The following is a 72,089-nucleotide window of genomic DNA, read 5'->3' as shown; positions in this document are numbered from 1 at the left end:
CTACTCCTGCCCCTCATCCAACCGAACCAGCCCCCGCTGTGGATAGGCCAGAGGGGTGGTGGTCGTCGAATCTGACTATGAAGAGACATGCACCGGCCTTGTCTTTAAAAGGCAAAGAGTTGGTGAGACCGTGGCACCCTCGACTTCTGCATCGGGTGGGACCTCGACCTTTATGGACCATCCTCCTAGCGCCTCCTCTCCACTCCCGCTTGTTGTTTATGAGGGTGGAGGAGAGAGTGCCTCCGAGGCCCAAGAGATGCCTTCCACCTCACCGCTCCCCATGTTGCTCCAACGAATATTCAGTCGTTTCCAAGACAAGGAGGTGGTAGAGGGCTTAAGCGGCAATTTCCTTCAGGACCGCATGGTTGATGGCCTTGGGGACTTCTTGATTGCCTCCAACCTCGCGCTTAACAGACCTAAGAGGCCGAGGACTTCCAGGTTAGGGTGGCAAAGCTCGAGGAAGAACTGTCCACCAAGACCAAGATCTTCGCCAACCGCGAGACTGCCATGTACTTGGAGTTGGCAAGCCTTCGCCAATCTGAGGAGGACGCCAAGAAGGCCCTTCATGACAAGGGCCAAGAGATGATTCAACTAGAAGCGAAAATCTTGCCTCTTCGTACCCATGCGGTCGAGCTCGAAGAGCTGGTGGCGGAACTGAAGGGCAAAATGGCTAAGCTCGAGTCAGTGCGAGGTCCTTCGGGGGCAGATTGAGGGTGAGCTGGCTGAGAAGATTGAGACCTTCAAAAAAGACAGAGGAGGAGCTCACCAACGATGCCGCTGATGCTTATGGTGAGGGGTTCCAAGATGCCATTGCTCAGTTTGCATGCGTGCATCCTGAGGTGGATCTTACCCCTTTCGATGAGTCCAAGTGCGTTGTTGACGGGCAACTTGTGCCACGGGAATGACTTCATTTTGTAACTCTGTCTTTTTTGACGAACAATCTCTCTTTGTATGTATATCTTTATAAGTATTTATCTTCTATTTAACTGTTGCCTTACTCGGTTTGCTCTCCATTCTTCTGCCCTTACTTGTGTTGATTGCGACCAACAGCGTCTTCGACCTAGGTTCACCATTTAGGTAGTACGTTTAACTCAGTATGTTGTGCGTGCGAATCCTTTGACTGGTTCGACCTTGCTCGAGGATAAACCCTCTTTGTTGTTCTCGATCTTCCTCTTGCGTAGTAGGGAAATTTGTTCATCTCACCCCTGCCCTCCTTGGATCGTCGGGAATAACCTGCTAGTAATACCAGTGGACCTTTGACTTACTAACATGGGATGGTTGTGTCCTCCCTATCTCGATTCTGCATCACAAGGCCAAGAGTGAGCTTAACTGATGAGCCATATTGTTCGAACCTAGAGTAATTACGCAAGAGGAGGGGGGGGGGGGGGGGGGGGGGGGGGGGGGGCTCTAAGGAGCCACACTTCTCTCATCTTGGTGTTTCTAACTCGGGTGAACGACCCTTTATCGACCTTGTCCTTGCTGTACAAAGTCAAGGAACAGGTCTGAACAACTGACCGCGACTTTGCTTATAAAAGTCAAGGGGCAAGCCTTCAACATTTGAACCATACTTCTCTCTGCCTCGGTGAACTTACACGAGAGGGGCTTATTGGGAAGGCCAAACTACCTCTGCTCTCCGTGTATCACTTCAAGGGAGAGGTTTGTTTAATTAGCGAACCACACTACTCTTCTCCTTGGTGAACTTACACGAGAGGGGCTTATTGGGGATACCAAACTACCTCTACTCTTCGTGTATCACTTCAAGGAAGAGGCTCGTTTAATTAACAAACCATACTATTCTTCGCCTTGGTGAACTTACACGAGAGGGGCTTATTGGGAAGACTAAACTACCTCTACTCTCCGTGTATCACTTCAAGGGAGAGGTTCGCTTAATTAGCGAACCATAATATTCTTCGCATTGGTGAACTTACACGAGAGGGGCTTATTGGGAAGACCAAACTACCTCTACTCTTCGTGTATCACTTCAAGGGAGACGTTCGTTTAATTGTTGAACCATACTATTCTTGGGCTTGGTGAACTTACGCAAGAGGGAGGTCCACTTGGGGAACCATACTACTTCCGCTCTTGGCTTATCACTACAAGAGAGAGGTTCATTTAATTAGCGAACCATACTATTCTCGGGCTTGGTGAACTTACGCAAGAGGGAGGTCCACTTGGGGGACCATCCTACTTCCGCTCTTGGCTTATCACTACAAGAGAGAGGTTCATTTAGTTGCAATGTACATTTCTTAACTGAATAAATTTTATTCGGGTGACCTCGTTAAAAAACCCTCATAAGGGAAGAAGAGTGCCCCCTTAAACATGTACAATGCAAAATTAACTAAAATAAAACTTCAGGTTGGTCGCGTTCCAAGTACGAGGGATCGCACCACCCTCTAATGTTTCGAGCCTATATGCTCCATTCCCAAGGGCATCCGTTACTCTGAAAGGGCCAGTCCACTTGGGAGAGAACTTGTTTTCCAGCTGGTACGGGTGGACCTTCCGCATTACCAGGTCAGCAACCTGGAACTGCTGAGGTCTCAGCTTTGAGCTGTACTTGTACTCCACCCTCCTTTTCAAGGCTTCAACATTAATCCTTGCTTCCTCTCTCACCTCATCCAGTAGGTCCAAGTTCACCTTTCTCTCTTCGTTCGAATCCTCGACCACGAAGTTCTGGAAGCGTGGTGAGTTCTCCTAGATCTCTACCGGGACCATAGCGTCCGAACCATATACCAAGCTGAATGGTGTTTTCCTGGTTGTGGACTGAGGGGTAGTGTGGTAGGCCCACATGATTCTAGGAACTTCTTCCGCCCAGGCCCCCTTGGCTTTGTCTAGCCTTCTCTTCAGACCTCTGAGCAGAATTCGGTTGACCGACTCCACCTGTCCGTTCGTCTGGGGGTGTTCTACTGATGCGAACACCTGTTTCACTCCCAGCTCTGTACATAGTTTGCCCAATTGTTCGCTTGCAAAATGGGTACCATTATCAGATACCAACCGCGCCTTGTGCCAATCAGCATGTTGTTGGCACTACTTGCACCGTTGGGCGTATCTCGTGCAATCTTCCCTCATAGTTGGCTAGTAATACCCTGCACGAATGACCTTTGATGAGAGAGATCGACCGTCGATGTGGCTACCGCATATCCCTTCGTGTAGCTCTGGCATGATGCGTGTGCATTGTTCACCGTCTACGCATACCAGTATAAGATGGGTGAATCCGTGCCTGAATAGTTTCCCATCGATCAGGGTGTACTTGCTCGAATTTTTCTTGATTTTTTGAGCTTCTGCGGGTTCTAACAGGAGTACTTCTTCGGCTAAGTAGCGCTAGTAGGCCGTCATCCAGGTTTATCCTGATTCAACCTGGTAAACTTGCGGCGCTATTTCCCCAACAACTGGGTACCTGCTTATTCTAGGTGTTTTCACTGTGTCTTGCGTTAGCGATCGATGACTCCTCCTCGTTCCTTCCGATGTGCTAACATGTTGAATTTCTGCCACATTGTCCGTGGTGGTTCGAGGTGTCTTCAGGGTCTCTTGAATCACTGTCCTCTGTCCTCCCCCCTTGCCCGAACTGGACGCTAGTACTCTTGGACATTCCGCCCCTACATGGGCGCTAGTACTCTGTCCATCAGTCGTTGGTAGATGGCCCCTGTGTTTTTTAGCCCAAAGGGCATGGCCTTATAGCAATAGCAAGACAGTTCTGTCATAAACACAGTCTTGCATTCGTCCCTGGGGTGCATCATGATCTGGTTGTACCCAGAAAAGGCATCCAGGAAGCTGAGTAACCTGCATCCGGAGGCGTTGTCCACCAAAGCGTCAATGCTAGGCAGCGGGTAAGAATCCTTTGGACAGGCCTTGTTGAGGTCTGTGAAATTAACACACATCCTACATTTTCCGTTGGCCTTCTTTACCAATACCACGTTGGCTAGCCATTCGAGGTACTGGATTTCCCTAATGTGGCCAGCCTTCAGTAGCTTCTCCGTCTTTTCTCGTATGACCTGACGCTTTTCTTCGTTGAATTTTCGCCTTTTCTAGCGGACAGGTCGGACCTTGGGGTCCATGGTGAGACGATGGCACAGGAAATCAGGGTCTATACCAGGCATGTCAGTAGCGGCCCACGCGAACGCATCAAGGTTTCGTGCTATGACCTCAACAACCCGATCCTGTGACTCCTTGCTCAAGGATCGCCCTAGTTTGAACGTCTTCCCACCAATCTCCCTTTCCACCACACCTCCTGCGGGCTCGAGTCGGTTTTCTCGGGCGATATCCACGCGGGTCACTCTGTCTTCCCTTGATGGTCTGGTAGTAACAGAGAACACCCCTCTCTTCATCTTAAGGTTGTTTTCATAGCACCTCTTCGCCTCCTTCTGGTCAGATTTGATGGTGATCACTGCACCCCCAAGGGAAGACAATTTCATCTTCATGTGCCTCGTGGAGGGAACTACTCCCAACTTGTTTAAAGCTGATGTTGGTAGTGCGTGAAGACGCGCCATCCGTGAACGTTGTCCTCAACTCAATGTGCCCACGAACCTCCACCTGGTCCCCTGCAACACCATACAAACATCCGGTGTAGGGCCTTAATTGGTCCGTGGACAGCTGTAACTGGTTGAAGGTCGTCAAGAACATCACGTCGGCTGAACTTGGACCCCGAACATCACGTCAAGAACATCACCTTCCTTCTTGCTGTGACTAGTGAAATTACCAACAGGTCGTTGTCATGGGGTATGACATCCTGGAGGTCGGCCTTCGTGAAGACGAGGTCGACGTCTGGAATTTGGTCTACCTGTTGTACCTTCATTGCCATTACGCCCCGTGCGTACTTCTTTCGCTGGGAGGTAGTGCACCCTTCCCCTGAGAACCCTCCAGAGATAGTGTTCACCTCCCCGTGAATACGCACCTTGTGCCCCTGATCTGCCCCTGTAGTTACCAATGTCTGGTCGTCCTGCGGTTCTTGGAGATAATCCTTCAAGAAACTGCTTTTCACTAGCTCGTCTAGTTGGTGTGCCAGGGCCAAGCAATTGCGTATGTAGTGCCCACTTTCCTGGTGAAACTCACACCAAGCGTTCTTGTTGGGCCCCATCCTCATGTCGGTCTTTGCAGGTACCTTCAATTTCGTCGCTATGTTCGGAATAGCGATCAATTCCTTGAGCTCCACTTGAAAGTTATGCTTTGGGTCTCTTAGGGCGCACATTCCCGTCTGGGACCGCTCGTAGGGCTTTCCTGCCCCTTTTTTCTCCATGGCCACTTCGTGCACCCTCATAGGTGGAGGTCGTGCCACCGCTCAAGGTCAGGCAGGACCGATAAGACCTTGTTTCTGCGTCACTCGATCATCTACGGCGATGTGTGCTAGCGAGCAACGTCTAATCTCTGTGAATGTCTTCGGATAAAACCTTAACAGTGACTCACTGAAGGGTCCTGACAGCATTCCCTTGACAAAGGCATGCACTATCATGGCCTCATCAGTGGGCTTTAGTCTCACCACTAGGACCCCGAACTTGTTCAGGTAGTCCTTCATGGACTACCCTTGGTACTGACATTGAAAACATCATAAGAAATCCGGGTGGGGGCCTTGTTCACAAGGTACTGTTCCCTAAACAGTGTTGCAAATTGGTCAAAGTTGGTGATGTGTCCGTCGGGAAGGCTAACGAACCATTCAAACGTTGCAGCACAACATCAAATCCTTCTGTGAGCATCATCTGGGTGTGGAACGTCGTGAGATGGGCCTCTGGGTTCTCTACTCCGGTGAAGGAGACTTTCGGGCCCAAAGACGTTGTTGGCAATGCGACATTCATGATTGCTCGTGAGAACGACATGGGACGTGCCCTAAGTGGTACAGGTGAGGCCCGTTCGTTCGCTGCGCGCTCCCCTACTTGTTGTAAATCCCTACACAATTCTTCGTTGGCTCTGCGTAGTTCTGCGTTGTCCGCTCGTGACGCCACCACTTTTGCTTGGAGTGCACGCACCGTGTCCAAGATTTGTTGTGTGGTAACGTTATCCCCTCTTGGGGGCACCCTTCCTGCGGATCCAGCAGTTGCTTGCCTCGTACTCCTCATATTGCTGGTAAAAACTCTTAATATGATTATGAGTGGGACCTTGATATAACGGGCCCCACGGTGGGCACCAAATGTTCCCGCGGGTTGACTCCCTTCGCCGGTTAGCTCTAACAACAACTTTGGCCTTTCAATCTTGCTGGAGAATCGTGCCTTCTTGATCAAGAAACCTTTCACCTGCAAAGACAAAGGGGCGCCCTAGCAGCCGTTTGCACTCCGACGCTTAAGTCAGTATTAGGGCAAAGAAACACCAAGAGTGTATATTAGCTTCAGTCTTAAAAGCTGCATACCTTACTAGGGTTCTTGGCCCCCTTTATATACGCTGAAACTAGGGTTTACCTTTGCGTTGTTGCCCTTCACTAGGGTTCCTTGGAGAATTTCCTTGCGCCGCTATTCATAGAATCTTAGCATATCTGGCACATGGACTTCCCTTAACTGGAGTGCAACGAATGAGAGAGTGGCCGCTTGGGTACCAACTTGTGCACCTATTCTCTAGCGCCATCTACTTCGTGGGTGCCTTAAGTATTCACGTGTCATGCATGCGGCTTCCTTGGAAACCCTAACCCTAATGGGTCTTAACGCCCCCTAGGATTATTTACACGTGTTGTGCCTTCATGCGTCATACACACCACGTGCATGGATCCCTCGTGACTTAGGCTTCCCACATATCTCTTATCTTTAACTGTTATCTTAACAAAGCTCTAGGCCCACCTTACGTGGCCCTCTACAACGTCCTGACGACCGCTGTCAATCTTCTCCCTCCACTGGTGAGGTTCAATATCGATCTCCAACATCGGGCTTAGGATAACAATCTCAAAGTCTAACCATACCCCTGGTAGGTGCGTTTGGGGCCCACCTCATGTGGCCCCCTTCCATTACCAAGCATCAGTGCGTGATGTTTGAGGTCAGCCTCTGAGTCGATGACCAAGGACTGATCGGGACAAATTCTGTAACGGTAATCTCCTAAGCACCAGCCATTTAAGGTAATTAATTGGATCGACCCCTCACCACACAAAAGGGCTTCAGGGTCGACCCATGACCACACAGCCCCTCAGCCTCTAGCGTAATTCAAAGAGGCTTTAGGGTTGTCCCATGACCTCACAAAAATGCTTCAGGGCCGGCCCATGACCACACAACTCCTCAACCTCTGGAGTAAGCCAAAGAGGGTTCAAGGTCGGTCTATGACCACACAACCCCTCAGCCTCCGGCGTAATCCAAAAAGGCTTTATGGTCGTCCCATGACCACACAGGAGGCTTCAGGGTGTTTGATGTTATTGATGCCTCTGGACGAAAATCTCGAAAAACCTTCCTTGATTAACACAACTCATTATTGCCCGTCCCATCTGCATTAAATAAAAACACGTCCTCTTTCCTCCACGTGGCCAACTCTGGTTTGCGTATTTTCAAACAACATGCCCCACACTCTTCCTCACTTCCACCTATTCAACTTCCCGCTTTTCACCTTCAACTGCTCCTCTTCTTGTTCTTCTTTCATTCTTAATATGAGTTATCATTCTCTCTACCCTTGACCGAGTTGAAGATTTTCGTCATGCTTAAGCCTTGAGTCGTTCTAGTATTGAAACACAAATCACTGTCGTTCCCTGTGTTTTCCTCTTGGACAGATTTCCCGAATTACCTGAATAAGCTGGCACAAAGTCATCATAGCCAAACTAGCCTTCTGAACTCTCAAAGGCGTCAACTTGAGGATGACGCGACATTGGTGAAGGCCACAAATACTCATCTTGAGAACCAGCTGACAAACATTTATTTGGAGAAAGATGACCTTCATTTTAAACTACAACAAGTTTTGTTTGAACTTGCTAAAAACCGCGAAGAATTTTCTGCTTCTGAAAGCCTACTCCAAACCAAAGTCCAAACGCTCGACACCGCCCTTGAAGCTGTGAAGGATGAAATTGCTCGCGGGTTTGTGGATGGTTTCAGTGCTGCTTTAGAATAGTTTCAGTGCTCCTTTTGACCTGTTCAAAATAGTTGTTGATGGGAAGATAGTGGAAGAGTAATCTCAGTGTCGTGTCTTATTCTTCTTTTTTCTTTTTGTTTTTGACCTTTCAAATTGTTGGTTTGTAATCGTTCGCACATTCTTTATGTAATGACTGCTTTTGTTGCCTTTAACTTATACCTTCATATTCCGACTTCTTTGCTCTCGTTCACCTATCATGCAACGTCTTTCTTACTTTTTCCCAATAAGGTTACATTCTTTCTATTTTGATGGGATTTCACTTGTCGTGCCTTGTCTTCTCAATTGATGAATTATTCAAACATGATCGGAATTCCTCTCAGTTTTACTAAAAGGAATTTCATCATGGAATGCATGACCTTCTTAATTGATCTTCAACTGACTCATGGTCAGAATCCCTTCCAATTATATTGCATGGATTTCATCATGCAGTGCATGGCCTTCTTAAATATTGATCTTCACTCGACTCGTGGTCGGAATCCCTTCCAGTTATACTGCAGGGATTTCATCATGCAGTGCATGGCCTTCTTAATTATTGATCTTCACCCGACTCGTAGTCGGAACCCCTTCCAGTTATACTGCAGGGATTTCATCGTGCAGTGCATGACCTTCTTAATTATTGATTTTCACCCGACTTGTGGTCGAAATCCCTTCCAGTTATATTGCAAGGATTTCATCATGCAGTGCATGGCCTTCTTAATTATTGATCTGCACCCGACTCGTGGTCGGAACCCCTTCCAGTTGTACTGTAGGGATTTCATCATGTAGTGCATGACCTTCTTAATTATTGATCTTCACTCGACTCGTGGTCGGAACCCCTTCCAGTTATACTGCAGGGATTTCATCATGCAGTGCATGGCCTTCTTAATTATTGATCTTCACTTGAATCGTGGTCGGAATCCCTTCCAATTATACTGCATGGATTTCATCATGCAATGCATGACCTTCTTAACATATCTCCACTGACCATATACAGCTGTATTAAATCATCTATCATATCAAATCACATCATTTATATCTCTTTAAAATAACATGATCATGTTATCATAGATCTTATGTAAGTTTTATATCATAACATCAATTTCAAAACATAACATCATCACAAATCTTTATGTAAAAAACATAACTTCAGAACATAACACCATCATAAGTTCAGAACATAAATTTTTCCGCTGCCAAACTGTCCGACCTCCTTTCGATCAAAGATTCTCCGAATGATCCTGACCGTAGACCCCTTATAAAGGCTTCCACGAACAATCGTTTATTCGGCTGAGGAAACTGTACCATCACCTTGTTGAATCGACACAATAATTGCTTTATAGACTCCTTTGCTTGCTTTCTTCAAATAAATTTGCTATCTCCAAAGGTTTCACTGCGAACATCTCACACCTCAGGGCATCTGTCCCTCCACATATCAGATCTGGGTTCTAAAGACTTTCAAATGGGTTCTTGGGTCTTGCTTTCCCGCAAACACACTTATTTTGGCAAAACATAACCCGTTGGGATCTGCTCTCTCAGGAATTCTTCTGAAAAGGGCTGAAAATTCGGATTAACATCATTCCCTTCTTCTGATTGGATTATCAACTGTTGATCCAAATGGTGTTCGAGTTCTTCATTTCTTCTTTGTAAACGATCTTGAACTCTCAGTGATTCTTTTAACGTTTCCCTTGCTAGGATGCTTTCCCTTCTCATCTCCTCCTGGACTCTTCTAAATTCCCCCGCCTATTCCTCGTTTCGTTTCCTCATAGTTTCCATCATGTCCATCAATACTTGAGTCGCATCAGACACTGTTCCATTATCTTATACCATCAAATCACTCATTCTTATTGATGTTTTATAGTGGCACGGGAAAATTTTACCTGCCCCACGGTGGGCGCCAAATGTTCTAGCCAAGACAAATAACCCTTGACCTAGAACATCAAGATTGTTCAACACTCTAGTTCTTATGTTGTTCTTCTTCTTTCCTTTTTTCCCTTTGTTGATCGGTCTCCCCTCCTCTATATAGTTGTTTGCCTTGCGCCTTCTCCCCTTTCCCTCCTTATTGTAACTCCCTTGATTACTTAACTGCACATTACACAGATATTGTAACGGTAATCTTCTCAGCACCAACCATTTAAGGTAATTAATTGGATCGGCCCCTCACCGCACAAAAGGGCTTTAGGGTCGGCCCATGACCACACAACCCCTCAGCCTCTAGCATAAGCCAAAGAGGCTTTAGAGTCGTCCCATGACCACACAAAAAGGCTTCAGGGTCGGCCTATGACCACACAATTAGCAATCAAGAAAATAATTAAAAAAAGTATATATAGAGAGATACACCACAATTTATATTGATTCACCCACCAACAAGGACTACGTTTAGTTCCTTGAGCAACTCATTCAAAAGACTTTCACTAATATTCTTAAACCTCTTCAGGTCACACAAGTATTATCAAGTTCTTTAGGTTCACACAATATTCTAAATCTATACAGGTTCACATAGTATTCTAAACCTTTCTAGGTTCTCCAAGTATTCTAACCTCTCTAGGTATAATGTCCTAATCCCTCTTGAGATCAAGGACCTCTCAATAAACTGATAAAACTCTCATTCAGAGAGAACAATTAAGGCTTACATGGTATACTTCACAATAGTGAAGGATTTACAATGGCTATGTGCTAAAAAACCTTATTATCATAGATTCACTCTTCACTAGCGGATATGAAAGTGTATACACAAACTAAACACAACTGAATATATAATTGAGTATTTCGTATAACGCTTGTATGTACTCCGTTCTATGAATTTTTGGCTTTCGTTGTGTGGCTTCTTTGGTGATTTGTGAATGTGTGTAGCTTGAAAAAATTCTAAATTGTTATTCTTTAGTATTCATCTTGGCCCTTAATAAGAGGCCAAAACCTAAAGCTTTTAGGCTTCTTAGAATTAGAACACTTTGAGCATCAAAAAATTCCTTGTGCACAAATGATCACTTCCAAGAGGTCAAGAAATTTAAAGAAAGAAAGCAAATTTGAAAAGTTAAACCACAAGATGGATTAATGATGAAAAAATATAAAGAATGGCAATAAATATAGAAAAGCAACAATTAATGGTCATAAAAATAAAGCAAGCACACATGGTGATCATACACGATTAACATGAATTTGTGACAATTTTGGAATCACATGACATGAAACATGACTTAGAATATTATAAATGGAAAATGAAGCAAAACTAATTAAGTTTGACTGATTAAAATTGAAGAAAACACATTCAAACATAAAAAATGATATGCACATGCATGAAGAACCTAAAACTCCACGATTTTGGCTTGTTCAAATGAGAATAATCACATTGAACCGATTAAAATGCTTATGCACCGTCCCGTCCCCGGGCATTGACCAAAGTCAAAGTCAAAGTCAATATATGGTCGGACCCCTCAAGGGGGCCCAAGGGATGAAAGTCAACAGGTTGACCGCTTAAGGCGTCGCCAGGTGTAGGCGTCGCCAAGGTGGGACGTCGCCAGGAGTAGGCATCGCTAAGATGAGGCGTCGCCAGGTTAAGGCATGGACGGTGCCAGCCCCCGATACCCATGGGTAGGAAAGACCATGGAGGGGGCGACACCGCGAGAGGCCTCAGTACCTCAGAATAGTAATAAAGAGAAGAGAAGGGTGGCTTCAAGGCCATAGTTCTAGTACCAGTAGGGGGTAACCTGACTCGTGAAGTACCCACGCCACCGCTGGGAGACCCCTGGGACAGATACGACCCGTGAGAGGGCCATGCCCAGGGGAGAACCACGTGCATGGTACGAGAAAAAGGTAGATACGCTCCCAGGGCGAGTGACTAGAGGTTGGGGCGCATAAGTTGGCACCCAGAAAGTCACCCGCTTGCGCCAGATGCACTTCGAGAAAGGAGGACTTACACGATGGATTATCCCTAAGTTGGGTTACGACGCTGTAAGACCCTCCACAGAGAATAGCAATTAAGTCTAAAGAACACGTGGCAGTAATCACTGGAACATCAATGTTTTCCTGAGAGTTCGCTAAGGTACGCATTGATTTAGTTTACGTTTCGAACGCTTTAAAGCACTTTAAATGCTTTGATGTTTCTCGCTAGCTGACTTGATCGTAGAAGTACAAACGGCCGCGAGGGCGCCCCTTTGTCCATTTCTTTTCAAGTACTCACAGACGGAGCAGAACGAAGGTGCCCTAGCTCGCGAGGACAAGCCACGCACAAAGACGACCCTGGTCAACCGGCGGGAACATTTGGCGCCCCCCGTGGAGCCCGATTTAAAACATTAGTCCCACCACATAGTTCTTTAGTCCCAGTTTTCAAGCTACTCTCTTCAAGATTTCTCCAAGATCCACCGTTCGTCGCGAACTATGAGCAGTTGTACCAAGTGCTCTGGGTTCAGTTTCTTTGTGTTTATTGAAGTCAAGTTCCCAACGTCCCTTGGAGTTGCACGACAGCTAGAAGAAGTTCCAGAGACCACAGATGATGAGATCCACGAGGCAAGGTACGACGCGCGCTAAGAGTGAATAGATGACCATGCAGCAGCTCATGGGTATGATGCAGGGGTTGCAAGAAGAAATGGCAGCGTCAAAGGCTGAACAAGATCGCATGCAGGAGGATCTCGCGGCGTCCCAAGCGAGAAATGAGGAGCTCTATCGCATGAATGAGGAGTTGCGTCGCGGGTGGCACAACCACACAGGACAACGTGACGTAGATGAGCCCGAGCCTTTCACCCCACCAAGGGAGTTTTCTACGCCGTTCTCGCAGCAGATCCTGGAGACGGTGATCCCCAACACATTCACTGGGCCCAAGGTGACGTTCACAGGGATGGAGGACCCTGAGGCGCATCTCACTGCGTTCCACACGCAGATGATGCTGGTTGGCGGCTCCGACGCCGTAAGGTGCAAGCTCTTCATGAGCACCTTGACTGGGATGGCCATGGACTGGTTCATCAGCCTCCCCGAGGGTCTTATCACGTCTTTCGCACAGCTTTCACAGCTATTCAGAGAGCAGTATCTAGCCAACAGGGCTTCAGCCCCAGTTTCATACGACCTGTTCGACGTGAAGCAATATCAAGGCGAGACCTTGAAAGAATACATAAACCGCTTTGGGGCGCAAGTGGTGAAGGTTGGCACCACAGAAGAGCCCATGATCGTGTACACATTCAGAAAGGGGGTGTGTCCCGGGCCTTTCTGCGACTCAATCATCCGCAACCGCCCCAAGACTTTTGCTGAGATAAGGCGTCGCGCGGTGGAACACATCGCCTCTAAGGGTGAAGTGTATGAGAAAAACACAAGTGTTGCGCCCACGCGCCCAAGAGCACAAACGCGCGCACAACCCGCCAGGGTCCACGAGGCCGTGACAGGGAGGAAGAACCAAGACAGGAAGCGCCCCTACGAGCCAAGGAGGCCCCAGTCCAGGGGTCGAGCAGAGGGAAACAGGCCAGTGAGGGAAGGAAATAGACCCCCGAGGCACAATTTTGTGGTGGAGCGAAAAGACCTCATCGTTGTGCCCAACATAGCTGACAGGTTGAGGCCACCGGTGAAGTCTAACAAGGTGTTGGGACCCCACAAAGAGTCGTGGTGCAAGTTTCACGAGGCGTTCGGGCACCGTTTCAACAACTGCTTAGCGCTGGGCTATCAGTTGGATGAGCTTGTGAAGAATGGTTTCCTAAAGGATTATCTTGTTGGGTCTGCTACGACCACAGCCCTGGCAGTACTAGAGGAGGGTCAGGCGCATGAAAAATGCCTATCCATGGAGAGGTGCATACCATTTCTGGTGGCTTCTCCGGAGGACGGCCCACTGCTTCTCAGCGTAAGAGGTATGTGAGGTCAGTGAATTCAGTTGCTGAGGAATTTTCGGATGACTTGTGGGAGTCGGACCTCGTGTTCACTAGAGCTGACCTACGTGACGTTGTCCCACGTGACAATGACCCAGTGGTCATTTCGGTCGTCATAGGGTTCTCGTCGACCAGGGCAGTTCCGCAGATGTCATGTTTTGGTCGACCTTCAACATGCTACAGTTGTCCCCTGACTTGTTGAGGCCCTACACTGGATGCCTGTATGGGTTCGCAGACAACCCAGTCGAGGTACGTAGCTATCTAGAGCTAAGGACAACGTTTACCGATGGAGCAGCATCACGTACCGAGAGCATTCAGTACTTAGTAGTAAACGCCAATTCAGCCTACAACATCTTGTTGGGCAGACCAGCGCTGAATAGGCTAAGGGCAGTGTCCTCCACGCACCACATGAAGATGAAGTTACCAGATCTTAGTGGCAAAGTGATTGTAATCAAGTCAGATCAGGAAGAGGCCCGAAAATGCTATGAAAATAGCCTGAAGACAAAGAGAGGCGTGGTCATGGTGATTGAACGACCACCCGTCTCAGATTCGCGAATGGAGTTAGAACCCTTGGAAGAGGCGACGCCCACGGAGTCCACGCCTATCGAGGCCACACCTGCAGGGGCGACGCCTATAGAAGATGCGCCCAGAGAAGAAAGATACGGCGAGACCTCGCCCATGGAAGAAGCGTCATGGGAAGCGACGCCCGATGCATCCAATAGGGCGACGCCAATAGAAGAGGATCACAGAAGTGAGTCTCGTGCAGAGAGCGTGCGGGATAGGCAACCCCAACCAGTAGACAATGTGGTGGAAAGGCAGATAGGGGGTAAGATGTTCAACTTGGGACGTTTGTTGAGCCTAGAAGAACAAGAGGAAGTGGCAGCTGTGATCTCACGCCACTTAGATGTGTTCGCATGGACCGCCTCAGACATGCCAGGCATCGACCCGGGTTTTTTGTGCCACCACCTTACCATGGACGCCAAGGTTCGCCCTGTACGGCAGAGAAGGAGGAAGTTCAACGAAGAAGGATGCCTCGTCGTGAAGGAAGAGACGCAGAAGTTGCTAAGCGCCGGGCACATCAGGGAGATACAATACCCTGAGTGGCTGGCCAACGTAGTTCTGGTGAAGAAGGCGAATGGGAAGTGGAGGATGTGCGTCGACTTCATAGATTTGAACAAGGCATGCCCCAAAGATTCGTACCCGCTGCCCAACATCGCGCACTGGTGGATAGCGCCTCGGGCTGCAAAATGCTGAGTTTCTTGTACGCCTTCTCAGGTTACAATCAGATCAAGATGCACTCAAGAGATGAGTGTAAGCCGGCGTTCATGACGGAGACATGCAGTTAATGCTATAAGGTAATGTCGTTTGGGCTGAAGAATGCAGGCGCCACCTAACAGAGGCTAATGGACAAGGTCCTTACACTTATGCTGGGAAGGAACGTGCAGGCCTACGTATATGACATGGTGGTGACTTCGCACGAGAGAGGGCAGCACGCAACAGATCTGGAAGAGCTTTTTGTTACCATATCAAAGTACCGCCTCAAACTAAACCCAGAAAAGTGCGTTTTTGGCGTGGAGGCAGGGAAGTTCTTAGGATTCATGCTCACTGAGAGGGGGATAGAAGCGAACCCTGACAAGTGTGCAGCTATCATCTCTATGAGGAGCCTAACCTCAGTTAAAGAAGTTCAGCAATTGACTGGGAGGATGGCGGCCCTGTCGAGGTTCGTGTCTGCTGGAGGGGAGAAGGGCCACCCCTACTTCCAGTGCCTAAAGAGGAATAACCGTTTTGCATGGACATATGAGTGTGAAGCAGCATTCCTCAAGTTGAAGGAGTACTTGACGACGCCACATGTGCTTTGCAAGCCACGGGCAGGTGTCCCCCTTCGATTGTACTTTGCAGTAACAGAGTGGGCCATCAGCTCAGTGCTGGTCCAGGAGCAAGACCAAGTGCAGAGACCCATCTACTTCGTAAGCAAAGCCTTGCAAGGCCCAGAATCAAGGTACCATTCGCTGTAGAAGGTGGCATTAGCAGTAGTGTTCTCAGCCAGGAGGCTCCGCCATTATTTTCACAGTTTCACAATGGTGGTGATGACAAATCTCCCCATCCAGAAAGTACTTCAGAAGCCAGATGTAGCTGGGAGGATGGTTCGCTGGGCAGTGGAGCTGTCAGAGTTTGACATCCAGTATGAACCCAAGGGGTCCATCAAAGGGCAAGTCTATGCAGATTTCGTGGTAGAGCTCTCACCAGGAGGAGACCCACAAGAGGTGGAGTTAGGGTCACAATGGATGCTCTTAGTGGATGGGTCCTCCAACCAGCAGGGGAGTGGCGCTGGAATAATCTTGGAGGGGCCTAACGGAGTGTTGATTGAGCAAGCCTTACGCTTCGCCTTCAAAGCAAGCAATAACCAAGCGGAGTACGAGGCGCTGATTGCTGGGATGCTTTTGGCCAAAGAAATGGGTGCTCAAAGCCTCTTGGCGAAGAGTGATTCCCAGTTTGTCACAGGACAAGTAACAGGGGAGTACCAGGCAAAGGATCCACAGATGGATGCATACTTAAGGTACATCGAAGTATTGAAGGGAGCCTTCGCTGTGTTCGAGCTGGTGCATGTCCCTAGAGAGCAAAATGCCAGAGCTGACCTGCTTGCCAAGCTGGCCAGCTCAGACAAGGGGGGAAGGCAGAGGACAGTCATCCAAGAGACGTTCAAAACGCCGTGAAAATTCGTGGCGGACAACAGGCTCTTGAACACAACATTATATGAGAAGGAAAACAACAATTCAAGGATCAAAGAGTGCTTAAACAAAGAAAACGAAATTACATCAACAAAATAACAAGCTGAAAACAGAAATGGAATCAAGGAAGCTTAAGGAGTCATCAATGGAGACATAGCCTTCCAAAATGATGATCCAAACTCAATAAGAGTGCTATTTCCTTGTAAACTTCCATGGAACAAGATATTAAACACAATTGAATTGAAAACAGAAGGTACCGAACAGAAAAATGAAGAACAGCATAAGAACACCAAACCAATCGGTGGAAAGAATGAAGAACACTAAGAAAAGCTAAACTACCGAATGAAATTGAGATTGGAGAAGAAAGGAAGGAACACTTATGGAATGAAGCTCGGCTGGATTGAGAAATTGGAACTGCATCACGCCACTTGGAGTCTTGTTCCAAGATAAGTGAAAGGAAGCCGCCACTTGAAGCTCTCTCAATTTGAGTAGAGTTTCTCTATATCCAATTTCCAATTCTGAATTTTACAAGAGCCCACACCTCTATTTATAGTGTGAGGGTGCTGAAAAATAGGTGGGAAAATTCAAATGAAACTCATTTGAAATTCCCACCAAAAACAAGTCACATGGGAGGTGTGACATTTTTCTACTATGACACCTCCTAAAAACTACACCTACACCTACTCTCCTAAGTCACATGGACAATGTGACTTTATTTTACATATTCACACTCCTTTATTTAATATCCACACCTCCTACAACTATACAAGAGTAATTCAAATGATGCTCTTTTAATGCTTGGCCTTGGGCTTCTTGGGCTTGGGCTTTGGGCTTGGGCCTCATCTTTTACAAAGACTAATAAGAAGAACTTTAAATGCTTTGGTCCTTGTCCATTTCATCTATTGATAACATCTTTTTGATTCTTATCAACATTAGCGCAGCAAGAGGAAAGCCAAGGAGCCATCGCTCTTTGATTCAAGATACGGCGAGGGCACCCCGCATCAGCACCTACGCGGCCTCGCCCGAAGGAGAGGAGGGCGTGCATATATGCGCCTTGGAGGAATGCGACACGTGGATGACGCCTTATAGGCGATACATTGCTGATGGAATTCTCCCAGCAGAGCCTGGAGAAGGAAAGAAGATAAAGAAGAACTCTGCAAGGTACACCCTCGTTGATGGAGTGCTATTTAGACATGGGTTCACACATCCAATTCTGACATGTGTGAGTGGCGACGAGTGTACGAGGATCATGTCAGAGCTTCACGAGGGGATTTGCGGAAGCCACGTGGGGGGAAGATCATTAGCTTCCAAGGTGATTCGCGCAGGTTTTTATTGGCCATCAGTGAGGGAAGATTGTGTAAGATACGCCCAGCGATGCAAGCAATGCCAGATGCATGTAGATTGGCATAAGGCACCTCCGGAGGAGCTGAGATCGATCTACAGCCCATGGCCCTTCCACACATGGGGAATCAATATTCTGGGGCCTTTCTCTCTAGCGATAAGGCAGATGAAGTATTTGATAGTCGCCATCGAGTACTTCACGAAGTGGATAGAGGCAGAACCAGTGGCACAAATCACAGCGCATAAGGAACAACACTTTGTTTGGAAGAACATTGTGTGTCGTTTCGGGGTGCCAAGGCGTCTCATCTCAGACAATGCACTCAGTTTGCGAGCCAACAGTTGGGGAAGTTGTGTGCAGAAGTGGGAATCAAGCAGGTGTTCGCATCAGTCAAACACCCCCAGACGAATGGACAGGTAGAGTCAGCAAATACAGTTTTGTTGAGGGGATTGAAGCGAAGGCTTGAGAAGGCTAAAGGGGCGTGGGCAGAAGAAGTACCAAGAATAGTGTGGGCTTACCACACCACGCCTCAATCTTCCACGATGGAGACGCCTTTCAGCCTAGTATACAGGTCAGATGCCATGATCCCAGTAGAGATCCATGAGAGCTCCCCACGTTTCCTAAGCTTTGTGGCAGAAGAATCCAACGAAGAGAGAAAGGTGAATCTATACCTATTGGACGAGGCCAGGGAGGAAGCAAGGATAAAGGCTGAAGCTGTGAAGAGAAGAGTAGAGCATCAGTACAGCTCTAAGGTGAAGCTGCGACAATTCCAAGTTGGTGATCTAGTCATGAGGAAGGCTCATCCTTACGAGTTGGAGAATAAGTTTTCTCCCAAGTGGACCGGACCCTTCAAAGTAACCAAAGTCAAGGGAAACGGTTCGTACAATCTAAAGACTCTAGAAGGAGGGCCCATTCCACGCAGTTGGAATGCGCCCAATTTAAAATTTTATTTCAGTTGAAAGTTATGATTGAAAGTTATGAAACACATAATTGTAAAGGGAACACTCTTTTTCCCTCTCGGGGGTTTTTTAACGAGGTCACCCAAGTAAAAAAGAAAGTTCAAGTAAAGCTTTGTTTCAGTTTTTCCCTCCCACACGATGTAAGAGCAAAGATTAAGAAACAAAATAGAGACTCAAGGTGTCGCCAGGCGTAGGCGTCACCAAAGGGAGGCGTCGCCAGGTTAAGGCGTCGCCAAGATAAGGGAGCAGACGTCAAATTCAAAGCAAGTAGCAGGAGCGCATGCTCATGCCCAAAGATAAAGACAAAAGGTACGATTAGTATAAGTTAAAATCTGGGTGTCTAGTCCCTGAGCAGGGGTTAAGGGATTCCTTCGAGACGTCCCCTCCTCAGGTATGAATAGCTAGCCCCGGTGTCTGGTGTTTAGACACCTTGCAAGGAAGTGGCGGGGGGCGTTTCCTTCGAGTGTGGGCATCAGGCAGTAAGAAGTTTCGGAGCAGTGGAGAACCAGGTCACTTGGTGCAGATACACGCAGCTGAGGAGAAGTGCCATCCTTCGAGAAACCTTCTCCTTGGGCGTAATCGCCAAAACCCCCGATCATCTTGGTGTTTAGACACACCAGGGACGATACGGTGATGCTTACAGCACGCCTCTCCCTGGGCGTGGGCACCAAGAACACTGATCGCCTTGGTGTTTTCAGACACCCTGGGGACGAAACGGCACTACCTCCGGGTGGGCCTCTCCTCAGGCGTGGGCACCAAGCGCGCAGAGAAAAGGGCTAAGTTGCTTTGGTGTTTAGACACCCCGTGGACGATACGGTGCTACTGTAATAGGCCTTTCCACGGGCGTGCGCATCAAAGCGTAACTTTGTCCCAAGTGTTTAGACACGCTGAGGACGATATGACCTTGCGTTCAGCAGGTCTCTCCTCGAGCGTGGACACACAGTACAGATCAGATAAAGCCCTCCCACGCCCTCGAGCAACGTCGAGGCCCCAGAAGAACAGATAAACCCTTCTCGCCCTCGAGCGACGTCGAGGCCATAGAAAAGATCAAGTTCTCCGTCGCCCTTGAGCGATGTAGAGGCCAAAAAAGAAGATGAGACCCCTTTTTCATATTAAGCGATGATAGAGCTAGCGATGCCTTTGGCAATAAGCGCCTGGGAACTCAAGACAAGTGAGTAAAGAGCAAGAAGAAGAAGAAGCATGAAAACACGAGTTATCAAAGACAAGAAAAATACGCAAAGTTGAATTCTCCTTTGCCCTTGGGCAATGACGAGGCAGGCGACGCCTTCATGAGGAAGATTCCTCGTAGAAACGAAGGCCAAGTGAAGTTCTAAATGAAAGTTCAGGAGAAGGGTATGTGTTGCGACTAAGAAAGGAAGAGTAAGGAAGAAGGTCACGTGCTACCTAAGGAATTAAAGCCCAAAAGCGATGAATAGATGTATCGAGAGTAACACATTCAATGTAGTAAAGAAAACAAAAGCGGATGAGAGGTACAAGAAAAGTTGAGATCGCACAAGAATTTAAAGGTAACATCCCAAATGGCATCTAAATAAATAAAGATTAAGTGTCAGAATTGCAGATGAAGTTCAAAATATTGTAAAATACAAATTTTCAAAAGGAAGATCAATCAAGGGCAGTTCATTCTCCGAAGTCGAGGGGCACCACCTTCCCCTCGACGATCTGGTTGCCAGGATCGCAGTTTGAAGTATTGATCTCCGGGTTTTCGCACGTGGCTTGGGCAAGAGCCTCTTTGAAACCCTCCTCAAAGGTGTTGGCCATATCCTCGAGCAGTTCTTTGTTAGACCTCTCCAACTCTTCAATCCTGAAGTCCTTGGTAGCTAGCTGCTTGTCCAGAAACTCTTTCTCCACCTGAACTTTGTCAACCTCAGCTTGGAGAAGGTTGAAAGCCTCGACTTTCGCAGCCAGCTCCCCCTCAGTCTTCCCAAGTTTCTGCTCTCGGTCAACACAGTGGGCTTCCAGTTTTTTCTGTTGTGCCTCAGAAGCCTTGGCTACCTCTTCAAGATCGACGATTTTCACGCGGAGAGGCACCACTTGGTTGAGGAGTTCAGCATTAGCTTGCGCCACCTCGTGCAGTCGTTTGTTGGCCTCCTCCTTCGCCTTTTGCGCCACCCTCAAAGAAGTTTTGTAAGCCTCTTCTTGGCGCTCCCAGCCGCGGGCCAAGACTTCTTTCTCTTCCTTTTTTCAAGGCCTGGAGGGTGGAAGCCTCGATTGCCCTAGCCTTCGCTTGCTCACGTCAAGTGCTGGCACAGGCCATGAAGGCACCCATGTAATAGAACACGCTTTCCTTCAAGGGCCCTTCAGCTTGGCCGCGCGGAGCCATACTACCCAGGAAGTTCTGGAACAGGTGTTGGGACAGAAGTGGGCTCAGTCTCAGTCCCACCCTCCAAGGCCGAAGGTGGAGGGGGTGAGTTGGCGCTCGGAGGGTGTTCCCTAAGGGATTCAGTTCCGAAGGAGGAAGAAATGGTGGGGTTTGCAGCTTGAGGGGCAACTTGAGTGGTCCTTCTCCTTTTGAAGACCTGCCCCCCAGCAGAGTCCTCCTCGTCATCAGAAGGTACCACTACCACCCTTTTACCCTTGTCAAGAGGGGCTGGCGCGGCAGCGGCTTCAGCCAGCGCAAGAGGCATGGCCGCGATAGGAGGTGCTGAGCTTGAAGGTTGGTTAAGAGAAGGAGGGGCTGGCGAAGATGATGGAGGTGAGTTCTGGGGGCGAAGGTTGGGGGAGGTAGGAGCAGTCTCGAAGGTTGGGGGTAGAGAATCCCCAACCCCTTTCACTGAAGCCTCGCCTTTGGACTTCGGGATTTGAGCAAGCCTCAGCCTACGGTGTTTGTCCATCCTCGAATCTGCACCAAGAAGATATATGCAGTAGGGGTTAGACGCAAGTTAAGTTATTATACAAAGAAGGGCAGATAATTCATGCACTAAGTAAGAACAAGCAACGGCAGTGAATAGAAGGTTATAAGGGTGGCTCTTATACTTATGTATTTCGCGAGGGCCTCGGCGTTGTACTCGAGGCTTATCAGGGTAGAGGTGTTGAAAGCCCCCACGCTGGCTAGAATTTGGCAAGCCTCTCGATCGGTCGAGGACAGCTCGTCAAGGGACTTGAGCTTCGTAAGCTTCACTTTCTCCACCCAGTACAAGGGGAAGCCGTCAAGGGCGGTGTGGTCGTAGTCAGAGCAGCATACTCTGAAGAATTTGCCCTTCCACCCCTTGAAGGACTGTTGAAATAATGTCAGGAGGACCCTTCCAGATATTCTGCTAAAGCTCACCCAGAGGCTTTTCCCCTGCTTTTTCACTTCGAAGAAATGAAGGAAGATGTCGACAGAGGGGGGCATGTCCGAAGAACCCGCACAGAATGTCGAACGCTTTGACAAAGGCCCAACTGTTGGGATGTAGCTCGGCTGGGGCGATATTAATTTCGGTTAGTAGTTCCCTTTCGAACCTCGATAAGGGCAGGTGCATCCCGATACGTTTGAAGAACACCTGGTAAAAGTAAAAGAAGGGGACTCCATTGTTGGCCCGCTCGTCCCCACATACAGGCTCCCCTGGGGTACAGGGGAGCACTGCTATGTCCTCGTCATGCCTTTTCGCGAAGGCGCGATAGTCTTAGACGCTCAACTCTCCTATGTGATCCCTCCAGGCCTTCATGGAGGTCAGGCTCGAGTACTCATCGAGCAGCTCGTCGGGAGCCCAAAGGTAAAGGGCCCTGTAGTTGACTTTGGGGGGTGGAGGGTTGGACGTCCTTTTTGTACACGCCATAGTTTGATGAAAAAACTGAAGAAGGAAGAAAGGAAAAAGGTTTAGCATATGGGGTTAAGACAGAAAGGGGAAGAGAAACCCTAGAAAAACCCTACCCACGCGAGAAATCCTGAAAAGAGGGAAGAACGAAGAGATGTGGAGGAAAGGAGAAGAACACAAGAAATGCAGAAATGTAAACAGACCCAGGCAGTTATGAGATCAATACAGTAAAGTGTAAGGGCGATCGGAGTAGAAAAACCGTACCTTTGTATTTGGAGTGTAGAAAGGCAAGAACTTTCGGAGGGAAGAAGAACGCAAGAGTCGCAGAAGTTGCAGGGAAGATGAACAGTGCAGAGAATACGAAAAGTGATGGAACAGTGCCTTGAGCGCGCGTTTTCGAAAGTTATAACGTTAGCTTGAGAAGCGCTAGCGACACTCGTCCCTGACCGTAGGATCGTGCCACGTGTCGTGAGATTAGCACACAACTTAAAACGTCACATCTTCAGCGCAGAGAATGTCGCGTCAGATGCTCAGAGAACGTCACGTCAATTGCTCAAAGGAATGTCACGTTAGCAGGAATGTCACGTGGATGATAGGGCGAGGCCTTAGTCTTTTTGCTTAAACAAGTGTCAGCTCAAGTCTAGGGGGCTTTTGTAGCGTCCCGTCCCCGGGCGTTGACCAAAGTCAAAGTCAACATATGATCGGACCCCTCAAGGGGGCCCAAGGGAAGAAAGTCAACAGGTTGACCGCTTAAGGCGTCGCCAAGATGAGGCGTCGCCAAGATGAGGCGTCACCAAGGTGAGACGTCGCCAGGAGTAGGCGTCGCCAAGATGAGGTGTCGTCAGGTTAAGGCATGGACGGTGCCACCCCCGATACCCATGGGTAGGAAAGACCATGGAGGGGGCGACACCGCGAGAGGCCTTAGTACCTCAGAACAGTAATAAAGAGAAGAGAAGGGTGGCTTAAAGGCCATAGTTCTAGTACCAGTAGGGGGTAACCTGACTCGTGAAGTACCCACACCACCAGTGGGAGACCCTTGGGACAGATACGACCCGTGAGAGTGCCACGCCCAGGGGAGAACCACGTGCATGGTACGAGAAAACGGTAGATACGCTCCCAGGGTGAGTGACTAGAGGTTGGGGCGCATGAGTTGGCACCCAGAAAGTCACCCCCTTGCGCCATATGCACTTCGAGAAAGGAGGACTTACACGATGGATTATCCCTAAGTTGGGTTACGACGCTGTAAGACCCTCCACAGAGAATAGCGATCAAGTCTGAAGAACACGTGGCAGTAATTACTGGAACATCAATGTTTTCCTGAGAGTTCGCTAAGGTACGCATTGATTTAGTTTACGTTTCGAACGCTTTAAAGCACTTTAAATGCTTTAAATGCTTTAAACGTTTTAAACGCGTTGAACGTTTTTATACGCTTTAAATGCGCTTTAAGACGCTTTAAATGCTTTGGACGTCAGATGTTCGCGCACCCACTGTACGCACAGGAAATTAGGGAAGAAAGCACTAGTTACTTAGTTATTTGACCACCTTCAGAGCATCCATTCACGGTGTTCTGATACGGAGGTGTGTCCCTTTGATGTTTCTCGCTAGCTGACTTGATCGTCGGAGTGCAAACGGCCGCGAGGGCGCCCCTATGTCCACTTCTTTTCAGGTACTCACAGACGGAGCAGAACGAAGGTGCCCTAGCTCGCGAGGACAAGCCACGCACAAAGACGACCCTGGTCAACCGGCGGGAACAGCTTACAATTGAAAGATTATCAATGTAATGAAAGAACACATGCAAGGAAGCATTAAACAAGTGAGAAAAAATATTAAACAATTAGATGTGAATGTACTTAGCTAAAACGTGAGCTAGATTGTGAGTTGAGCTCGTAATACCACTTGACATAGCTTGCTCCATGTGTGATTGATTTGCATCGGTTGAAATGGAAAAGGAGTGGCAACAAAATGACTTATATATGGAATGGAAGAGATGCATGATGCAAAGCAAGGTTTGTTTCACGTTGATGCTAGTGAGAAGAAGAGTTTCTTCTTCTAAGTTCCCTAGACTAAGCTTGAACCCTAGCAAGAGTGAGAGTGGGACTTTTAGAGAGTTTATACTCAAATTGGCAGAGTTCCTTTACTACAATGAAGTATGAATTTACAAAAGGCAATGCACTTATTTATAGGCTAAGAGAGGGAGTGGAGGGTGTAGGAGAAACTACCCTAACCCTAGCTTACATGGCAAGTTAGGGTTAGCGTTTGAGCCTTGCCACCCAAGCTTCTACAAACCCTATCTTGCCATGCAAGTTAGGATTTCTAGAAGTATCCCTTGTGCCTCTAGCTTTCTAGGTTTAAGGTTTTCATTCTATTCTAATTTTCACCCAAAATAGAAGGTCAAAGAGAATGAAAAACCCTAGTCTACTTTTTACATATTTTTGTACAAAGGGTTTTGGTGCAGAATATTTGTTGCCTTGCAAAGTATCTCTTGTGCTTCTACTTTGAACCTTCTTTTTGGGGTGGTTGTCTTTATGTGGATGGTCCTCCATCACTAACCCTAACTAGACTCTCCTATCATATTTACATCCTATTATACTAGGCCTAATACTGTTGAAGATGGATGTCGCCCCTTCAAGACAAAGTGTTTGATGAAGCCAAATGTGTATTTTACCTTGGTGTTTGTATTTGCTTTGAGGATATCTTAGGTATAGATTAGAGGTTTTTAAAGTGGCCTTTTTGCTGGATAACCCACCTCTTAACCCTTGACCATGTGATAAGATCAAGCACAAGTTTTCTGAAAATGTTTTTCACATGTTTTGTCAAAATATCCTTTACTGCATAGAAAATGAATCTGTTCTTTTCTAAATGAATAGATTCATTTTTAAATTGATGTCTTGTTAAATGTTTTTTGAAAATCATGTTTTATGCATCAAGTATCTTGACTCAGTCTTCATACTATAAAAAACGACTGAGTTTCATCTGTTCAAAAGTCCCTGTTATCTTTTTTAAAAATGAATATGTTTTATCTCAAATAAATAGATTCTTTTTTGAATATGGTGCATGTTTCTTAAAAGGTTCTCACAACTTTATCTTTGCACCAAGTTGTTTGACTAAGTCTCATACAACTAATAAATCTCTTTGCTCTCAAAAATAAATATGTTCATTTTATTTTCAATATGTTCTTTTTATAACTGCTGTAACTGTTTTTCAAAAGTCTGTTATAAAATGTTTCTTATAAAAGAAGAGTTGATTCTTCCTTTAAAAAAGTAATAGAGAATGTGTTTTACAACTGAGATTGTATAGTTTCAGTGGATAAGTACATGTGATTGTTAGGTTTTTCAAAACCAGAAAATTGTGTTTGTTCTTGTTTGGTTCTAAGGCTTGGTTGAAGGTGTTGTCATTGTGTGTGCAATCTGTTTTATTGGTCTAAGTCAGATTTTTGCACTCTCATATAAGGTGTATTCTTTTCATCTTTTAATTCTTTGTAAAGTGTAATTGTAAGACTCTTCTTGATAGGGTTTCTTGAAGAGTTGTGTGTGCTGAAATAGTGTTTTTCAGCAAGGTGTGTCAAGTTCTTGTAGGATTCAAAAGCAGTGGTAGTGTAAGTGTTTTGATTCGTGTTGTTGGTGGATTTCACCTTGAATTAGGTGAGACTGGATGTAGCTCATTTGAGTGAACCAGTATAATCACGCTGTGTTCAATCTCTCTTCATCCCTGCACTCTTTTACTGGTTTATCTGTTAAACTGTTAGAAATTAAATTTGTTCAATTAAAAATAAATTTGTTCTTTCTGGGCTGGTTCATTCTGTTCTTGATTTCTGGAAAATTTGTTTGATTCCTTTAAAAGTGTATGAGCTGTTGAACATAATTGGAACTCACTGATCTATGGAAGCTCACTCGATTAATTGTCAAGTTTTAATCAAACGTTTGTCACTTGATTTAAAAGTTGAGGTTTACTGATTCTGCTCGCACATTTACTCTATAAAAATTAATGTGAACGTAGCTTGCCAATCAATTTGCTTAATATCAAAAATCACTTAACTGGTATAACTGTCTTAATACATAAGCAGTATAAAAATAAATCTGTTCATTGTCAAATAAATCGATTTAATAAAATTGAAACTGTTTAAATTTTTTAAAAGTTCAATTCACCTCCCTCTTGAACTTTGACACTATTGAACCCAACAAATACATGGCCCAAAAATATGCCTAAATAAGGCCCATATACAAGCCCTAATAAATCATATACAAATTTACAAACTTATACTACTCTATACAAATTTACAAGACTAAAAAGATGACAAAGACTCTTAGACATGGAGTTGATTCTCTCAAGAGTGGTCATTCTTAGCTTGACTTTTTCTTCCCGAATATGCTACCTAGGAATGTCAGTAAGTTTTTTTTTTTCAAATATTACACTAAAAAATAATTTTTATCTCAAGAGGTCAATAATACTAAAAATCAAGAAAAACTCAAAATTAAGAAAGCTAAACTCAAGATATTAGAGATGAAACAAACTTAAAAATTATCCAAATATTAAAGACAAATAAGAAATTAAAAGCTATCAAGAAAAGGGACTCAAATGAATTTATAGGAATGGTTGGATTAAAAAAACAAAAATAAAGAATTTCAATTGTTTTTAATGGTGCATAAGGCCCAAAAGTATGCTGGCCCAATATTTCAAAAAATGTTGCAGCCAAATTGGAATGGCATCATGGAGCCCACCAAGTGTAGATTTTCACGTGCAAAAAATTGGTTTCAGCACTTGCTAGCTTCACAAACACTTTCAAAGGATATGTTGTTGCGTCAATCAAATTTCAGCACCAATTCAACCAATTATGTGCCAGACTTTTATAAAATTAAGCATTGCACCTCACAAATATTAGCTTCCAAAGAAAAATTGTTCAGCATCGCTTGGAAAAACTGCACCAAGACTTTCACCAAGAAAAGCACCAGGATTTACCAAAAAGTGAATGAAGTAAATTTCAATTCAATTAACCAAATAAACTCCCATAACATGCACACTCTAGCAGCAGCTACTGTAGTTATTTGACGTGCTGCCAAGAACCATAAATTTTTTGTTGTTATCCCAACTGTTTAGTGATTCCAACAATAAACACCTTGACTGCTTAATTCAACCAAATCACAAGTTGCTCCTACAATCCAGCACCAATTTACAAAATCATTCCAGAAATGTTTCAAGTTTTCACCAAACAAACAACAACACCAAAAACGTAATCAAACCACTGTAAATAAGTTTCTCAAATGCTCAAGATTACTGCTCCAATTCTTGATTGCTCCAATTCAACAATTAACCAAATCTGAATTCAATCACTTCATATTTTATTTTTCATTGAATCAATTTAACAAACACGTTATCTGCTTGCTTCTTTTGGAAAATTAAGCAATAATTCTACACCGAAAAACAGAAAACCAGAGACAGAGGAATTTTTTCTTCTGCACCTCTATTTACTGTTCAAAAATTCAAGTAGCAGTTTCCATTAAATTTCTCTTTCTGTTCAAGTTTACTGTTACCAATTTCAGCAGCAAAATTGTCAGAAATTCCATGTGCAAAGGTTCACGTACCTATTTGGTTTCAGAACTAAAATTCTGCTCGCGCATCACTCACACCAATAAGAAAATTCCATAATCTATTATTGTTGCTTTACCAAATGTAATGCACAAGCAAACATTCACAATCTCCGCAGTGAAATTCATAGAATTTGTACCAATGCTTCACTATTCTTAACAACACCAGCTGTTTGACGAAATGCTTCTATCACCGTCTCAGTTTCTCAAAATCACCGTCTATCAGTAACCTCCAGTTTCTTCAGTAGATTTACTTTGCAAATTCAAATCGCAACCAGTTTCTGCATTGATGAAGGCTATAATCAGCTTTACAATATACACTATTTACACAGAGTAATTACTTGAGCGTCAGAGTACCTTTTTCAGGTCCACCCTGATTGGATACCAATAAGAAAAGAAGGAGACTTGAAGAAAAGAGCGAGGAGGCAACCAACACATCAACAATTGTACAATCAGTTCCATGTACTATCTAAGCCTCTCTTTGTCCATACACCATACAGGTACAAATTTCAAAAGGATTAACTAATGGATTTTATGACAATTTTTTGACTAAACATGAATCTAGACAAATTATTTATGATTATAAAATCAAAATGACTAATTTAGATGAAAATTTCACCAAATAAATTTGAAGAAAACTCAAGAAAATTCAAAATAACACATGAACATGAACACAAGAACACCTAAAATCACATACATGAAGGTTCAATTAAAAACAATGAATTTAAACCATCAAAAAGAAAAAAGAAACACATAATCAATTTGGAAACATTCAAGACAATTAAGAAAAATTATGAACAACACAAAATTTAGAAAAAATTCGAAAAAGAACTACTTATCTCTTAAACCAAGACTTTTATTACCAAACGATGCCGTCTTAGCTAGCATCTTCTTCATTTGTAGATCTTCTTCTTCATTGTTTTGATTTGAATATATTCTATGGATGATGAACACTATTACGAAAGCATGAAAAATTGTAGAAATTTGGAAGAGATGAAAATTATGACGGTGAATCTAAGTGAGGTTAGGCCAACACTTAGTTTCTAAAGTGAGATATTGAAATCAAAACAATGAAGAAGAAGATATACAAATGAAGATTCTAGCTAGGATTGCATCACTAGAGCTACAATAGTTATAGCAAGAGCCACTATCCACAATTATAGAACAAATGTTATCCAAAACTTTACATCTTGTGTGGAATATGTTCTCTCTTTGTTACTGATCTAACTCAACAAAATGAATTTGTAAAATTCACTGAACTACTAATAACTTTCTTATACATGATTGAATCTCCTCCTCAGAAGTAATAACTTTTTCTTCATTTTCTGAAGAAGATGAAGTCTCCATAATTTTAGTATCTTGGTCCTTTAAAACCGTAAGAAGAAACATAATTATTTTTATCTTTTTTCTTTTATAGGTGCCTTATCCCTCTCTTTTTCATATGGTCTTTGTTTTTCTAGAGACAAATGATTTTCCTTTTTATAATCTTTGGAATAGTTATAAGAAGAGGATTTTGGAAAAGAATATTTTCGCTTTAATTGTTCCTCTACTCTAACACAAAGTTGAACAAGATCATTAAATCATTATAAGGCAAAAGTTAAACTTTATCCCTAATATCATAATTAAGACCACTTTGGAAATGAGATATGGTAAGTCTAGATTCTTCTCAAATTCTCGCCCTCAACATTAGAAACTCTTTTTTCTGCCTATATTGTCCTATAGTCATATAGCCTATGAAGTTGTTCATCAATTCTCTCTCATAATAGGAAGGTACCTCCTCCTAAGAGCCGACCTAAGCTCATTCCAATACCTTATTTGAGGAAAATTAGGCTATTTTAAATGTTTTTATTAATAAACAATATTTGAGAGGAATTTAATGAAGAAGGACAATAGGAACTTCAAGAAGAAATACAAGAAGCAAGGCAAAGAAAAGAAGAAATGTCAATAAGGAAGAAGATTTCAAGGAAAATTCACAAGAACCATGCTGAAAGAATTAGAATAAAAAATAAAAAAAACTCTCAATTTTGTAATACTCTTAGATCATAAATATCCTTGATTCTCTTGGAATATTCTACAATCAAAGAGTCACAAAGATACACATGTGGGGCGAAATTCATAAGAGTAGAACACACATGAAGAGTTTATAACCAACACATGTCACTTTCATCAGTGTAATCATAAACTTTTCTTTAATTTTAGTAACTAATATGTGTCTTGCTCTAATTTTAAGGAACCACCCATATTACAAAAATTAATTTTAAATGTTGAACATATGATAAGTTGAGTTAAATTTAACTTAAGTAGTCTTGTGTTTACATTTGAGTTTCTAATTTTTTAAACACTTGTTGGGTTATTTTCCTCTATTAAAATTGTGACATATTTCTTATAAAAGGAGTCTCCTCTTTTAAAGTCTTTTTTGAAGATTTAATGAAATTACCTTTTTGTGTGAGTAAGTAATCTTTGAGAGTATTAAGGGTTCTCTTCTTCTACTTTGATTTACTTTGATTTATAAAACTTTTTCAAATGGTGAATTCTCTTTACACTTCTCCTTTTTTAAGAGTCTCTTTTAAATATAGTGTGTTCTTCATATTTTTTTTTTAATCTATTTTTTAATTTATTTCATCGGGTTATGATAACACTATAAGAAAAATCAGAATTTTCATAGTAAAAAAATCGTGAAAAACAGTCTAAGTCCATGTAAAATAATACTTTTCCACGTATTTCTCACAATAAAATAATTGTGGATAATACGCTCGTAGGAAATGTTTTGCACAAATTTTATTTTCCGTAATAAATTTCAACTTATATTTTTCACACAAAAAAAAGTTCACAACGTCTCAATAAGTAATTTCTCATGAATTTATTTCTGGGAGAAGTTCACAACGTCACAATCTTGCTACATGAAGTGAAAATGTCTTCAAATACCTAACATAATAAAACGTTACTAACTTACCAAAATATTAATTTTTTCTATATGCTATCATGAAATTTATGCATTAAAAAAATATTTAAATAACCAACTTACTGTAAAATATTTTTTTTTCTATAATTCAAATTATCCTATTGAATCTTTTAGAATTAAAAACAAAACATATATAAATCACATTTAACAATTTTAAGAATATAATTTAAAAATATAAATCCTCCAAATATTTACAATATTATAGAAAAAACATAACGGATCATAATGAATAATTTTAACAAGTTCAATCAAGGTATCAAACTATTACAACGAAAAATAGTTATAAGAATTTAAATTTGGATCTAACTAATGATAAAATTAAGTTATCTAATGAACTTTTTTTTTTCACCCTCAAGGGTATGGCATAAGAGGACATTGAAACACTATAAGAAAATAATTAAATAAAAATTAATTTTATAAATAAAAAATATTAGTCATTATATTGATTAAATTAGATATTACTTTAAAAACTAAGAGAGATATTGGTACAAAGAGTAGTTTCTATTATTAATAATATTTATAAATTAACTTCTAAATTGGTATATAATTAAGTATCAAGGTTTTAGCTACCAACTAGTTTAAATTCTAAAATTGGTAGGTAAAATCTTGGTGCTAATTAGATACTAGTTAACTAATTAGATACCAATTTATAAACTAGTTTATAAATTTAGAAACTACTCTAGATACCAATAATTTTTTAATTTATAAATTAATATCTAATTTAGTTAAAATATTAATTAATTTTTAAAAAAAGAAAATTGGTTTCTATTTAATGATTTGTTAGTAGTGAAATTTATAAATGGAGCACATTGATATTTATTAAAAGTTGAGTATTTGTGCTCCAAATTCAGAAGGTGATTAGTTATTCATCATAGTGCATAATATGTGGTGAATTTTGAATACGTTTATGGAACATTCTAAACTATAATTCTCTCGATGTTAATGTTTATCAAAATAAGAAAGAAAGGAAATGTACCCTCAGTTCTTGTTGCATTCTTCATGTCATCTGGGGAGATTATAGGCTCTATTTCCTTTTTCACCAACTTTTGCTTTCATTTTATCTTAATCTATGAGGTGAAACCATAAAATCCATGCACAAACAGCTAAACGCATATTAAAGAAGCATGAAACGGAGGAATTTAATTCCTACCCTATTGTGGATGTGGCAAACATATGGGCAAGCATAACAAAAAGTTCTTCAAAGTGAACTAGGTTGCCTCCCAGTAAGCACTAGTTTAACGTCATCTAGCTTGACACCTATTTATTTTAAGGTGGACAACTCTCTTTGTTGCATCCTTTTGTATGCATTCTTCCCTTGCATTAAAAATTTTTAGACCATAAAAAAGATTAAAAGTTACCACATCATCTTGGGATCAAACTTGAAATTCTCCTTTGTCAACATCAACTATGATAATCACAGTCTTCATAAAGGGTCTACCAAGTATTAAGGGAACCTCCTCATCTTCTTTCATGTTCATTATAAAAAAATCCACAGGGAATGTGAACTTATCCACCTTCACCAGAACATCTTCAACCACACCATAAGAATATTTGATGGATTTGTCTGCCAACCGTAACTACATCTTGGTGGGTTGAACCTCCAAATCTCCTATTTTCTTCAGCATTGCCAAAAGAATTAGATTTATACTTTTCCCCAAATCCAACAATGCATTGTCCATAGATAAAGCACCTATAAACACTTGAAGATTAAAACTTTCTGGGTCATTGGATTTTTTAGGCAAGTCTTTTCGAATAAGGGCATTGTATCATCCAACTCTATATTTCTTTCTTCAATGTATCTCCTATTCTTTTGAAATCTTTCAAATGTTGAATCTTGCTTTAGATTTCCTGCAAAATAATTTTTAGGAAGCAATTTGTCAAAGAATTTTCTTTCCTTCTCTTTTTTTGAAGGAGGATGAGGATATGATAAATCTTTTTCAAGAACACCTTTCTCCTTATTTTTAATTTTTTCTTCCTCACTTCTTTTCTTTTCTCTCTCTGTCTCCTCTCTCTTCCCTTCAATCTCATCTTCTTTTTCAATCACTACATTATTACAATGCTTTTTTGGATTGGGTTGGCTATTGATTGAAACTTGGCCACTTTTAATCTTTACAATTTTTTGGTCCACTTGTCTCATTTTGGATCTCTATATTCCTAATCGTTGTCATGCTATTTTATTCCATTATCAAAAGCTTTGTCAAGGCGTCTTCAACTTTACTCATTCTTTCAAGCATGGATGGATCCTCAACGCCAGGTGAATTGTTTGATAAGAACAGTGACCATTAGGATGATCACCTCCACAAAAATCACATTTGATTAATTGACTCTGGCTTTGAGATGAATAAACAACATATAATTGTTGGGGAAATTTAGCCATTTGTGTAGTTAGTTGCTCAATCTACTATGTCTGAATTTTATTTTGAGCCAATAGTACATCTTCTAGCCCTTCCTTTTGAGTACCTTGTTTATCATGCTGAGCTTTATAATCAGTTGATGCCAATCCATCAATAATCCTTGTCGCTTGTTCTACATCAAGAGCCATCATTGTGTCATATCTGAGACCATTCAGGGATATGCTCAGTTGAGCAATATCTTGAAATCCACGATTTGGGCATTTTCTCAATATCATCTTAAATCTTTCCCATGTCTCACATAAGACTTCATCTGCTCCTTGTCTGAACATAGAGATTTCAGACTTTGCTTTGATGTAGCGAGAGATTGGAAAAATCTTTGCAGAAATTTTTCCGCTACATTTTCCCAACTAGTGAGGCTCTAATTTGGAAGTGATTTGAGTCATTCCTTAGCCTTTCGTGCCAATGAAAAAGAAAACAAACGCATATAAACATTTTCGATATCACCTGATTGAAAGACCATTGTTCCCACCAATACATAAAATGTAGACAAATGTGAACATGAATTCTCATGATCCATTGCTGCAAATTGATGGGTAATGATGAGAGTGAGAAAAGCGAGATTTATTTTCAAGGCTTTGGCGATAGTAGGTATTGCAATACTAGAAAAATGTCTTGTCCTCCGGTACATGACATAATCAACAAGTGTCCTCCTAAGGAGTGATGCTTGTTCTTCTGCCATGTTGTTTTCTTCCTGAAAAATATTAGTGAAAAAAAAGTATACTTTTTTGCTTTTTTAAAAAATAAAAAATCAAAAAATCAAAATAAATTTGAAGACAAAATAAAAACAAAACAAATAAAAAAATAAAATAAAAATACTAAGAAAAAATAAAATAAAAATAAAAACTGACACAAAAATAAAACAAAAACTAGTAATGGTAAAAAAAAATAATGAAAAGATATAAATAAAACTATGTCAATTCTAAAAAACAACTACGTAAACTAAACCTAAAATAAATAAAAAAACATAACAAAACAAAATCAAAATCAAAATAAAAAAAATTAAAACAAAAACAAAACAAAATAAATACTGTAAAGAAAAAAAAATAAAAAACAAAAAATTTATTTTCAAACAGCAGATATACAAATTAAAATAAAATAAAATAAAATAAAATAAATAAAATAAGAACAAATCTGTAAATAAAACAAAATAAAATAAGTAACAAATATAAACACAATAAAAACAAATAAAAAAATTAAAAATATTCACAATATTTATGAAACTATACTCAACAAATCAAATATGCTCCCTAGCAAAAGCGTAAAAAACTTGATGACTTTTTACGGCAAGTGCATCGCGTTGTCAGAAGTAATAATTGTCCCTAAGGACGAATATCGATCCTACAAGGAATAGTAAATTATCGAGTACAATAATCACTAAATATGAAACAAAACAATTGAAAATAGTATTGAAGTGATTGTGTTGACAATGATTAATAAGAAAACAGACAAAGAATTAATTGCTTCAAGTTGGAAAAATAGGGATTAGGTTTCATCTCTCTTACTCTCATGTATTTTGATTAGCATATTAATATTAAGTTCTTTGATTGAAATTGATGTCTGTATAAAAGTCATTTATATCGATTCCTCTCATATAAAATCTTTAAGAATGTTCCCTAAATACTGATCCCTCGCATAATTATAAGAACAACTTAGAACGAAGCTCATACGTTAATAGCAATTGACATTTCAAGTCTATTTCTAGCACTCAAATATGTTAAGTATTGTTGTTTAGGCCAGAACCTTAAAAATACTTTCCAGTCATATTTAAGATTCTCAATTTGTCACAGAAATTTAGAAGTAAAACAACAATATCAATAATCAATCAAGAAGAAAATATTATATCATATTAAATATCACCTTAATACATAAAAGTTCAAGCATATTACTCTCATTCCCAAATGGTAGAATTAGCCATACATACTTCTAGCACCTTCCATTCTCCCAATCGGGTTACAATTAACTCAATGATGTTTTCCTCTCAATCTTTCACATTGGGGTTGAGCTTCTAGCCCCCTATTTAACCTAATTTTCTAGGGTTAGGTTGCTTCCTCGCGTTGATGGGTTAAGTGATAAAACATAAAAAAGGATCAATTTGTCTGACGCATTCTCGCTCAAGCGAGATACTCCTGTTGCAACATTAGCTTTTTTCAGAGCTTTTCTCCATTCGGATACATTCCAACTTTCTCTTTTTAGCTTAAATCATTACTCTTTAATCCAAATTTCCAATCTTCCCTAGAAACCTGCAATTAACACCAAATTTGGGAATAAAATGCTCTTATTCAAATAAAGATCAGAAAAAATGTAAAAATGTATAAATTCATAAATTAGGTATTATTTTATATGTAAATTAGCAATAAATTCCTCTTTAATCCAAATATCCAATCTTTCCTAGAAACCTGCAATTAACACCAAATTTGGGAATAAAATAATCTTATTTAAATAAAGATCCTAAAAAATGTAAAAAAATGTATATATTCATAAATTAGAGATTATTTTATATGTAAATTAGCAATAAATCCTACTAAGTGCCTATATTTTAATATGAAATATTACTAAAATTAGGCACTTATCAATCAACTTGACCTGCCTGAGGAATACGGAGTACATACTACCTTCAATGATATGGATCTAACACCGTTTGCAGGTAATGAAGATGAAGAGGCAGAAACATATTATTTGAGGAAAAATCCTCTTCAAGAGGGAGGGGAATGATGGTGGTTGGCTCCATTTTTGATTGTTCTTCTTAGAGAATTGAAGGAATTGGCGGAAGCAAATGGATATAGCGAAACAAAGAGGCTCAAGTGGAGCTATGGTGTCCTTGAAGGTGCATGATAGGTAGGGAGAGTGCTTGGTTAGGCCATATCACTTAGAGAAAGGTGAAAGAAAATATCAAAGGTGTCTAACTTATAGAGACTAGACAAGGGAATAGAAACTTGCAAACTTGGCAACATTTACTCATAAAATTGATCTTGTATTTTCATGAGCCAAGCATCCCTTTATATAGGAATAGGGTACGACCATTGTACAAAGGAATTGGTGGGAAATGTTCCTACCGATTGACTCGAACGGCAGCCTTTGGCCCTTCTATCTCCGCCTTAGAATGGTACTTCCTTGATCAAAGAATCTCTCACCTGCAAAGACAAAGGGGTGCCTTGACGGCCGTTTGCACTCCGACGCTCAAGTCAGTATAAGGGCAAAGAAACACCAAGTGTGTAAAGTAGTTTCAGTCTTAGAAATTGTGTACCTTGCTAGGGTTCTTGGCACCCTTTATATAGGTTGAAACTAGGGTGTACCTTTGTGTTGTTACCCTTGGTGTGCGATGTGCGATGTTTGAGGTCAGTCTCTGGAATCGATGACCGAGGACTGGTCGGGACACAAGCCTGTAGTCTCGAGCAGTTTAATTGTTTTAGTGAAGAGACTAAGCGATCGCCCTGGGCGACCTACGTGGCACTGGGTAACAGGACGTGAACAATACACCGAAGTGACATCTCACCAAACTTTTTAAACCAGCGTACACGTGGCAAGATCAACGGCTAGGATTTGTTGGCGCTTTAACTTCTTTGTGCATTGTTTAAACCTTTAAATCCTTACGCTCCCCTCACTGTTTCATTACTTTCACTTAAGCAAATCATTTCCAAGCATTTCTCTCGGTTGGAACGCTCTTTCTTCCCCTTCGAAAACTCATACCTTCAAACCCTATGCGATCAAAGGTATGATTTTTACTTATCGTTTGCTCTTGCTTTATGATTCCCACTACTTATAACATGCATAAATTTGTTCTGGGACTGTTTATGTTTTCCGCCCTTTAGGTTTTCTGCACTTTACGTTTTCTCTGTTCTTTACTTGGAGTCACTGTTTTCCGGGTTATCGAGTCGCGCCATCGTCTCCTTCTAAACCCTCGTTTTCTCCATTCCTTTCTTTCGTTTTAGATGATCAGAACGAAAACACCTCTGAACCTTCCACCCCCTGTTACCTACAAAGCCCTTTACCATTGGGCCCTTGAAGCCCTTATGGCTGAGACTTCTTAGTTGAACTCCCACAAGGACATCGATACATACAAGCAAGGCAAATCCCAGGAAAAGTTCCATGTCTTCAGGAAGGAGCTTGACGTATACCTGAAGGTCCTTCCTTGCAGGAAAGGGGTCCCCACATGCGCTGACGATCGGGCGGATCCTGACGAGCCATTTTTCTTTATGTACACCACCATTTTTAAACGACTTCGACTCCGCCTTCCTTTCTCACGGTTCGAACGGGCCCTTCTCATAGAGGTCAACGTGGTCCCTACCCAGATGCAACCTAATAGTTGGGCCTTCGTGCGGGCCTTCGCAATTCTCTGCGATTACCTTAGCCACCCACCCTCCATGGACGTCTTCCTCTACTTCTTCGAGGCGAAGAAATCGAGGAAGAAACTGTGGCTAAGCTTCAATGGCGTGGCGGGGAGAGTCCTCCTGACTCTTTTCCAACAATCTTACAAGGGGTTCAAGAAGAAATTCTTGAAGATATGCTGCAGCATCCACGATCCTACCCTTATGGATGGCTTCCCACTGTACTGGGTAGAGAATCCGGGAGTCAAGAACCCTAGAAACCTAGAGGACTTGACTCCCTTTGATCGTGAGGTGTGCCAGCTTCTCTCGAGCTTGGGCGTGGTGTTTGACACCGCCAAGCTAATTAAACTTGAATTTTCTTCCAGACCTCTTAAGGGCTATATTGGTACTTCTCTTATTTCAGTTTCTTCTTTGCCTACTTTACTTGTTCATTGTTGTCAACTGCATGTCTTTGACCCTTCGTTACTTGTTGTTTTTGTGCAGACATGGCCATTAACGCAGACAGGAAGAAGAAGCTGGCCGATTTGCTGGCCAAGCGCAGGGCGACTGCTGCTTGTGCGGACACCTCTACTCCTGCTACCCTTCCTTCCCCCACCACTTCCGCGCCAAACTCATCAGCACCAGCCCCCGTTGATAAACGAAAGAGGTGGTGGTGGAGACAGGCTCAGAGGATGAGGACACCGATTCAGGCCTTGTCATCAAGAGACCTAGGGTGGACGAAGTCGTGGCGCCTTCGCACTCTGCCTCCGGTGGACTTACCCCATCCTTCAGGGATAACCCTTCAAGTGCTTCCTCCCCATGCGACCTTATTGTACATGAAGGTGGGGGGGAGAGCGCCCCTGAAGACCGTCAAATTCCTCCTGCTCTCGAGCTCCCTACTCTTCTCCAACAAGCCCTTAAGCGCTTCCAAGACAAGGAGATGGTGGAGAGCTTGGATGGAAACCTCCTCCAAGACCGCGTGGCTTAAGGCCTTAGAGACTTCCTCGTCACGTCCAGCCTTGCGTTGAGTAAGGCGCAAGAAGCATAAGACTTGCGGGCTAGGATAACGAAGTTGGAGGAGGAGCTAGCCCTCAAAACCAAAGCCTTCTCCAACCGCGAAACCGCCCTGTACCAGGAGCTGGCATACCTTCGTCAATCCGAGAAGGAGGTCAAGAGGCTTCTCTTTGAGAAGTCCTAGGAGGCCGTCCAATTGGAAGCGAAGATCTTACCTCTTCACAACAAGGTGGTCGACCTGGAGGAGAAGGTCGATGGAATGCAGACCAAGATGGAAGGACTGGAGGAGAGGGCCACCCAACGGGAAGTCCAGCTAGGGCAGGTGGAAGGGGAGCTGGCTGAGAAGGTCGAGCTCTTCAAGAGGACAGAAGAGGAGCACAAAAACCCTATCTTGGTGTTTCTAACCCGAGTGAACGGCTCTTAACTGACCTCGTCCTCGCCTATGGGACAAGTGAGGGTTTTAACTGTTAAACCATACTATTTAACCTTGGCATTCCCACGCAAGAGGGAGGCGTAATGAAGAGCCATACTATTCCCAACCTTGATGTTTCTAACCCAAGTGAATGGTTCTTAACTGACCTCATCCTCGCTGTATGAAGCTAAGGGATAGGTCCTTAACGGTTGAACCTTACTATTCTTAGCCTTGGTGAACTTACACAAGAGGGGGGCTCACCGACGAACCGTACTATTCCCGACCTTGGCGTATCACTTCAAAGGAGAGGTTCATTAACTAGCGAACCATACTATTCTTCGCCTTGATGAACTCACACAAGAGGGGGCTCACTAGAGGAACCATACTACCTTTGATCTTGGTGTATCACTTCAAGGGAGAGGTTCATTAACTGCACTGCACACATGTTTCTTAACGGAATAACTAAAATTTTATTTGGGTGACCTTGTTAAAAAACCCTTATAAGGGAAAAAGATTTCCCCTTAAACCGTGTACAATGCAAAACATCTTTAACTAAAATAAAACTTATGATTGGTCGCGTTCCAAGTACGAGGGATCGCGCCACCTTTTAACGTCTCGAGCCTGTAAGCTCCATTCCCAAGGGCCTCCGTCACTCTGAAAGGACCAGTCCACTTGGGAGATAACTTGTTTTCTAGCTGATACGAGTGGGCTTTTCGCATCACCAGGTCGGCGACCTAGAACTGCCGAGGTCTCTGTTAGAATGTATGGCTTTAAACTAGAGGGGGGGGGGGGGGTGAATGGTTTAAAGAGGGTTTTCGCAAACTTTTAAGTCAAGAATGAAATTACTTCGAGAAACACTTGAATCAGAATTCAGTTTGCCCAAACACAAAGCAAATAAGCACAACACCAGAAAAACAATCGGTTGTTTATACGAATTCACAAATATTAAAAACTTAATTTAAAGAGATTAAGGATAGAGAGAATGCACACAGAGGTTTATACTGGTTCACTCTAAACCCAGAGCTACATCTAGTCTTCCCAGAAACCACTGGGGAATCCACTAAGCAATCAACCCTAGATTACTTATAACACAACCAAAGAAGTGACCTTGATCCCCTCAAGACACACACTCCCTTTGGTCTAGCACAACAACACTAAGAATGCTGATCTTGATCCCTCAATAACACACAACCCTTCTCAGCAAACTCACAAAGTTCTTTCAAAAGATACAAAGGATTACTCTTGTTACAGAACAAATCTGAAATCAATACAAGATGAAAATCCTATCTCACACTCTTTGATCAATGCAATCTCTAAGCAATTCTCAACTTTTCAAAAACTCAATTGATTGAAAAACTCAAATCTGTTTTTCTGTATATATTCAAAGTTGTTGTTTGTTATGAAATCTTAACAAACTATTCATTGCATTTAAAGATTGGTCAAAGCATTAAAAACTGGAGCGTAAACAGTTAGAAAAACATTTAATGCTCAGTCAAAGCACAAAACAGTTTTCTATTATGGTCCCAAAACAAACAATCGGTTGTTTCCACGATTCAATCGGTTGTTTTGGTTTTGACAGCAAGTCAACCATTGAAAACAGTTTTCAACCTTTCTAAAAACACCTAAGTATAAAACAATCGGTTGTTTCGACAAAACAATAGGTTGTTTTTCACTTAGTTTGAAAACACTTTTCTTTTAAAAGGATTGAGAATGCTTATGCTTTGGATTCAATCAAGAGTGGATTATACATAAAATCTACCCCAGATCCTAACTAAAAGACAGCTCAGCAACAACTGGTACATTCAGCCTTTCATCAACCTTCAAAGGGTTTGGATTCTTCAAAGCTTCAACACACTTGGTTCAACAGGCTCAGCTTGGAGTTGTACTTGTACTCCACCCTTCTTTTCAAGGCTTTAGCCTTAATCCTTGCGTCCTCCTTTACTTTGTCCAGTAGGTCCAGGTTCACGTTTCTCTCTTCATTGGACTCTTCGACCACGAAGTTCTGGAATCATTGCGTTTGAATCGTACACCAAGCTAAAGGGTGTCTCCCTGGTTGTGGAGTGGGGAGTAGTGTGGTAGGCCCACACAATTCTAGGAACTTCTTCTGCCTAGGTCCCCTTGGCTTTGTCTAGCCTTCTCTTCAGATCTCTAAGCAGAACTCGGTTGGCAGACTCGACCTGCCCGTTCGTTTGAGGGTATTCAACTGACGCGAACACTTGTTTTACTCCCAACTCAGTACATAACTTGCCCAATTGTTGTCTTGCAAACTGGGTACCATTGTCAGACACCAACCTCTTTGGGATTCCAAAGCGGCATACTATGTTCTTCCACACAAAGTGTTGGATCTTATGGGTTGTGATCTGTGCTACTGGTTCAGCCTCTATCCACTCTGTGAAGTATTCTATGGCAACCACGAGGTACTTCATTTGCCGCACTGCTAAAGGGAAAGGCCCCAAGATGTCGATCTCCCAAGTATGAAATGGTCATGTGCTATAGATCAACCTCAACTCCTCTGGAGGCGCCTTGTGCCAGTCAGTATGTAGTTGGCACTGCTTGCACCGCTGTGCATACCTCGTGCAATCTTCCCTCATGGTTTGCCAATAATATCCTGCACGAATGGCCTTCGACGAGAGAGATCAGCCACCGATGTGGCTACCGCATACCCCCTCATCCAGTTCTGCCATAATCCGTGTGCACTGCTCACCACTTACACAGACCAGGATAGAGTGGGTGAACCCATGCCTGAACAACTTTCCATCGATCAAGGTGTACTTGCTCGAATTTTTATTTTATTTTTATAGCCTCTATAGGCTCTAGCGCGGGTATCCCATCAGCCAAGTAGCGTTGGTAGGGTGCCATCCAAGTTTCTCATGTTTCAATTTGGTAAACTTGCGTCGAGTTTTTCCCAACAACTGGGTACACGCTTATTCTGGGCATTTTCAGCGTCTCCTGCATTAACGACTAATGACTCCTCCTTAGGCCTTCTGATGTGTTGATTTACTGGACCTCTGCCATGTTGTCTGTGGTAGTTCGAGGTGTCCTCAGGGTCTCCTGAATAACTGTCCTCTGTCTGCCCCCTTACCCGAACTAGCGAGCTTTCTAAGCAAGTTTGCTCGGGCATTCTGTTTTTTGGGGATGTGGACTAACTCGAACACCTCAAACGAATCCTTTAGAACCTGGACATACTCTAGGTAGGCGGCCATCTGAGGGTCTTTAGCTTTGGTACTCCCCCGTGACCTGATCTGTGACTAACAAGGAATCACTTTTTGCCAGCAAACCTTTCGCTCCCATCTCCTTAGCCAGTAGCATTACAGCGATCAGGGCCTCATACTCTGCCTGGTTGTTACTGGCCTTGAAAGCGAACCGTAGGGCCTGCTCAATTAGCAACCCATCTGGTCTTTCCAAGATGACACCAGCCCCACTTCCTTGTTGGTTAGAGGAACCATCTTGATATGAGTTGGATAGACACTTTAACAAGACACACAACATTAAGGAGACTTAAGGTCATCTCAATGGAGGATAATGTCATCCAAGAGAGAAGCCAAACTCATTGAACAATGAGTGCCATGTCCTTATCACAAACACTTGGCGGAATTGAAAGGAAAGTAAGAACAAAACAGAATGCTGAAAACAGAATTGGACTCAAGGAAGCTTAAGGAATCATCAATGGAGACATAGTCGTCCAAATGATGTTCCAAACTCAAATAAGAGTGTTATCTCCTTGTGAACATCCATGGAATAAGATTTCGAAACAAAACTGAATTAAGAACACAAAGCACCGAATAGAAAACTGGAAACAACACATGAACACAAAAATAAACGGCGGAAAGATGAAGAAAATGAAGAAAATAAACAACACATGAACACAAAATTAAGATTTCTAAACTACCGATAGAAAACAGAAAATGAGATGAAGGAATGAAACTTAGGTGAATGAAGATGGGCTGGAATGGGAATTGGAGTTGCTCACGCCACTTGGTGATGGAATCCCAAGATGAGTGAAGGAAGTCGCCACTTGAAGCTCTCCAAAAGCTCACAAGATGAGACTAGGCAAGGAGATCCAAATCTCACACAAATCTCTCTCCAAATGAGTAGAGTTTCTCTATAGCAATTATCCAATTCTGAATTTACAAGAGCCCAACCTCTCTACTTATAATAGAAGAGGGCTGAAATGAAACACAAATGAAACTCAAAGTTCCCTCCAAATTCAAATGAAAATTGGTGCCACCTAGTCATGAAGTAAGTGTGACTCCTTTCCTATTTTCAGCACGTCCTAAAATGCGTCTACACCCCCTAACTATTCACACTCTTTATTTAATATTCATACCTCCTACAACTATACAAAAGTATTTCAAATGATGCTATTTTATTTAATGTTTGGCCTTGCCCCTTATGGTTTGGACTTGGGCTTTCTTGGGCTTGGGCTTTGGGCTTGGGCCTCATCTTTTGCAAAGACTAATAAGAAGAACTTTAAATGCTTTGGCCCTTGTCCATTTCTTCTATTGATAACATCTTTTTGATTCTCATCATACTCCCCAAGTTGGAGAGAATTCATCCACGAATTCAGTACTCCTACATAAAACAAAGTCAGATTGCAATTAGATAAGAGAATAGAAGAAGAAATAGGCAAACTGGACTTAGTACTTTTAAATGTTGTGAGTTCAGAAAAAGATGTTCTATATACAGACCATGTTGGAAAAGATTGTTTAGAAATGATATTATTGGAAAACTAGAAGGTATGAAAAATTCATCCTTAACATTCTTTATCCAATATGGTGTATAAGTAGGAACCTTGGGTAATGAAAAAGATAAGGAAGGAAAACACCTTGGAGATGAAAGGATAAGACCCATGTCAAATTGGCCTTATTTGTCTTTTTCATTGTCACTTGTGGTAGGTGGTTGAGTTAGGTCTTGTTTTACCGTGTTTATCAGTAAGGTTTGTTTTAGTGGACAATATGTGCCCAAAACCTAAACATTTAAAACATTTCATTTTTGAAGTTTTGGTAGGTAACTTAGGAGTAGAAGGATTTGGAATAGAAACGTTTTTGGAGATATGGTTTGTTTGGAAAAATTGGAAGGAGAAATTTGAGTAGAAATTTTGTTTGCACCCTTCCTAGAATAGTTGGAGAAACCATCATCATGAGTAGTTTGGAAAGTTGTTTTCAAAAGATATGATTCCACCTTGATGGCTATGTGAAGCACTTTCTTTAAAGAAGGGTACTCATTTAATTCTACAAATTCTCTAATATCTCTTCTCAAACCACGTACAAACCATTTTATCTTTGACTCTTCATTAGCATGCATATTCATTTTAGTCAAAGTTGTTTCAAAATCTTGAAAGTATTCCTATGTCCTTGAGGAAGCCTTTGGAACTTCAACAAGTGTTCCTTCCTAGAAGGAGGAACAAACCTTGCGCGCATACACTCTTTCAAGTCATTCCAAGAAACCACGGGAGGTCTCTTGTTATATCCAATGTCCATTACAATGCTATGCCACCATTTCTTGGCAAAATCTAAAAATTCTAAAGAGGCTATTTTCACCTTTTGGTCTTCATAGACCCCATAGGCTTTAAAAATTTGTTCACATTTAGCCTCCCAATCTAAATACACATTAGGATCACTATTACCACTAAAGCTAGGTACTTTAACACTTTGAAAATAAGGCAATATCACATGTTGGCGTCTATCTTCACGTTTATGTATTTTCCATTCTTCCTTTTTTTCAAAGCTCCCATAGGTGTTGGAACTCTTTAAAACATGCCCATGATGATGTTGGCCGTGAGCATTGGAAAAATCTTTGGAAGAATGCCTAGGAGAATGATGTCTTCCATGAATGGAATGTGAAGATCTTTCGTTCTTCAATTCAAGTTTTGACAATCTTTTCTCCATGTGTTTTACTTCTAAGATTTGAAGCCTTGCCTCCATTTGTCTCATCATCTCAAGATATTGTGCATTTGATTGTCTAGCATTTTTAAAATCTTCAATGACAGCTGCCTTTTGAGGTGAGTGAGGCTTACAAGATTCGCTGCTAGAAAAATTATCCATGATAATAAAAGGCACAAAAACAGAAACAAACAATTAAGGAAACTTGTTAGCAAAATAAAGAAAAATGTAGCTTGCTGGAAAAGGCCAAAAGAAGGCACTCAAACCACTCCAAGAAAATAATTTTTTGTCCTTTACCAAGCCTCTCTTGTGGATTGGATGAGCTTCAAGTGAAATATGCCAAAGCAAACCACACTTAATCAAGGAACAAATCACCACAAAAATTAGAGAAACAAAGAAGACAAGCAAGAAAAGGTATAAGCAAGAAAAGTTAAACCAAAACAGAATGCAATAGATGACAAAACTGGAAAAGAATATGAATTAAAAGACAAGCAAGAAAAGTAAGGCACACAATGAAAGGATAGCACACAAAGGAGTCCTAAAGAATAGTACTAGAATAGATGAAGAAAACAAAAACAATGCTACTGGAATTTGTTTTTTTGTTAAAACTGTGCGTGACTTTAAACATTTAACTGTAACTGTAGAAAGCGAACTGGAATGTGAAATTTTAACCACTGGAAATGCAAGATGTTATCTAAAAATTGGCACTGGAATCACTAAAAAACAGTAAGCCAATTAATTGTGATAAATTTCCGAAAATTACTGCCAAATCACCGTTTTCCAGCGTCAGAATTTTACACACTGTACGTATTTCATTTATCATTTTTTTTGTATATTGAATTTTGATGTACTTCTTTTTTTCACTCTTTTTTAACACTTCAAACTACTTAAATCTAGAAGTTCAGAATTTTCCAGTAGTCACAGAAATTTTGATAAACCAAACAGTCAACACGTTTTTATGAAAAACAGAGGAACCTATACTGGAATGAAAAATAGAATTAAAGAAACTACAAAGACACAATAGAAATGATGAATAAGAACTTGTATAGATCTAATACACAAGCATGAACTCAATACTAAAAAGAAAATGCACCAAAGGATCAAGAAAAACAGAAACCAAAATTTGTACTCAAATAAAAGCAATCAACCAAAGATAGCAAGAAAAGTACTACAAGGAATTGATGACATTATAGAAAAAAACATGACTAGACAAAACAAGTAGGGATTCAAAAATTAAAAAGACTCAAGCACAATGAATTGTACCAATTAAAACAGCAAGAAATACTCAAAAAACACAAAAAGCAGAATCACTAACACAAAACAGAATCAAAGTGTCCAGCAACTCAAAAAAAATTTTGCACACAACCATAGCTCTAGATACCACATGATATGAGTTGGATAGACACTTTAACAAGACACACAACATTAAGGAGACTTAAGGTCATCTCAATGGAGGATAATGTCATCCAAGAGAGAAGCCAAACTCATTGAACAATGAGTGCCATGTCCTTATCACAAACACTTGGCGGAATTGAAAGGAAAGCAAGAACAAAACAGAATGCTGAAAACAGAATTGGACTCAAGGAAGCTCAAGGAATCATCAATGGAGACATAGCCGTCCAAATGATGTTCCAAACTCAAATAAGAGTGCTATCTCCTTGTGAACATCCATGGAATAAGATTTTGAAACAAAACTGAATTAAGAACACAAAGCACCAAACAGAAAACTGGAAACAACACATGAACACAAAAATAAACGGCAGAAAGATGAAGAGCACTTAAAGAAAATATATCCTTTTGTCCACCTTGGACAACCAATAAAAACACATTTTGATGCTCTTAGATCAAATTTTCTTCTATTTGTTGACAAAGTGCTAGCATAACATAAAGAACCAAACACCTTTAATCCATTAAAATCTGCATCAGTTTTGAAAAGCATTTCATGAGGGGAAGGATAGTTTAAAACAGGTGTGGGAAACATGTTTATAATACGCGCAGCATGTATCACAGAATATGACCAATAAATTTTGGGTAAATGAGATTGTATCATAAGAGCTCTTGCTACATCTAATAAATGTTTCCTTTCAACTATACTATTTTGTTGTGGAGTATTGACACATGATGTTTGATGTATTATTCCTTTACTGACAAAAAAATTAGTCATGACAAACTCAGTTCCATTATCACTTCTTATTATTTTTATTGTTGTCTCAAACTATGTTTGAACAAAAATAACAAAATGTTTCAAAACCTTAACAACTTCAGATTTTTGTTTCAAAAGAAAAATTCATGTGTACCTCGAATAGTCATCAACTATGGTCAAGAAATATTTATGGCCATGAATTGATGGTATTGAGTATGGTCCCCAAATATCTACATGAATCAAATCAAAACATTTTTCCGATTTAGATGTACCTTAGCAGAACCAATTATTTTCAAGGAGTTTTTGTCTTGAATGTGACAACCATTAGAATCAAAGGTAAGAACACAAGATAGTCTATCAACCAATTTTGTTACTGAAAGAAGATTAAAAGTGAAGTAAGGAATATACAAAACATTGTTTATGACATGATTTTGATTGAAAAACTCTTCCAGAATAATTGGCAATGACTTGATTTCCATTTGGTAATTTGACATAAATAGGATCAATTTGACGATACGAAGTGAAGTAAGTTAAGGATGAACAAATGTGATCAGTGGCACCACTATCAATAATCCAAGAACTAGAAGAAGAAATAGAGTTATTACCAGTTTGTGTTGTCATGTTGGAAGGAATAACAGAGACTTGACTAGAAACATTGTCACTGGATTTGACCTGTTGTAAAGAGCTAACAATGTTTGATATTGCTCAGGAGTAAAACCAATTTGTTGAGACTCCACTTCTGACTTTGAACCTTCATGATTCTGCTCATTATTGTTAAAATTGGTATTGTGAAAGGTTGCATGACTTTGATGATGGTTCTGATTTTAAAATTTGAAATAAGGTGGAAAACCACGTTTTTTATAGCATGTATCAATGGTATGCCCTGTCTTTCCACAATAACTGCAAATTTTTGGAAGTATATCCTCTTCCATAGCTTCCTCTTTCATATCCACCACCCATGCCATAGATCATAGCATTGTTATTATAACCCCCTTTGCTAGTAGCAATCATTGCCTTGGATTGATCACCAAAAACTTGCCTCTTGTTGTGTAATGAGAGAGTAAACTCTATTCAAGGATGAATTATCAGATAAACTAACATGGTAAGGTGAACAAAGATCTTGTGAGGGATCAACAATTTCACCCATAGATAAATGTAGCAACCAGAGCTCTGATACCATATTACAAAATAGAATAGAGATGAACAAAAGAGAACAAAGATGAACAAAAGAGAACATAGATGAACAAAAGAGTAAACTGAAGACAAAGGATATGAGAATGAATACCTCTTCTTTCTTGTTATTCAAATCAAAACAAATGGTCTAAATATATACAAGTAGTACACTCATTCTAGGTTTAACTAAAAAGGAAAAGAATCAATAATTAAATACTAGAATCATAACACCAAGACAAAATAAAGATTATTCACCTCTATAAAGAGAAACAACTGATAATTAGAAAAGACACCAAATTATTCTCCTCTATAAAGAGAAACAACTGATAATTAGAAAAGACATCCAATTAATATTAGGATCCTTCTATAACTCTGGTATCCGTATCTTTTAATAGAAAGTAAGTATTCTTGATTTGAATTTTGAAGAATTTTGGTAAACATTTTTAGTACCCTATTTTGACTCATCTGAGTGTATGACACCTTTTTCAGATTTGATTACATACTTTAAAGAAAAGCCTAAACAAGTTTTGAATGGAAACACTTGGAAATTAGGAAATTTTTCACTAACCTGTATTCTAGTTTTGTACTTTCTCTGTGCTGTTTTGTGTTTTTTTTAATAGGATGTCTTCAAGCCTTTCTAAAATCTTACGGAAAACAGTGAGGAGTGTGAACCACGAAAGGGAGAAAATGATTATGCAAGAGTTTCAAGAAGTGGTGGAAAGACAAAGGATAGAATTGATTCAATTAAGACAAAGAAAAGAAAGGGAAGATAGAATAATAAAAATGTACTCAAGAACTGTCAAAGAGAAAAATATCGTTATGAAGAAAGATGGAGAGAGGTTCAAGAATTTTTCCCTTTTATAGAAGTGCAAAAGATTATGAAAATTATGTAGATAAAGAGCACAAATATAAAGAAAAATCAAGATCCAAGATTAAAACTAGTTTGATTAGATGCTTCATATGTGAAGGATATCAACGTAATAAACATCAATGTCACCCATAAGCAAGGAAGTTTTGAAGGATTATTACAAAGATTTGAGAAACAAATTAAAGAAAGCATTGAGAGAAAAAGAGAAAGAAAAATAACACAAATAAAAAGAACTAAAAAAGTAAAAATAAAAAGAAGCAAAAGAATTGTTAGAAATGGAAAGAGAAGAAAAAGAAAATGAGAAACGACATTCCTAGTGATCTAAAGAATTTGTTGAAGAAAAAATCTTTAATTGGAGATTGTACAACTTTCATTCCTCCTCATACTTTGAATCAATTACTTCTCCTGAAATTATTACTCATGTAAATTCAATTGTTTTGTTTTGTTGCGTAGTAAAGATTTGCATATTAAAGTACAATGAAAAAAATAATGGGGAGAAGAAAATGAGATCATAAAAGACAAAAGCACAAACATTTCTAGAGTTTTTGTAAATGAATATTCTCCATCTGTGCTCAACTTTATTGGAAAATTACATGCACTGAATTTTATAAAGATTATTGGTATAGAAAATTTGTCCATTATAATTCAAATGAAAAACTTTTAAGTAAAAATAATAAAATTTTAGAAAATTCAAAAGATTTTGAAAAATATTTCATAACTTTGAGAATGCAGTGGTTTGTATTTGACTCAAGAATACAAAAAGTGAAGAATATAAAAAGGTAAAAAAAAAGTAAGTAAATACTATTAGTAATTCTCGTTTTTTAGAAATAATACTTGTCATTCTTTTTTTTTTAATTATGCTAAATAATAGTCATAATTTCAATGATTATGACTTATCTCTTTTTATGCACTTCAAAATTTGTGGACAAATTTTCTACGAGGAGGATGATATAAATAGGATTGGAGAGGAATTTAATGAAGAAAAATAGGGACTTCGATAACAAATACTAAAAGAAAAATAAAAGAAGATAAATAAATAAAGAATAAAGAAGGTTTTAATGAAGAATCATAAGAGACAAACTAAAAGAATTAGAATAAGAAGTGAAGAAGCTCTCAATATTTTAAAACTCTTAGATCATAGAATATTTCTTGATTCCCTTAAAATATTCTACAATTTAAGAGTCACCAAAAGACTCATGTGAGATGAAATTCATAACTGTAAAATTCACATGAAGAATATCCAACCAACACATGTCACTTTCGTAAGTGTAATGATGGTTGTAATTTCACATGGATTTTAACCTCTTCATGAGCCACATTTGCTTCTTTGAAGTGTAATGATTAATTTTTTCTTAATTTTAGGAACTACCATGTGCGTCTCCCTAATTTCAATAAACTACTCATGTGTAATGATTAATTATGAGTTAACTAAAAGGTTAAACATAGGATTAATTGGGTTAACTTTATCTTAAGTAGTCGTATGTTACATTTGGGTTTCTAATTTTTCTAAACATTGTTGGCTTCCTTTTCCTCTTCCAAAATTATGGCATGTTCCTTATAAAAGAGTTCAACCTCCTCTTCCAAAGTCATTCTTGAAGATTTAGTGAAATTACACTTTGTGTGTGTCATCTTTGAAAGTATTGAGAGTTTTCTTCTTTTGGTTTGGTTCTTATTTTGGAAAGTTATTTCAAGTGGCAAATCCTCCTTACACTTATCCTTTGGGAGTCTCTTTCAAACATGATTTGTTCTCCATATTTCTTTCCTTAATCCACTTTCTAATTTCTTTTGTAAAAATATTCTTGTTTTCTATTTTTTTTTCTTTTGTCATGAGTTTTTGGAGACATACGAATTATTGAATCACCACATGATAAGTTTCAGTAAGCTTCTTCTTCTCCACACCTCCTCAATTGATCAAGATCTTATCATACTCCTAAGCTCCACACGCTTTTTTATATTCAAACAAGATTTGAGAAAGACATTAGGCTTATCCAAGTCATTTGGAGAATGTCTATTTTTTTAAGGATTAAATCAACACTGATGGTGTTGCTAGAGGATGTCTTGGACATACGGCTAGTGGTGGTATTTTCATATGGAATCAAAAAGAATAATACAAGGCTTAACTATAAAGAATGTTATGATTCATTGTTATAGATATTTATGGTTGGAATGCAATTCTAATCTAGCTTGTGAAGCCTTCTCTCCCAGTCTCTTTTGCAAGGTTATTAGAGGAAGATGGATAAAATGCATGAAAAGTTGTAGAGTTATGGATTTTCAAGTGTGTTACATTTTTGTTGAAGGCAATTGATGTGTGGATAATCTTACAAACTTTGTGATTGATAATCGATTGAAATTTACTTTATTTGATGTTCTTCCTTCTTTTATTAGTCTAGACTTCATTTGTAATAGGTATCAACTACTAGTTTTTTTGTTTTGTATAACTTTTCGTTTGTAGGAGCTTGGTTATATTTTTTTTAACATTGGTTTGGTTTGGTCCCCCATGTTTTTTTTATTTTTTTCCTTTCTTTTTTATACAGATTTCCATATGATGGCCTATAACTGTTGAACTTTAATGTGTCAGCTTAGTTGAGATGTCAAGATTCATAGTGATGCAATAAGACACAATCAAGTTGAAGACTCATAAAACACAAGACACATTAAACCTTAAATGCATTATACATGTTTTTAACACAAGATGTAATGGTAAATGTGAGACATCTAAAATTTTCTAAAAGTTGCTCAAGAACACATCCCAAGGATGATTCTAACTTAGTGAACCTACCATATGAGTTTGTATGCTCAAATTGGTGTTGTCAGAATAGAAAATGAGTAACAAAGAAATTCGAAAAAGGTGTTGACACAAGGATAAATAACAATACATAATTTCAATAGTATGATGTGCATGCTATATGACTAATGAAATGAAGAGTGCACATCCTACGCAAATTTTTCATGTAAAGTAAAACCTTAAAGCTTCAAAGAAATAAGCAATTACAATTCATCTAAATAAACCCTTCACTAAATGAAATTAAGACTATAAAAGAAATGAACGTTTATTTGTAATATTCTATTTGTGAAGTTTTCTTATAATACATTTTTTTTTTGTGTATAGTCCCTAAAGACTTTGGGTACTCAGGGTGGTGAGACTTTATGTATTTATCCTATAAAGACACTGTGTACTGAGTGTTTAATATCAAGGGAGATTAGTACATAATCAAGAGTCACTTTATCTACTTGTTTTAAACAAAAATGTTAGTAATAATACTCGAAGTAAGTGAATATGAATAGAACCGTTTGCCATACAAAAACAAAAATTGGACATAACCAAATTTAGAACAAACCAGTATAAACCAATGTTTTCATTATTGTTATTTATTACATGAGTTTTTCTTTTCTTACTCATCATCTAAACATTTGTGAAAAATGTCATGAACTTATATGAAAAATCAATCACATGACCCTCTACCATCATCTTTTAACTATTGTGAATTTATTTTTCAAAGTATTTTAATCTCTATTTACCCTCATTTCTAAAGATAAAATTTTATTTCATGTTACATACTACTTGAATTAGTTTAATCCAATACATATTGTAATTATATACTTCAAAACTTTAATATTTTACTAATAGCACGTGTTATATGCATACTCAATCAATTCTTATAAAAGCAACGTAGCTTATATATGATCTTTTTTTATTTGATAATGGTTACTGAAAAATCAGTATCTCAAGAGCATTGTAAATTTTTGCGCACTATATAGATGCAAATTTCCTTCCCGCCACACAAAAGTAATGGTACTTCACTCTAGGATATTTAGGGTATTTGAATAATTAATTAATGCCATTTTATGTATCTAGAAGAAGAAAACTATATCTAGAACTAAATTAACACAATTTTCATATAAATGATAAAAATATATTAACAAAATAATATTATCTTTCAAATTTTGATATAATTAACAACTCATAGTTTAATAATAATAATAATAATAATAAATACAATGTTTAAATTTTACATTTAAAAAATATATTTATTAAAGTTGTATTATTATAATTTTTAAATAGAAAATTTATTATGAATGTTGATTAAAAATTATAAATAGTTGACATTTAATTATTTAAAAATTATTTGTTAGAATTACAAAATAGTTGGTATTAAACATTAAATTCAAATTTATCAATATTAAGTATAAACATTAAAAAATAATATAAATTTTTGGGCTACTTTAGTAATTACCAATTTAGTATTACCTGATTAAACTAAATCGATGGCGATTTTTTTGGGATTGAATCTAATATGCTTTTTTCACCATTTACAATTAGCCTTATTGGATTATATTATGTAATGGTTTTAACAATTAAGAACTGTAATTTACAAGGGTATCAGATTAAAACAATTAAACGATTTCTTGTAGTTCTAGAAAAAGGAGGAATTTCGAACCAAATGAATAAAAAAAAAAACACAAGAAGATTCTGAAATAAAAATTAATTTTTAGAGACTAAAATAATTAGTTGCAATAGGAACTAAATTAGAGACCAATTGTTCTTCGGTCCTTCTCGCTGGATGACTTCTCGGCCCCACGGTGGGCACCAATTGTTCTCGAACTAGGTTGGGGACTGGGAGAACTATTGTCTTCGGATGTCGCTCGGTCGGTCGCGCTTCACTTTCTCCTTCGGTCCTTCTCGCTGGATGACTCCTCAGGCGGGTGGGGTACCTGCAGATGGCACTCCAACGCTCAAGTCAGTGGGGTATCGTATTCGGCTGGTTAGAATACTGTAGATAATGACGTACCTTCTTCCTTGGAATGCGTGATATTTATATTACCTTGATGGGCCCTCGCTGTTGGGCCGGATTAGGGGGTTGTTTAGCGATTAGGGTTGGATTAGGCCGTTCCCTAACCGTGGGTTGACCTTCGCTAATTGGGTCAACGGTTTGACTTGAGCACCTGATGTCGGTCGGCCACACATGACACGTGGTCGACCTCATACCTTAAAGTATGGTCTTGACGCATGGGTTGACCGGGTCAATAGACCGGTCGGCCATCCCGGTACAGGTATCTAATTAGCAACCAAAGTTTTAACTATCAATTATTTAGTTTCTAAATTTGGTCTCTAAAACATTGGTTGATAATTACCAATTTAGAAACGATTTAACAATCATACAAACTAATTTAGAAACCAATTTTTTTATTAGTTTCTAAAATGGTCTCTAATTTAATTACTATTGCAACTAATTATTTTGATATCTAAAAATTGGTTTCTATTTTATGATTTTCTTGTAGTAGAGATTAATGAAGTTTTACTCTTTTAACTATCTAAAAAAATTACTATGATTTTTTTTTTTAGTTTTAAAATTTTAAAAAATCATACAAACGAATTATTAGAGCGGATATGTTGAAATTATGTAGGAAAAATAATCAAATTTAAAAAAAATAATTAATTAAAACTTACTGAAATTTTGTAAACATTTTCGAAACTTTTAAAACTGTTATAAAATGCTGGATTAAAACTATGAATAGTTGACATCAAATAATTAAACTCAAACCTAATAATCAATTATTTAAAATCATTATTAAAATGGACTTGAAATTTTAAACAATAGACAAAAAAGTAGAATGTTTTTTGGGTTAAATTAGCGAGAAACATATCATTAATTTATATTATTTTAAAATCGTTATAACTGACTTCTTGAAATATTAAATCGCCATCTTGAACAGGAAATAATTTTACTTAAATTAGTAATTCCAAATATTTACTATAAATAAATGTTTGGGTTAAATATATATATATTTTTTTTCATGCAAAATTAGTTTTCATATTTATTCCAATTTGTAGGTTTTCTTGAGTAGTTGTAATAAAAATTATTGGAATTGATTATTGTCCATTTTTTTTTACGTGACAACTAGTGTGTAGACTAGTTAAAATATTTCATATTCACTCATCCTTGACGTGAATATTATAATGTAATCAACGCTGAAAATTCGTTTATTACGTAAAAAAAATGACTTATTCCAATAGTTATTTTTACTAAAAGTACTTAGGAAGTCTAAAGTTTATATCAAGGACACAAATCAATTTCGTGTTATAATACGAAAAACATATTTAATCCAAAATGTTTTTAAGCATAATCTATATAAAAAGTAATTTTAAATTGAATATAAATTATTTTATATATTATTACACAAAAGTTAATTAAACTATTTTTTATCTCTCCTAAAATATTCTTTGTGAGTTCCTTTTTACGTGATAAATAATGTGACAAATAATATGAACAAAGATGTTAAAATATTTTATTTTGACTGATTGTTAACGTAGATGTTATAATATTATAATACAATTTACGATAAAAATTAGTTTATTATGCCAATAAAAGGGCCCATTTTAATCGTTTTTCAACTACAAATATATAGAGGTCTAAAGTTTAGACTAACCAATTTCGCTTATATAGACAGAAAAACATATTTAATTCTAAATTTTTTAAAGTATAATCTATATAAAAAAACTAATTTTAAATTGAATATAAATTACTTTATATATTATTACACAAAAGTTAGTTAAACTATTTTTTTTTCTCTCCTAAAATATACTTTGGATGGTGTCTAATGTAAATAGAAATGAATGAATGCAATTCAAACTTGACCTTAGATGATCCTCAATAATATTTTCCAATTATGTCGGCATGGGTCAACTTATATATTTTCTGGCCATAAAATCATCCTAAAATATCAAACTGGTCAATTTCTTCTGTATCTTCTTCTTCCTCTGATGTCTTCTTTTCTTTGAATTAATTATGGGTGTGGGTTCCTAGTGTTTGTACTTGATATATAATAGATACTGCAGGAGACAAAGAAATCTCAATTATTAATGTGTGGTGTTTTATAAATACCTTTTACATCAATAATAGAAATGTCAGATTTCGGTTGTATTACAATGAAATTTATTCACAGCTCAAACTTTTGGAGTCAAAGGTTTAACTTAGACTCCAAAAGAATAAAAATTGAAGACACAATCAATTCTATACAAGTTCTTCACTGAATAAAAAGGTAATAGCATTTAAGTATGTGTACTCGAGTTAGATCTTTTTGCTCAGAAAAAAAAACTCGAGTTCAATCTTTAAATTCATATGCAATAAAAAAAATACATATTGAGAAATGTGAACTCTTTAAATGAATTTTTATATTTTGGAATATTTATCTTTGATTTATACCAGATATATAAAGAAAATATAGAATAGTTCTCCACATCAAATAAACGGGTTCCTTATATGAGTTGGTTGAAATATAAAATGGATTATGAATAAATTTGGTATCAAATTTGTCTTAAACGGGTGAAATTGATCTATAACTGGGGAAACTATCTGTTAAAAAACTGATGAATTGTAAAGAAAAACTAAAAATCAACCTAAAATGTTAACCATTTTTTTTATTCTACGAATAAACTTATCATTATTATAGTAAATATTCATATGCAAATTTTATGGTTTTTTTGACCATGATGGATTTTTTTTTTGTTTTTACCAAAATGGGGTACGTTTAAACAAAATTATAAATTTAGGCAAGTCGTACCAATTCAGAACGACTTCATGTGCAAAAATCGTTCCAATTAGGCACGACTTCTACCATGTCAGACTGAAGTCGTGCCAACTTGGCACTACTTCTGCCCCGTCATATTGAAGTCGTGCCAACTTGGCACGACTTTTGCCACGTCATATTTTTTAAAAAAATTTTATTGTTTATATATTGGATAGTAAATTATGTAATGTTAAAAATTAATTTGATACATAATTTTCTAAGAGTGTTAGTTTTAAGGAACAAAAAATTGGATAATCGTGTATGGATCATGTTTGACGATAATGTAATACAATAACTTGATTATTTGATTAATTAAAAAATGAAGAAAATTGTTATTGAATTTGGAAATAAATAGATAAATGAAAAATTATTATATTTGGAAAATAAATAGAGAATTATTGTTGTGAATTTGCAAAATAAATAGCTTGAGAAGTAATGATTTTACCGAACACGTAATGATGAGAAGAAATAATTTTTAACATTACATAACTTACTACCCAATATATAAACAATAAAATTAAAAATAAAATAAAAAATTTATGACGTAGCAGAAGTCGTGCCAAGTTGACACGACTTCAGTATGACAGGGCAAAAGTCGTGCCAAGTTGGCACGACTTCAGTATGATATGGCAGAAGTTGTACCAAGTTGACACGACTTTAGTATGACATGGCAGAAGTCGTGCCTAATTGGGACGACTTCTGCATATGAAGTCGTCCAATTAGGCACGACTTGCCTAAATTTGTAATTTTTTTTAAACGGACCCCATTTTGGTAAAAAAAAAAAAAAATCCATCATGGTCAAAAAACCAAATTTTATTTAAATTTTTATATTTTTAAATATTAAGAATTTGTAACTTTATGTTGTATTTTTGTTTTAGCATCATAAAATTATAATATTATATATTTTAAATATTATTTTTTGTATTTAATTGTGACTTGAGTGATTTATTGACCGGTCCGATTTTAAGAACACTCATAAAAGTGAATTAAATTATAATTATTTAATATCCTTAAAAATAAAAATATAATATAGTTATTTTATTTAACTATTTAATTGGTTTATGATAATAAAAAGGTTAAATGTGTTTACCGTCTTTGAACTATTATGAAAAATTGTGTTTCTTTTTTGGCTCTAGATCTATTGTATCTCTGCACATGTAACATATCCTCGCCAAACAGTGTTAATAAGTTTGTGACAAACAGTTTTAATGTGGATTCCAATATAATGTCCATGTGGTTATGTAAGGTTTGTAAGTTTTACTTTGAGTTTCAAACAAAAGAGTGATTGTAATTGACTAAAAATGTTTGAATATTTTACACTATAGACAAAATTGTTTGGTATTGAGTCATTGAGATTGTGTCATTGTTCTTGTGACTAGAAGCGAGGTGAAGAAAGTAATGCTCATGATTGTGTGTTTTTCTTGGTTGTACTAACTAGAAACGTATTTCCTAAAATTGTGGTAAGTCTTTTTTCCATTTTTTTTAATAAATTGGAGTTTTCAATAGGAGAGTTGTTCTTAGGATTTAGGATTTAAGATTATTGGTTCTTTGTCTGGAATGATATTTCATTGAAAACATGACTAATAAAGTTAGGTGAATGTCATTGAAAACGTATGACTAATAAAGTTAGTTTTTTTTGTTGGGGCTTGTTATGTTTCTTTGAATGAAAATTTGAATAAAAATGTAGAAAATAGGGTTCTTAGTAATTGTTCATCATATGGGAAATTTTATAACATCTTCGGTGTTGTGTTACAAGGGACGTGAAAAACAGGTTTTTCAAAGATTGGATATAAATGGTCATATTTTGAAGCACTTGGGATAGTTAAAGAGTTCAAGTATGATTATAAGGTGAAGTTGTTGTGGAAACCTAAGAAAAGGAGGATGGATAAAGATGTTATGGAGTGGGATAACTATGCTGAATATAAAAGAGGAAATAGAAATTTATGTTGAACATATTCTTGTTACTAAAACACATATAATTGAGTATGTTGAACTAATTGAAAGATGGAATGAAGGGAGGTGAGGTAGCTGGGGTGGAAGGTGTTAGGATTGATGTTGTGGAGGATATTGGGATTGAATTTCCTGGTGTACCTGCTGAAGTGGAGGACGTTGAGACTAAAGTGCATGATCTAGTTGATGATGTAGATGATGTTAGGACTGGAATGGAAAGTGAAGAGGGGGCTGGTGTGAATGCTTGTGAGGAGTTCAATCTGGAATGGAGAGTGAAGAGGTGGTCAGACTAGATTGGAGGATACCAGTGAAGATGGAGAATCTGTTGAAGATTTGAAATTTGATGATAGTGAAGAAGATAAAAATGTGGATGAAGATGATGGATTTGGAATGGATGGTAGTGCACATAGAAATGTGTATGACGTCATCAAAAGAGGGGGAAAATTGATTGAAAGAGGCAAAAAGGGAGTAAGGAAAGATATTAGTGAGGCTCATTTCCAACCAAGTAAATTTTAGAATTAAAGGTCAAGTTCAAGAGAAGTGAATTGAACTATTAAGAATTAAAAAAAAATCTTTTAGAATGAATCTTTAATGAGAAAATCATTTTCAAAATTTGATTAAGTTCTTTTAGTGTGTAAAATTCAGACCAAGAAAAAAAGAACAAATTAAATTTCTAAAAACTAACAAAAGAGAAAGAGAAAGATGTACAACAATTTTATACTAATTCACTCTTATATAAAAGCTACATATAGTTACTTGACTACACTGATCAAATTTTCACTAAAATGAAATTGTTTATAGCAGCAAAATAATATAAGAAAACACCAAGAACCCCTCTCTTGAACCCTACAAGAGAAGAACATAACACCACTAACACTTTGTTACTGAGCTGATTGAGATCAACAAAATAATATACGAATTACAGTTGAAACAATATCACTTGCAAAATAATAGGGAACATGTTAGCTCCACTCCTACAATCAAATATCATTATGACGATGCCCCTTCAGCTAGACCTCATGTAGGCCCTACTCCACGACATGGAGCAATTAATGGACTTGTGACAAGCCTATTTTGACAATTGATGGATACGAGTAAATCATTTATATGTTAATTTTATTCAAATTTTATATGTATGATGTGTTTCTTACTGTAATTTTGTGTATTGATTCTTGCCTTTCATTGCTAACATCTTCAAAAGTCATTATACAGAAGCATGGCCATCATGGACAACGGTTCCTGAAATCACTAGAGACACAATAAATGATTTACAATACAAGGCTCACTCCCCAACTATGAGTACTTTGCAGCAAATATAAAATATCATCTCAGAAGACTATACACAAAAAACTCTTCAAGATCTTTATATATACTTCAAATTGTGACCGTTGAAGCTTTGATTCTTCTCTTGCACTACAAAAAAATATGTATGTGGTGACTATTATTTTCGTATACACTAGTGTTTATAAGCGCCAAAATATACACGTGGGGCGGTTCCCCAAACCACCGTAAAACTGGTTGCCATAAAGTTTAATATGACGATTTTACGCTACCCATCGCAACACCCGTCATTTAAAAATTTGTTTAAAGTGACGATTTTTATATGTAATTAGTGTCAGTCATAATTGTTGCAATTTATTTCATTGAAAAGGATTTTAGCGCAAAACACGACGCATGTAAATGCCACTATATACGATATAATATGACGTTTTTAACTATCAGTATTATAATAAAATTGTAAAAATGATACGTCAATTTCAGCTGACTTAATTTTAATTCTAAATAAATGAAATTCATCCACCACTTTTTATAATCTCGTTTGCATAATTAAACAAAGAAACATAATATATTTTCATAGTAAAAAAAATAAAATACTAATAAAATGAAATAGTATAGAAAGTTACAAGCACTCATTCATTGCATTGAAAATTAAAACACACATAATTGTTCAAAAGTAAAGAAAACACAAAAAATAGATTTAAATGTCATCATAACATTCAAACTATTACAATATGTTCATCCCTAATCAGTTTTGCTTCCAACACTTGACCCTATTACTTGATTAGGTGATGGAGCACCACTTTCAACATCTGGTGCCTTAAATAAATAATAAATAATTTAAAGTTAATAAATTTCAATTTTTATAATTATAAAATAAAGGGCACCAATAAATATTTAAATATATTAATACTTCATTGATGGATGCATGTACCAAACTAGCTCTTATTGCATAAAAATGTTTCGGAACATCTTTTTCGGAAGCAATATATGCAAGCAAAGTTTGCATTTGATTTTTGACAGAGCTCACCTTCCATTTGAACTACCTTGTGCTCCACATTTGAGGAAGTTGAACTAAAGGAAGCATAGTTCATACCACTTATCCTTGTTGTTGATCTTTTAAAACCAAGGCTGTGACAAACTTCATATGATAACCCTCTAACTCGACCCGTATGCTCCTTACCAAATATGACACCAATTGGATCATTTACCCAAATAATACAATTTAAATAAAAATAGAGTTAACTAAAATAATACTGTTTTGAAACCTACATTTATCCAAATAATAAGTGACTACATGTTTGGTAACTAAAGTTAACTCTGTTAAATGAAAAAGTTAACTAAAAGAAATACTTAACTAAAAAAAATAGTTAATTGGGTTGTAAAAAATAGTTTATCCAAATAAATATAAAATAGTTAACTAAAAACCAAACTTATATAGAGTGATAGTTGTCAAAAGTGAATGATAGATGATTGTCAAGCCCAAAAATTGTCTATTAAACACATCAAAGATAGACGTTATCATTAAATTACTTCATCAATAAAAAAAAAAATACATACACAATGACATGACAATTAAATTCTTCCAAATAAATGATTCAACAAAATATAAAAAGTCAACTCATTCGGAAACTGTAAAACTCTTTTGCAAACATAAAACTCTTTTGAATCAACACCATCAAGCATACAATACATAAACTTTATCCAACTTTATTCAAGATGCTTATTGCGAGAATGATAATCCTATTGCCTTCCATTTGTAGAAGGATAATTAATTTATAAGATAAAATTCCTTAGAAGTTAAGAAGAAAAGAAAACAACTTTAAGCTTATAGGCTGCGACATCCGTTTAACTTCACCAGTAGATTTCTCATCTCAAAGGGTTGCATGTAGATTTTTTAATTGATTTTACTTTAACTTAATTTATATTCACTGTATTGTGAAGTATTTTATTCAATAGAATTTTTTTCTCATGCATTTTTTTAATTATGTAACCGTGTTTTGGATTTACTTCATATACACACTTCCGGTGAAAATAGTAATATATTAATTGATAATGGAATGCATGTTTAATAGATATAAAGTCTATGAAAAATTAATCAATATTTATTAAATGAAATTAATTTCAACTTAAAAAAATATTTTGAATTGTATAGTTTGAAAATGCATTTCAAATTATGGAATTCAAAACTTAAAAATGTATTATAAAGTGTAATTAATATGTTGTTTAATAATCAAATAAATCACACCTAATCAATTACTATATCTACGCATGTTTGCTATAGAAATTAAACACTTCATGGGCTTTCTTCATTTTACCAAAATGGCTCATCACTGCTGTTCTTTACTTCTTACATTAAATTATTCTTTTATACTTTTTTGTTTACTCGATCAGATCACAAATCTTTCAAACTTTAAACATTTTCTTCTCAACACAAATAATATAGACAAACCTAGTCAAAGAAGAGGGTGCAAGTTATATACACAGGAACACTTGCAAAGCTTATTCCGGATTATTTAGTAGTCATCATTATATATTATGGAATTTTTTTAACTCATTTTACACCAAACATATCCAGTGTTAGTAAAAAAAAACGTCATTAAGTTTTTTCTTTAAACTACTCAATTTCATAATTGATTCTCACTTATACCTCTCACTATGATTTTTTCTTTAAACTCAAAGCTGACTTTTGACAGCAACAAAAGGATCATTGCTACAATATTATACCCGTAAACAATTATTACCACACCAAATAATCATTCAAATTGAATATAGTGTTATAATATTACCACAAAGAAAGAACATGCAAAATCAGTAATCAGATTTGGAATCAGGTCCATTCAGGCATGCACCTTACATATAAACTCAAGTGAATTTTAATAAAAAAAACAAACTCAATTGAATAAAAATATGCATTCATAAAATTGAAATGCCAAATGAGTAACTAAAAAAAAATAAAATCAAAACAACAAATACGAATCCTCTAAATCCAAAGAAAATTATCAAATTCACAAAACCAATCAAAGCATGAGATTTAAAAACAACATTAAAGAACATATGGACGTCCTCTGTTTCAAAGAAGTTCAATGTTGAAAGCAATAAATAGAGCACCCACACACGTGGCAATGTCGGCTATAAGCGTGAAAACAGAGAAATGGGTTATGTTCCAAATCTGAAAAATAATTTGAAAGCTCACGGGAATGGACCTTAAAACTCATTATGGCACACAAATACACAACCATAATTTCACATTATTAAAATGCATTAGGTAAACGAATGATTACTATAAAAAAAAATTATGAAATAGAAAACAATTTTATATATAAAAAATAATTAGTTGTTATAGTGACTAAATTAAATATCATTGTATAGACAAAAATAAAATTTGGTTTTTAAATTAGTTTCTATTATTGTTAAATAGTTTCTAAATTGGTATCTAATTAGCTACCAAGGTTTTAACTACCAATTATTGAGATTCTAAATTTGGTAGCAAAAACCTTGATAGCTAATTAGATACCAATTTAGAAATCATTTAACAATAATAGAAACTAATTTAGAAATCACAAGTTTTTTTAATTCTTAAAATAGTCTCTAATTTAGTCACTATAGCAACTAATTATTTTTTGTCTCTAAAATTAGTTTCTATTTCATTATTTTCTTGTAGTGGTTTACAATAATGTGTGAAATGTAAATTGAACTAATATCTCTAATTCCCCTTCAAACTTAAAGTGGTGGAGAACCTGCAATGAGCAATAAAATGACTTCATGAGGAAATAAGATACAATTAAAGGTACAATACAATTTACAGATATTATCAAAAGATACTTCTTCTCCACTGCATAGCCATACACCTCAATTTTACACATTAAACAAATATATGTTCACAATTATAATGGCAATGCAACAATAGATTTCAAAGAGAAGGTTATCTTGAACTCATATCGTTCAAACCGGTGGCTGTTGCGACAACGACGATTGAAATCATTGAGAGGAGGTGTCCTTCAAGCCAGCAGCGATGAAATTGCAAGAATGTAAATAAAGCAAACTAAAAAAACTGTATAATTCAATTGGGAAAATTGAAATCGGGGTCCATCCTTCTCACTCATTTTGTATTTTTACAAAAGATTATAATATTTAGTCTTGATTGATATTGATGCACATATAAAAATCATACATATTAATTTCTCGCATACAAAATATTAAGATAGTCTCTTAAATATCAATTTTTCACGTAGTTATAAAAATTCCTTATCATTACGAATAGATGTTATAAAACAATTAACATTTCAAATTTATTCCTAACAGTCAAATATGTTAAGCATTAATATCATTTAGGTTAGATTCTTAAAAGTACTTTCCAGTCAAATCTAAGGATAAAAATCATGAATAATTCAAGCTTTGAGAATAAAATGAAAATATCCTCACCAATCAAGAACTGAAATATTATAGATAAATATCACCTCAATACATAAGAGTTTGAACATATTATCCCAATCCCAAAGGGAAGAATTAGCCACCCATGTTGGCCATTACAAGCATGGAAAGCAAGTAAAGAAGATCCATGATGTTTCTCCTATCTATTACGGGTACTAATGAGGTTGGACTTCCAAAAAATATTGTTTTTTCAAATAACAAAATGTACATTTAAAAGAAGAAGAACATACGTTGAATCCTGTTATAGTACGTATGTGCTATCCAATCACCTTTTTCTTTAATTTTAACATTTTTCCTCATTTTCTTATTACTTATTCATGATTTCAAAGTGAACCTTTTTTTTCAATAATAGGAATAAAGGAATAGCTTATTCCTATTTCCAACTAACTAAATTATTTAACTAAAACCAACCATTCCCTTTTCTATATATTGCATTTATATTCTCCTTCCTTAAACAACGGGAAGAAAAATATATCAGTAAAGGTTCAGGGTGCAATAATAAAAAAAATTCTTGGCTCAAAAGGGTTGTTGATAAGTGTCTAATTTCAGTAATATTTCATATTAAAATATAGGCACTTATGAGGATTTATTGCTAATTTACATATAAAATAATCCCTAATTTATGAATTTATACCTTTTTACATTTTTTATGAACTTTATTTGAATAAGAGTATTTTATTCCCAAATTTGGTGTTAATTGCAGATTTCTAAGGAAGATTGGAGATTCGGATTAAAGATGAATGATTTGAGCTAAAAAGATAAAGATAGAAGGTCCCAAAATGGAAAAAGATGCAAAAAAAGATTGGGCCTTTTTTTATGTTTTATCATTTAGCCCATTAGCGCGACACAATAAACAACCTAACCCTAGAAAACTAGGATAAATAGAGGGCTAGAGGCTCAACCTTAGTGTGCCAGATTGAGAGGAAAACACCATAGAGTGAATTGTAACCCAATTGGGAGAATGGAAGGTGCTAGAAGTACGCGTGGCTAATTCTACCCTTTGGGATTGGGAGTAATCTGCTCAAATTCTTATGTATTTAGGTGATATCTTATATATTAATATTCAGTTCTTGATTGATTATTGGTATTGTTGTTTTACTTTTAACTTTCCGTGACAAATTGAGAATCTTAAATCTGATCGAGAGGTATTTCTAGGGTTTGGACCTAAACATCAATACTTAGCATATTTGAGTGTTAGGGATAGACTTGAAATGTTAATTGCCATTAGCGTCTGAGTGTGATTCTAAGTTGTTTTTATACATATGCGAGGGATCCATATTTAGGAAACATTCTTAAGGATTTTATATGCAAGAGATCGATATAAATGAATTTTATACGGGCATCAATTTCAATCAAAGAACTTAATATTAACATACTAATCAAAATACATGAAAGTGGAAGAGATGAAACCTAATCCTATTTTTCCAATTGAAGCAACTAATTCTTTGTTTGCTTTCTTATTGATTAGTGCCAACATCATCACTTCAAACTCTTTTTATTGTTATATTTAGCGAATATTGTACTCGATAATTCACTGTTCCTTGTGGGATCGATATCCGTCTTTAGGGACAATTATTACTTCTGACAAACGCGGTGCACTTGCCGTAAAAAGTCATCAGTTGTCACAAAAATGAATTCAATTTACATAAAGGTTGAAATTTGGCCCTGGATTCCTAATTAACACAAATTCCTTAATCATTTTCATGCTCTTTTATGATGTAATATAAAATAAAAATTAAGCAACCACGAATGTTAATTCATCAATGAAACTGTCAACTATTTAAGATTCACACACTCACTTGGCTTAATTAATCTAATTCCTTATTGTTTGCCATTCTCTATTCCAATTAATCATCTTGTTAAATTTTCATGTATCATAGTTTCAACCACATTTGAATATGGATTCAACACATTTTCTTTTCCAAACCGTGTCTAATTCATTTCACTATTCTAATATTTAAACATAAAGTTTGATTAATATGTTTTCCACAATTCAAATTAATATTACAGTTCTTATAATATTATTTAAGAAAAAATAAAACTAGAAAAACAACTCAACAATTAAATTAAAACTGAAAAATAACTCAAGAATAAAAATTTAAGCAAATTAAACAACTGAAAGGAAATAACAAAAGAAGAAAAAAAAAGCAAACTAAAGAACTAAAAAATATAAGCAATTTAAACAACTGAAAAGAAATAACTATTAAACCATGTTTTTGTTCTTCTTTTATGGTCAATCTTCTCTTCTTACCAATTCATCCAACTCTGTATTAAATTCCTTATCTACACCTGTAGATGGTCCTGCATCATCTGCTGGACAAGCCCTCCCAAAAAAATAGTACCTGTTCCCAGTCCATGCTACATAAGCTCCAAACTGATCTAGAGGCATACGGGGATTGAATTTCGTGAGCACACAATTTTGAAACGCTCAACTTACTCAGGCGAGCTGTATCTCGCATAGGCGAGTTTCTCAGCACAACAATTCTAATTTTTGAAAAATAACATGGAGTTTACCAATTAGTATCAAAGCGAAAAAATAAAATTAAACAATAATAATAAAGAAATAAAAATTTATCTTGGGTTGCCTCCCAAAAAGCGCTTGTTTAACGTCATATAGTTTGACACCTATTTCTTTCAAGGTGGACAAACCCTTTGTTGCAACAATTTCTTGGTTATAATTTTAGCTTTTCTAAAATATGGGATTTCAAGTTCAATAGTTCCACCAACCATGATTTCTGATGACTTTTTGCAGCAAGTGCACCGCATTGTCAGAATTAATAATTGTCCCTAAGGACGAATATCGATCCTAGAAGGAACAATGAATTATCGAGTACAATAATCGCTAAATAGAAAACAAAACAATAAAAAGAGTGTTGAAGTGATTGTATGGGCACTGATTAATAAGAAAACAAACAAAGAATTAGTTACTTCAAGTTGGAAAAATAAGGATTAGGTTTCATCTCTTTCACATTCATGTATTTGATTAGCATGTCAATATTAAGTTATTTGATTGAAATTGACACCCGCAGAAAATTCATTTATATCGATCTCTTGCATATAAAATCCTTAAGAATGTTTCCTAAATATCGATCTCTTGCATACTTATAAAACCAACTTAGAATCACACTGAGACGTTAATGGCAATTAGCATTTCAATTCTATCTCTAGCACTCAAATATGTTAAGTATTGTTATTTAGGTTCGAACCATAAAAATACCTCTCGGTCAGATTTAAGATTCTCAATTTGTCACAAAAATTTAGAAGTAAAACAACAATACCAATAATCAATCAAGAACTGAATATTTTAATATAAGATATCACCTCAATACATAAGAGTTCAAGCAGATTACTCCCAATCCCAAAGGATAGAATTAGCCACTCATACTTCTAGCACCTTCTATTCTCCTAATTGGGTTACAATTCACTCAATGGTGTTTTCCTCTCAATCTGGCACCCTAGGGTTGAGCCTCTAGCCCCCTATTTAACCTAATTTACTAGGATTAGGTGGCTTCCTGTGTCACGCTGATGGGCTAAGTGATAAAACATAAAGTGTCTAATGCATTCTCGCTCAAGCAAGGAATTTTTGCTTGAACGAGAAAGGCGTTGATTTCCGAAAATAGTCCTGGAGCATTCTCGCTCAAGCGAGATACTCCTGTTGCGAAATTTTCTTTTTCATCACTTTTCTCTATCATGGGACCTTCCTACTTTCTCATTTTAGATCAAATCATTCTCCTTTACTCCAAATCTTCAATCCTCCTTAGAAACCTGCAATTAACACCAAATTTGGGAATAAAATGTTCTTATTCAAATAAAGATCATAAAATATGTAAAAAGGTATAAATTCATAAATTATGGATTATTTTTTATATAAATTAGCAATAAATCCTCATAAGTGCCTATATTTTAATATGAAATATTACGAAAATTAGACACTTCTCAATTTCTTTCTTTGATCACCCGTAAACTTGACATTTTTGTCTTCAACCTTCTAGGTTGAAATTTTAGCTCAACACTTATAAACATTATTGGTTGACTAAGTCTAAATTCATCCTTCACTATAATTGCATCCTTCTGAACTTTGTCTTCCTCTTTTATACCCGATGTAGATGGTTCTTTATTATTGGGTTGCTTTTCTACATATTCTAGTATAAGCCATTTCTTCTTTTTATCTACTTTTGAGGTACAATGATGTATAACTTTCTCTAATAAATTTGAAAGGTCCAACTGCTTTTTGGTTTCAGGAAATACTTCTTTTGATATATTTGTTTGTAAGCAATATTTCCCTGCAATAGAATGTTTCAAACCACATAAAATATTAAAAGTTACCTCATCATCTTGAACTCTCACTTTAAGCTTTCCCTCATCAACATCAATAATAACTTTAGCAGTTTTTATGAAGGGTCTATCAAGTATCAACGAAATCTCATTGTCCTCCTCTATGTCCATCACAACAAAATCCATAGCAAATATGAATTTGTCCCCCTTAACAAAAACATCTTCAACCACACTATACAAATACTTGATTGATCTATCATCTAACTATAGTGTCATCTTGGTGGGTTTAAACTCCAAATCACCTATCCTTTTTAGCATAGGTAGAGGCATTAAATTGGTATTAGCTCCCAAATCCATTAAAGCCTTGTCCACATATAAAGTACCTATGACTACTGAAATATTATAAATTCCTGCATCCATGAATTTTAAGGGCAAGGATTTCTGAATAATAGCACTGCAACCGACTTCCATCTCTATAGTCACTTCATCTATGAAGCTCCTCTTCTTTGTTAGCAACCCCTTCATGATTTTTTTATATGTCGGCATCTGTTCCAAATCTTAGAAAAAGGGATATTTATCTCCAATCTCTTAAGGATATCAAGAAATATGATAAAATGTTGTTCTTTATTCTTCCTTGATGGAGCATGTGGATAAGGTAAATCCAGAATTGGAGCACTTTTCTCTAGTTTCTCAAGTTTTCTCTCTTTTTCTTTTTTATATATACATTTTTTTTCTTTTTTCTTTTGCATCCTCAATCTTATTCTTCTCTTCCTCAATCTTATTTTTCGTTTCCTCAGTCTCATCTTTTCTTACTTCCTCATCAACTAAATTATCACAAATCTCTTCTCCTACTACTATACCACTTCTAGTGGTAATTACATTACAATGTTCCTTGGGGTTGGTATGTGTGTTAGCTGAAAACTTACCACTCTGTCTCTCTACCAACTTTTTAGCAATTTGTCCCACCTGCGTTTCTAAATCTCTTATTGTCGTTTTATTATTCTCTTGACTGGCCAAAGAAGCTTGCATGACTTTCTCCAAGGTGTCCTCATTTTTTCTTAGTCTTTCTTGAATTGAAGAATAAAGTGGTTGTTATTGAAAAGAAGCTTGCCTATTGGATGATCCAACATCTTGTTTCCACCCAAAACTTTGGTTCTTATTGGTTTTCCATTCTTGAGGCATATTATTCTGATAGTTATTATTGTTGGAGAAACCTCCCTGCCTTTCCTGATTGCTCACGTAATGGACCTTTTCTTCAGATGGATTATTCTTAAAAGAACAGTGACCATTTAGATGATCACCTCCACAAAAATCACACTTCATGGATTGAGTCTGGCTTTGATAAAAATGCACAACTTGTAATTGTTGCGGCATCTTAGACATCTGCTTAGTCAATGCTTCAATCTGCTGTGTTAGAATTTTATTTTGAGCCAAAATTGCATTTGAAGTAATACAGACCAACATCCCTTTCTTTGGCTCAACCTATCTATTATTATGGGCTCGATAAACTATTGATGTCAATGCATCAATAATATTTTTTGCTTGTTCTACATCAACAACCATCATTGTATCACCAACTGCAACATCTAAAAGCATTTTTGTATCATATCTGAGGTCATTATGAAAGATATTCAATTACGCAATACCTTTAAAACCATGATTTGGGAATTTTCTCCGCATCACTTTGAATCTCTACCATCTTTCACAAAAGACTTCATATAATCCTTGTCTAAACATAAAAATATCAGACTTTGCTTTGATGTAGTGGGATAAGGGTAAGACTGTAATTTGGATGTGATTTGAGTCATTCCTTAGCTTTTTAAGTCAATGAGAAAGGAAACAAACGCAATAATCAATTTCAATATCACCTGATGGAAAACCCATGGTTCCCACCAATTCATAGAATGTAGAAAAATGTGTATAGGGATCCTCATGGTCCATTGTTGTAAATTGATGGGTACTGATCAAACCAAGGAATGCAAGTTTCATCTCCAAGGCCTTGGTGGTAGTAAGTATTGCAATACTAGAAAAATGTTTTGGCTCTTACTGCATAACATAATCTCCAAGTGTTATCCTAGGTTGTGGTGGTTGCTCTTCAGCCATAATATTTTCTTAAATAAATTCAATGGGAAGGGAAGAAGTAGTTGAGGATTCTTTTATAATTTCTCCTTGTTTTTCTTTTCTCTTTTTAACCTTGTTCTTATGATTTGTCTTTTCATTTTCTGATTCAAATGTAATTGGTCCTTGGAAACCTGACCCTTAATATCATATAAGAAAACTCACTCAAGGATTAGCACAAGGAGTAATTAGCAACAAAAAAAAAACTTTTAAAACAAAAATTAAAAAAATACAAAAAACAATTCATATATTCACAATATTTAGGATTTTGTACTGAAAAATTAAAATTGTTCCCCGACAAGAACGTCAAAAACTTGATGACTTTTTTTCAATATGTATATCATGTCAAAAGTAAGAAATTCGTCCCTAAGGATAAATATCGGACCCACAAGGAATAGTTGAATTCTCAAGTATAATATTAATATGTAAAAGTTTGTTGTGTATGATGAAATTGCAAGAATGTAAATAAAGTAAAGTATAGATTTGTGTGATTCAATTGGGAAAATTGGGATTGAGGTTCATCCTTCTCACTCGTTTGTATTCTTACAAAAGATTATAATATTTAGTCTTCATTGATATTGATGCACATATAAAAATCATTCATATGGACTCACACACAAAATTATTAACAAAGACTCCTAAATATTGATTTCTCGCATATTTATTAAAACTCCTTATCATTACGACTAGATGTTATAAAGAAATTAACATTTCAAATCTATTTCTAGAATTCAAATATGTTAAGCATTATCATTTAGGTCAGATTCTTATATGTACTTTCTTGACAAATCTAAGGATCAAAATCATGAATAATTCAAGCTTTGAGAATAAAATGATAATACTAATCATCAATCAAGAATTGAAATATTATAGTAAATGGAACATAAGAGTTATAACAGATTACTCCCAATCCCAAAGGGAAGAATTAACCATTTATGTTTTCCATTACAAACATGGAAAGCAAGAAAAGAAGATCTAGGATATTTTCCCTTGACGATTGCCTCCTCTAGGGTTTTCTATCTCTTTCTATTTTCCCAATGATGTTTAGGGTTATGCCTCACATCTCATATTTAACATAATTGGGGATT

The 72,089-nt window shown here is 37.7% G+C and overlaps 1 pseudogene; it reads left to right on the top strand.

Moving 5' to 3' along the window:
- Window positions 1-33,764: 33,764 nt before the first annotated feature.
- LOC137827384 (small nucleolar RNA R71) lies at window positions 33,765-33,870 on the top strand (annotated as a pseudogene).
- The last annotated feature ends 38,219 nt before the right edge of the window (window positions 33,871-72,089 follow it).

Source organism: Phaseolus vulgaris, chromosome 8, assembly GCF_051622355.1.
Source record: "Phaseolus vulgaris cultivar YP4 chromosome 8, ASM5162235v1, whole genome shotgun sequence".
NCBI classification, from domain to species: Eukaryota; Viridiplantae; Streptophyta; class Magnoliopsida; order Fabales; family Fabaceae; genus Phaseolus; species Phaseolus vulgaris.
Note: the sequence above shows the minus strand (reverse complement) of the source record. Positions and strands in the feature narration are given on the sequence as shown.